The sequence below is a fragment of the Humulus lupulus genome, chromosome 7, assembly GCF_963169125.1.
Source record: "Humulus lupulus chromosome 7, drHumLupu1.1, whole genome shotgun sequence".
Classification (NCBI taxonomy): domain Eukaryota; kingdom Viridiplantae; phylum Streptophyta; class Magnoliopsida; order Rosales; family Cannabaceae; genus Humulus; species Humulus lupulus.
Genome location: NC_084799.1, coordinates 194,943,844 through 195,015,932, shown reverse-complemented (window position 1 = coordinate 195,015,932; position 72,089 = coordinate 194,943,844). Strand labels below are relative to the sequence as shown.

The 72,089-nt window shown below is 34.0% G+C and overlaps 1 protein-coding gene and 3 long non-coding RNA genes across 6 annotated transcripts; 2 read left to right on the top strand and 2 right to left on the bottom strand.

Annotated features, from left to right (window-relative positions):
• The first annotated feature begins 34,587 nt into the window (after positions 1–34,587).
• LOC133789036 (uncharacterized) lies at positions 34,588–35,674 on the top strand. Its single transcript, XR_009873448.1, has 2 exons — positions 34,588–34,701; positions 34,856–35,674. It is a non-coding gene; the product is annotated as an uncharacterized LOC133789036 (long non-coding RNA).
• A 4,252-nt stretch (positions 35,675–39,926) lies between these two features.
• Positions 39,927–42,353, bottom strand: LOC133789035 (uncharacterized). Its single transcript, XR_009873447.1, has 2 exons — positions 41,771–42,353; positions 39,927–40,423 (listed from the first exon to the last, which is right to left on the bottom strand). It is a non-coding gene; the product is annotated as an uncharacterized LOC133789035 (long non-coding RNA).
• Positions 42,354–49,949: 7,596 nt separating this feature from the next.
• Positions 49,950–59,414, top strand: LOC133789034 (uncharacterized). Of its 3 annotated transcripts, XM_062226750.1 has the most exons (10): positions 49,950–50,052; positions 50,198–51,608; positions 51,713–51,742; positions 52,767–52,825; positions 57,803–57,898; positions 57,983–58,224; positions 58,304–58,519; positions 58,585–58,677; positions 58,760–58,864; positions 58,943–59,414. In XM_062226750.1, exons 5-10 carry the CDS (start codon positions 57,805–57,807, stop codon positions 59,285–59,287), a joined length of 1,095 nt encoding a protein of 364 aa, XP_062082734.1. In that variant the 5' UTR covers positions 49,950–50,052; positions 50,198–51,608; positions 51,713–51,742; positions 52,767–52,825; positions 57,803–57,804; the 3' UTR covers positions 59,288–59,414. The 3 variants fall into 3 exon arrangements, 2 of the variants coding, with proteins under 2 accessions (XP_062082734.1, XP_062082735.1); XM_062226751.1 differs by lacking the exons at positions 49,950–50,052; positions 50,198–51,608; positions 51,713–51,742; positions 52,767–52,825 and adding exons at positions 54,119–56,736; positions 56,827–57,700; XR_009873445.1 differs by lacking the exons at positions 49,950–50,052; positions 50,198–51,608; positions 51,713–51,742; ... (5 more) ...; positions 58,760–58,864; positions 58,943–59,414 and adding exons at positions 53,944–56,736; positions 56,827–57,697.
• Positions 59,415–63,575: 4,161 nt separating this feature from the next.
• Positions 63,576–66,002, bottom strand: LOC133789033 (uncharacterized). Its single transcript, XR_009873444.1, has 2 exons — positions 65,420–66,002; positions 63,576–64,072 (listed from the first exon to the last, which is right to left on the bottom strand). It is a non-coding gene; the product is annotated as an uncharacterized LOC133789033 (long non-coding RNA).
• Positions 66,003–72,089: the final 6,087 nt, after the last annotated feature.

The window sequence follows — 72,089 nt, the reverse complement described above, 5'->3', positions numbered from 1 at the left end:
CCTAGAAGTTTGACAGACTGGCAAGGTTTGCATCTGAGATAGTCTCATCAAAGGTCATGAGACACTACAAGAAATCTGGCATATACCTACTAATTTCTTACCTACCTATATATATTGGTAGGTAAAGTTACTCTTACCTACCCAAAATTTAATGGTACGCACTATTGGTAGGCAAATATTAAAATTTTCCATAATTATATTTTTTGTACCAATAATATTGGTAGGTAACAAGTTTTTCCTACGAATATATTGGAGGGAAAATTTTTAGCTTTTGGAGCTCATTTTTCCTACCAATTTTATTTAAAATTTTTTTTTTTTTTAATTGAAATTAATGCTGATGTGGACAACATTAACATTATAGTACTCATTTTTTCTTCATAAAAACATAATCATATACATTTATATATAAAAAATAACATAAATATAATTATATAAATGTATTTTATTTAATAAAAACATAAATATAACTTTTATAAACCTAAACCTAAAACTATCGATCTCTTAAGTCCCTCTTTCTCTCCAACACACTCACCTTCTCTCTTCTTAGTCTCCCAATCGCCTACCCATCGATGAACCTAGTCCTTCTCAGCCACCTCCCCATCGACGAACCCAGCTGCCTCCTTCTTCGGCGGGCCCAGCCGCTACCTCCCCATCGACGAACCCAGTCCCCCAAGCCACCTCCTCTCATCTCTTCCAAACACTTATCCACCCCTCTCTTTTCTCTTCTTTGAGACACCTCCATTGATCTCGAACGCCTCCTTCCTTCTACGAACCCAGAAGCGTCTCCTTCCTTCTCGAACCCAGAAGAGTCTCTTTCTCTAGATCCATCTTTAAGACGCCTTCCTTCTCTAAGACGCCTCATTTCTTCAACCTCTTGTTGGAATCCAAACGCCTCTTAAGCCACCCATTACAGCATCCATAGCCACCCATCATCACCTCTAGAGCCACCCATCACCACTTCTACAACCACCCATTGCTGTCTTTTTTCTCTGTTTGTATGGCCTTCGATTTTGAACTTTGTTTGTGGTTGGTCTTTACTTTTTTTAACTTTATGTTTGTGGTGGGTATTGTTTTATCCAATTCTAATTATTGTGTGATTTTGAGTATATGTGTTTATTAGATTGCATTTTTGGTTTTTTCTTTGGAAGTAGGGAGCTCGTTCCTGGCTTTGGATTGCAGTGGCTGGGTTATGGCTTGTATTGCAACGATTAAGGTGCGACTTTGGAATGAGTTTGAAGTTTTCAGATTGGTTGGCTGGTGGCTTTGAGGTTTTTGTATTCGTTGCTTGGTTTTCAAACCTAATTATTGTTTATTTTGGTTAAGTTTGAATATGTAAATCTGAGTTTTAATATGAGTTTAGGCTTATGGCTTTCAGATTTTTGGATTTGTGGCCTTGGTGGGTTTGAGATGTTTTAGATTGGTTGGTTGGTTGTTTGAGGTAATATTTATGACAATGTTGATGAAATCTCCAATAATCTGAAGGGTTTATGGTGAGTCATTGTTCTGAGGTTGTTTGTGTTGTTTTCTTTATGATCATGTTATGTGTATTTAGCTTTATGGTATGTTTGTGTTTTAATGTTAGATTTATATTTTGTTTTTGTGATTCATTTTTTAGATTAATTGATTTTAACACATACATGTTTTTGTTGGATTCATTTTATCTGAATTTAAATTTGTGGGATTTATAGGGATCAAATTTATGACTTTGATGCATTTTTGTTTTGGCGATTTATATGTTTCATTGTTCTGACTTCTGAGGCTTTGAGCTATGTTTTCATTCTTGTTTTGAGGCTTGAGTTGTGTTTTATTGTCCTGGAGGTTTGTTTCATTGTTTTGAAGCTTTATTTTTTTCATTGTTGAACAATCTAAAATATATAAAGATCTCCATTGTTGTAGACCTATGTGTTTCTAGGCTGGGTTTAGTCTTTATTTTGCCTCTGTGATTGTGATGCTATGTTATTATTGTTAGGAGTGTGTCCTAAAAGCATGTAAAGACATTTGCTTTTCTGTGAATAAATAAATACAATGGTTTATTATTATTGTTATATTTAGATTGTTAAATTATTGTTTGAATAATTTTATAAATATGTAGAAAAATTCCATATTCATTATTGAGGATGTGATCTTGTATAAGTACGAGAGAATTAAGATCACATGAACGAATAAAAATAGACAACAACAACAAATTAAAGTTATGGAATTCTTTAATTGGAGTTGTAAGTACTGTTTACTGAGTATCATAATGATACAAATAATCTAGATTCGGATTATTGATGTGGTAAGACATCTCGATAAAGGTGCTTTATATAATATGATTATATATGACATGGGCCGATATGAATTAAAGTCTTTATCCAAAAACCATTTAACAATAAAGACTTGTAATTCATATCATAACTGATGATCATTTATAGATCAACCTAAATCCTGAGTGTTCATAAACTCATGTTCATGTTTATTAAATCTTTTGATTCATTCGTTAAGGTCTCTTCAAAGGATGAGGCTAATGACTTTTGTTTTGGAGATTTAATATCATGGATGGCTGGGAACATGTATCAACAATACGAAATCTAATCTTTCCTAACGGATCGTATATTAGTTTCCTTAAGGGTTAATTCTGTAACTGAATGATTTTGAGCTCAAATCTATAATTAGATTATAGATTAATTATTCACTAGTGAATTAATGGTACTTAAGGAATAAGAAGTAAATTAGAAAGGTAAAATGGTAATTCTTCCATTCTAATTTATGAACTAATTAATTAGAGGGTTGAACTATTGAAAGATGGTTATATCAATGGACGACTTAAGAAAAGATTTCTGTAAAAGTATATCTATAACATAAAGAGTGCAATTCTGAATTTATAGTGGAGTAATATCAGAATTAATAAATTAACTATTATAATTAAAGAGTTTAATTATTTAGTTTATTTATTGGAGCTTAATGTTATAGGTCCATGGTCCCCAAAATGACTCAAACAAACACTGACAAAGGTATACACAAAAATGGGCAAAAAGGACTTATGTGATAAGAAAAATATTTTTCTATGTATCAAACATAATTATTGTTTAATTATGTGTAATTAATTAATTATTTGATTTAACAAAATTATAATTATTTTTGAATTAATTTATTTTTTGGATTTTTTGCTATTTAAATAATAATAAAAATTTGGAAAAATCACATGCCATCACTGGCATGTGGTACACGTGTGGCATAGTGCACAGTCATTGTGCTACACGCATGAAAGACTATGATCAGTTTCTTGGTTCCCACAATTTTAGTTATTTAAATATTAAATAAATAATGACATATTTTAATATGATTAAAATATTATTATTTAAGCAAATATCTGATAACTGATCAGTTATTTTAAATTGTTTAAAATAACAAATATTTTAATATATTGAATATATTAAATATAGGATATCAGTTTTACAGAACGTAACTTTTCAGGGATAGAAAAATATCTAGAAATCTCTCTCAGAGAAAGAGAACAGTGACATAAACAAAAGTCAGTGTTCTTCACAAAACTTAGGTCCAAACTTTATCAGATCTCATGTGTTGAGAACATCTGATAAATAGTTTTTTGCCTATTGTTTGTATAGCGAGCCCACACTCGTTCTTTGTGTGCTGAGAACATTTTGGAAGATCTTGGTATGAGATCTCAAGGATTTAGCCATACAAAAAAATAGCAGCAAGGAAGGACCTGAGGTAATTTTTCTATTCATGTCTTTGATTCAATATATATATATATGGATGTGAAGAAGTAGATCTAGAAATCTTATGGGAATAAACTAACAATTTGATTGTTGTTCCGCTGCGTATAATCGCTGATTTGATCAATAAAAACCAACAAATGGTACCAGAGCTATCTTCACATATATATATTGAATCTGTGTGGGTTTACTTTTATGCATTTATTTATTTTGATGAATGAATGGATGGCTTAATGTGATTGAATGCATAGGAATTTTGAATCGTTAATTGTATAGTGTTTTTGGGTTAGGATTTGTTTACGATTAGATCATTGTGTAAGCCATTAAAGGGCATAGGATTTATGTAATTTTATTTGGTTTTTGACACCATAAAATTGTAATTCTGATCACACAAAAGTCAAAACGGAGCCCGAGATTCAGAATTCAGCCATCGCTCCTCCGAGACCGACCTCCGAGCCGCTGCCGGATGCCGTCCGGACAGGTCCATACGGATCCGTATGGTTCCGTACAGTCCAGCCCCAGCAGCCCCGTTTGACACCGTGTGTCCCCGCCTGACTGGTCCAGAATTTTTTTTATTTTTTTTTAAATTAATCTATTATTTTTTAAATTTTAAAATGTTTAAATATCCTATTTTTGAAATTTGATATTTAAATAATGAGATATTTTTGTTATCTGAACAAACTTTTTTGAATATCTTATTTAAATTTTATTTTTTTAAAATAACAAATTTTAATTTAAATTCATTTCAGTTTTAATTAAAAGTTGTTTTAATTAAAAAGAAAAATAAAAATAATGATTATTTGAAAGTTTGTTTTAATTAATCATAAATAATTAGAAAAAAAATTTCTTATTATTATTCTGGACCAACAACGACACATATCCTACCGACAGTAAAGTAAAGTAGCCCGATGGAGATCAAGGCGATTTTATTTTATTTATTTTAATTTTATAAAGTGGTTGTAAAATTAGAACTACCCAAAAGCACCTGGTTCAACATTTATTGTTTATTTATTTAAATAATTATTTTCATGTGATTAATGTGATTGATAACATGTTCACGCATTGTATGCCATACATAAAAACCCACACAGTCATAATCATGCATCTCATTTGTAGAAACATGATTATTAGGATTGTCCTATATGTTTATATGAATTATTTTGTTAAATCAATTGCATGTAAATTACTTAGTTTTATTTTGAAAACTTGGTAAAATATCACACCAAAATTTTAAGTCTTTATGACTCAATTTCTTTAAACCAACTTTATTTTAAAAATGTTTTTAGTAAAGTTTAAATGAACATGATTGGTAATTTAAAATTGGATATGGACCTAGAAACTCGCTTTCTTTCCAATTTTAATTATGTTCATAAGGTTTAAATATGTTATAATTAATTTGGAATTAATTAGGTTAAATACACTTATCTCAAAATAGTGAGTGGGAGAGGATTAATATCTCAAACATAACCCATGGTCTCCATTATTAATATAACATCGTGAGATATGAATTGCGCCTCGCGATGGCTTTGTTTTCGTCCCCCTAAGGAAGGTGTCTAGACATATCAATATCAATGTTATATTTCTTACATAGATAGGAACTAATGATGTATTTTAGGCTTGACCGACCCTAAGGCGGCATGTCCTAAGTTAAGTCATGAACTCCGAAATAATTGGTTAAACTCACAAAGTTATGATTAAGCTTTTGCAGTGGATAATCATAACTTAACCAAACTAAGCGGTACTTTAATGTTTAAAATAGAAAATAAAGAGTTATTTTATGTATTAAACAATAAAGATAAGAATGTCTTATAAATTCTCTAAAATTAATTTGACCGACCCTAAGGCGGTTCTTTAATTGTTAGAAAATTTTATCATGGAAATTATTCTTTATTTTATGTGTTTTAATTGTGCTCATGCATCACGTTTAATTTTCGAAACTTTGATATTTATTTTTCTAAATATAATAATATTTGTATATATTTATTTATTCCCAGCAAAAATGTCTATTGATGATTCACACACAGATGTTTTTCTCAAATCCTTGGTTTTTGAACCTGAAAATATGCAACACTGGTTTCGAAGCATGTTGACCATTTTTTCTTATAAAAAGATGGTGTCAACTGTCTGTGAAAAACCTCCAACAAAACCACCTCTGGCTACAAGCTATGAAGCAGAAGAAAAATATGAAAATTGGATGAAATCTGATCGGTTGGCACGTTATTACATGCTTTCAACCATGCCTGACGACACAAAGGAAAAATATATACACTATGACTCAGCACATGAGATGTGGCGAGCAATGACAGAGGAAGTCTTTGCTGAGTGTCATCGTTTATATCAAACGAAAAAGATAAATAAGATTTACATATATTTTTCAACTTTGAATAATAGATTCAAAGATTATGAATATCAAATTCAAATTTTTTTGAATAGTAGATTCAAAATATATGCCACTAATCTATTTTTCTTTTGTCTTTCCTTTTGCAGAATCAGAACCCTGAAAAGGAGGAAGAGACTGATAAGGATTTTGATAGCGAGTAAAGAGCAGGAGGAGTTGGAGAGTAGTTTTTATTTAGTAATTTTATCGTTAGTTGAACAATTTAAATTTCTTTATTTTGTTTTAGAAATTTTAGATTTCTTTAAATAAAGAAAACTACAATCTAGAAATTTAGTTTATTGTTAATAATTTTGATTATTAATGTTTAGAAACTTATTTCTATTTTTGCATAACATTTATTTCTTTTATTAATAAAGTAGTTATTATTTAAAGAAATTATCTTATTTTACTTGTTATGCAAATGCTTTGGGATAAACAAAGTTTACATACTTATAATGGATGACAAATTTTTATAATTTTTGAATTATTTAAAAACAGCTAATTTTAAATCTATTAAACTGATTCTGATAGTGAAACATATCTGTAGCACTTGAGAATTGGGCCATATTGGTCTAGACGGAATAAATAGGCTTGTAAAGGATAGTCCTTTAAGAGAACCATTTATTGAATCTCTTCCTATTTGTAAATCCAGTCTAGAAGACAAAATTTTCTCAGCTAAAGGTTCAAGAGCTACAGAACCACTTCAGCTAGTACATACGGATGTAGCGATCCACTTAATGTACAAACAAGAGGAGGTTGTGAATATTTTTTCACTTTCATTGACGATTATTCAAGATATGGTTACCTATAATTAATGCAAAGAAAATCTGAGACTTTTGGAAAGTTCAAAGAATTTCAAGCAGAGGTTGAAAAGCAATTAGGTATATCACTAAAAAGCACTTCGACCAGATCGAGGAAGAGAGTACTTGGACTATGAATTCAAGAACCATCAACGTGAGCATGGCATTCAATTCCAACACACTACACTTGAAACGCCACTGTAAAATGGTATTTTAGAAAGACGGAATAGAACGTTATTAGATATGATTAGATGAATGATGAGCTTCTCATCATTACTACTGTCATTCAGGGGATATGTGATTCAATGTGTTCTATACATATTGAATGATGTTCCATCTAAGTCTATCCAAAAGACACCCATAAAATTATGGAATGGTTGTAAACCTAGTTTACACCATTTTAAAATTTAGGGGTGTCCTGCACATGTGCTTAAAGGAAAGACCGGGAAGTTGGAAACACGCTATGAAGTGTGTATGTTTGTGGGATATTCCAAAGAGACTAGAGGTGGAGTTTTCTATAGTCGAAAAGAAAATAAAACATTTTTATCGACAAATGCAACTTTTCTTGAATATGACTATGTTAATAACCACAAACCTCGCAGTAAGGTTGTACTGGAGGAGATGGTCTCGAATGAAGTTGCAAAGTCACCAGCAATAACCAATGAAAAACGACAAGAGGAAACTGCTAGTTCTAGTCAGAATAGTAGAGAACTTCGTCGTAGTGGGAGGGTTAGTAAGCAACCTACACGCTATGAACACAGAGTTCAAATGCTTGTGTCTGACACAAACAAAGACGATCCATTGACATTGAAAGATGCAATGAATCATTCTGACAAGGAAAAATGGCAAGAAACCATGAACCAAGAAATGAAATCGATGTATTCCAATTCTGTCTGGGTTCTTGAAGATCCACCTGAGAATATCAAACCCATTGGTTGCAAGTGGATATTCAAGAAGAAAAGAGGAGCAGATGGGAAAGTAGAGACTTTCAAAGCAAGGCTTGTAGCCAAAGGTTACAAACAGAAAGAAGGGGTTGACTATGAAGAAACATTTTCTCCTATAAGAAGGGGTTGACTATGAAGAAACCTTTTCTCCATTAGCCATGCTAAAATCCATTCGTATACTCTTGTCCATAGCTGCATGCATGGATTACGAGATCTGGCAAATGGATGTCAAAACAGCTTTTCTGAATGGCTACCTTGACAAAACCATTTACATGTCTCAACCAGAAGGGTTCGAATTAAAAGATCAAGAACAAAATGTTTGCAAGCTTCTTAGGTCCATTCATGGACACAAACAAGCTTCTAGATCTTGGAATCTTAGATTTGATGACACAAGAAAAACATTTGGTTGTTGAACAAAATGTTGACAATCCTTATGTCTATAAACAAATCAAAGATGGTATAGTAGTATTCCTCGTTCTTTATGTTGATGATATCCTACTCATTGGGAATGATGTGGAGACATTATCAAATGTAAAGAACTGGTTAGCTGAACAATTCCAAATGTAAGATTTGGGAGAAGCCAAGTATGTTTTGGGCATTAAGATTCTTAGAGATAGACAGAACAAAACTTTGACACTATCTCAAGCAACTTATATTGATAAGCTGCTAGAACGCTTTAATATGCAAAACTCCAAAAAGGGTGATATGCCAACCTGTTCTGGAGTATTCCTGTCCAAGGAGCAGTGTCCCAAGACACCTCAGCAAAAGGAAGACATGAGACAGTATCCCTATGCCTAAGCAGTAGGCAGTCTAATGTACACCATGTTGTGTACAAGACCTGACATTTGTTATGCAATAGGGATAGTCAGTCGTTATCAATCCAATCCTGGATTGAGTCATTGGACTGTAGTGAAAAATATTCTCAAGTATCTTAGAAATACTAGAGATTATATGCTTGTATATTCAGGTGGAAACCTGAACCCCACTTGATACACTGACTCAGATTTTCAATCTGACAAGGATAGTAGAAAGTCTACTTCTGGGTCAGTATTCACTCTTGGTGGTGGAGCAGTTGTCTGGAGAAGCATTAAGTAATCCAGTATAGCTGATTTAACCATGGAAGCCGAGTATATAGAAACTTGTGAAGTAGCTAAGGAGGCTGAGTGACTCAAAAGTTTCTACTCCGATCTGAAAGTTGTTCCAGAAGTGGAGAAATCACTTGTTCTTTACTTTGACAATAATGAAGCAGTGGATAATACTAAAGAACCAAGAAGCCACAAGAGGGGAAAGCATATAGAGTGAAAATACCACTAACTAAAAGAAATTTTACATAGAGGAGATGTGTCCATTCTGAAGTCGTATCAGAACACAACCTTGCAGACCCGTTTACGAAGACGCTTCCTGCAAAGCAATTCGAGGGTCATGTACGTAATATGGGATTGAGAGAAATGCCTCACTTGCTTTAAGTACAAGTGGGAGATTGTTTGGAGTGTGTCCTAAAAGCATGTAAAGACATTTGCTTTTCTGTGAATAAATAAATACAATGGTTTATTATTATTGTTATATTTAGATTGTTAAATTATTGTTTGAATAATTTTATAAATATCAGAAAAATTCCATATTCATTATTGAGGATGTGATCTTGTATAAGTAAGAGAGAATTAAGATCACATGAATGAATAAAAATAGTCAACAACAACAAATTAAAGTTATGGAATTAATTCTTTAATTGGAGTTGTAAGTACGGTTTACTAAGTATCATAATGATACAAATAATCTAGATTCGGATTATTGATGTGGTAAGACATCTCGATAAAGGTGCTTTATATAATATGATTATATATGACATGGGCCGATATGAATTAAAGTCTTTATCCAAAAACCATTTAACAATAAAGACTTGTAATTCATATCATAACTGATGATCATTTATAGATCAACCTAAATCCTGAGTGTTCATAAACTCATGTTCATGTTTATTAAATCTTTTGATTCATTCGTTAAGGTCTCTTCAAAGAATGAAGCTAATGACTTTTGTTTTGGAGATTTAATATCATGGATGGCTGGGAACATGTATCAACAATACGGAATCTAATCTTTCCTAACAGATCGTATATTAGTTCCCTTAAGGGTTAATTCTGTAACTGAATGATTTTGAGCTCAAATCTATAATTAGATTATAGATTAATTATTCACTAGTGAATTAATGGTACTTAAGGAATAAGAAGTAAATTAGAAAGGTAAAATGGTAATTCTTCCATTCTAATTTATGAACTAATTAATTAGAGGGTTGAACTATTGAAAGATGGTTATATCAATGGACGACTTAAGAAAAGATTTCTGTAAAAGTATATCTATAACATAAAGAGTGCAATTCTGAATTTATAGTGGAGTAATATCAGAACTAATAAATTAACTATTATAATTAAAGAGTTTAATTATTTAATTTATTTATTGGAGCTTAATGTTATAGGTCCATGGTCCCAAAAATGGCTCAAACAAACACTGACAAAGGTAAACACAAAAATGGGCAAAAAGGACTTATGTGATAAGAAAAATATTTTTCTACATATCAAACATAATTATTGTTTAATTATGTGTAATTAATTAATTATTTGATTTAACAAAAATATAATTAATTTTTAATTAATTTATTTTTTGGGATTTTTGGTATTTAAATAATAATAAAAATTGGGAAAAATCACATGCCATCACTGGCATGTGGTACACGTGTGGCACAGTGCACAGTCACTGTGCTACACGCATGAAAGACTGTGATCAGTTTCTTGGTTCCACAATTTTAGTTATTTAAATATTAAATAAATAATGACATATTTTAATATGATTAAAATATTATTATTTAAACAAAAATCTGATAACTGATCAGTTATTTTAAATTGTTTAAAATAACAAATATTTTAATATATTGGATATATTAAATATAGGATATCAGTTTTACAAAACGTAACTTTTCAGGGATAGAAAAATATCTAGAAATCTCTCTCAGAGAAAGAGAACAGTGACATAAACAAAAGTCAGTGTTCTTCACAAAACTTAGGTCCAAATTTTATCAGATCTCATGTGTTGAGAACTTCTGATAAATAGTTTTTTGTCTATTGTTTGTATAGCGAGCCCACACTCGTTCTTTGTGTGTTGAGAACATTTTGGAAGATCTTGGTGTGAGATCTCAAGGATTTAGCCATACAAAAAAATAGCAGCAAGGAAGGACCTGAGGTAATTTTTCTATTCATGTCTTTGATTCAATATATATATGCATATGAAGAAGTAGATCTAGAAATCTAATGAGATTAAACTTAAAATTTGATTGTTGTTCCGCTGCGTATAATCTCTGATTTGATCAAAAAAACCAACAAGTATAAGATTCAAATTTCTAGTTTTTTTTTTACTTTCAAGATATTTAAAATCTGTTTTGTGGATTTTTGTCTATTGTAATATGAAGAATTGATGATGGCGACTTTTTACACTTTCTCTTATATAAATATATATATATATATCTGTCTTGTTGTTATTTGGTAGTGAGTTTTAGTTATGTTATTTATTTTCTATATTTTTTATATTGGTCTACTAAGTTTGTTAACATGATTTAAGATTTTTAATTTTATTATAATTTTTATGATATGTTAATTATGCTTTATTTTCAGTGTTAATCAAGTTTGTAATGGCTCAGGTACTTTGTTCTGATATTTGTTTTTTATATTTAGATATTGGTTGCTTAGGGACTTTGGATGATGAAATTGACTAAGGATGATTTTTTTAATAGTTGAGCACTGAATGTAGTTACTTCTTTGTTGCTCTATTTTTAAATTTTTGCATTATTCTCAAGTGTTTTTTTGAAGCATAAATGATATTTGTAATCTGGTTTTTTAAGTATGAGATATTTATGTGTTTGAATCTGATTTTTTAATCTAATTGGAGTGTGTTTTATGATTTATGTCATGTTTATAAATTTTCAAACATACTTGTAAATATTTCATTGAAAAATACCATAGTCATTTTTTTGAGTGATCTTATTTGATGTATGCATTTATTTATTTTGTAAACTATGATAGATTCTTACGATGTTAGTCTTATTTTGATGAAAAATTAGTTTTACACTTAGATATATATAAATCTAGTTGATTACGCTGAATGCAATTTTAAACTTTTATTTATACATGTACTTAGTCTAATTCACAAATGTATCTACTTTGTTTACCATTTTAAATGAAGTTATAAGGCTTTGGGGTCATTTATGTTCATTATCTGAGTACACTTAATCTGAAATCTGCCTCTGTCCTGTTTTATTTTCCAAGTTTCTAAAGCTGTCCTTATGAATTTTTACCTATGACAACTCAATTGGTTCTAAAATGTTACTATAAATACACTCCAGGCCGGATTTCTTGCAGTGGTACTTTGTTTGTGACATCTATATCTGAATATTTAGATATTAAATTAGATGTCTTGTTGCTTGTTGGTTGTGCTATCATCAATAAACTAATACTTTGTTGCTTATCCTTATGAATTTTCATATTTAGATATTTGGTTGCTTAGGGACTTTGTTTAAGATATTGATATGGTAGATTCTTATGTCATTTTTTGTGTCTAAAATCTGATTTTTAGTTTGTTAGTTAGTTTGGTGATTTTTAGTTTGTTAGTATGATGTTCAAGAATAAGTATACTTATTTTATGTTGGTGATTATAGGACTTGATGTACTCATGTATTTATTTTTAATATATGTTGGTATATCAAGTGTCATAAATGACCATAATAGTAAGTCATATTTTTTGAAATCCTTATGATGATTAAATTTGGGATATTTATTGTGTTGGAATTAATTATATAGTCATTCCTACGGTCACCAACCCAAACCCCGCCTCTAGCCATCCTCGGTGTCCACCTCCCAAAGCCATCATTGACATTCACAAGTTCAGTTAGAGAAAGGAGGCTCTCGTGCAATAATCTCAAAGTGAAGAATAAGAAGAATATTAAGAAAATGACATTATTGAGTTTGTAATGACTTGAAAAGAGAACTATATAGAGTATAAACTTGTTGATATTTTTTTATGTGAATAGACTTATCAACACTCATCTTTAATAAGCAATGAGTATTTTATAATATATGTTTGTTTATTTTGTTATTAATGTTAAATAATTTATTTGAGGAACAATGTTAAATATTTTTTAAATTAATTACTTTATTTTATTATTTATATTCTATTAAGATTAAATATATAATTAAAATTACCTACATAGAAATAGTATCTTTACTCACAAATAATTAAGTGTAGGTAAAAATAGGTATACCATAGCATGCCACGTGGACCAGTCATTTAGTGCCATATAACAAATAAAAAGATGACAAGTAACACAATTATAAATTTCCAACGGGTCCAACTAATGTGTGCCATGTGTTTCACTAAAAACTTGCCACAAGGCTTGCCACGTCAGATGCCATGCCGTCCCGGGTGCTTTACCAGGCCCTGGGTTAGTGGTCTACACTGTGACGATATCCCAGGTATCCTATAGGGTCTCACCCTAGCAACTCGCACTCTACGTGCTAACCACTGCTCCCAGCCCCCTTGTTGTTCTCGGCCTTCGTCGTTCCTGGCCCTCGCCGTTCTCGGCCTTTGCCGTTCTCGACCCTTTGTCGTTCTCGGCCCTTTGTCGTTCTCGGCCTTCGCCGTTCCCGGCTCATGCCATTCATTCAATATATATATGCACACATAACATAATTAAACAGATACTCAAGCAAGTATGAACGGGTTCAATGGGGCTACGCCCTGCAGCATAATCATTTGGGGTCGTGCCCTATAACACAATCATATAGAGTCGTGCCCTGCAACACAAACTATAGGGCCTCGCCCTGCTCTACGGGTACAACAATTTTCTTACCAGTGTCCCGAGCTTTCCAAGCACCGATTTCCCGAGCACAGTCCCCTAATCCGAGCCTCGCTAAAAACCTAGTCACAATGGATCAACAACAATCATCCATCAAGTTCCAATGCATAAAATAACTTTGGGTCATAATTCTAGTCTTTGGGACGTTGAATTCTATCAATCTGGGTGATAGAATCCATCTCGAGCCTTAACCTTTGGATTCCCGGGCCTAAAACCTCCTTAAGGCCCAAAAATACACTAAGTGTCACGGCCCACATCAACCAGAAACCCCCAGTCCCAAAACAAGGCATGCATGCCACGGCCCAAGCTAGGGCATGCCGCGACCCGCCCTTCATCCTAGCCACCATTTTGTTCTAGAAGGTCGCGGCCCAACAAGAACAAAGTTGCGGCCCGACCCTTCAAACCCAGAAAAATCCTCCATTTTTACCATGAAAACCAATCCAATGAACCCCAAAATCAACCCAACAACTCAAGCTAATCATCACATAAGTTATACCATGAACCCAGAACAAAGCCTAGCAAGAATTCTAGCTCAAAACCTCATCAAACTCAAAGATGATTCTTCACCCAACATACATTCAATACTCTAGAATTTCAGGTAAAAAACCAATATAATTCTCCAAGATTAAAGCTTTCCTTGAGCTGAGTTGAGTCTCTGAATTAGGTTCTTAAGCTTCAAGCTTCTAGGTCCCAAGATTCCCAGCCCAATTCCTTAGTTTTGATTAGTTTCCACCAAAATTTCCCAAAGCTTCCAAAGGGAGAAACTCCAAGAAAGAGAGGAAGAAAAAGTCGGTTTCCTTAGCTTCTGAACACTTCTCCAATTTTGTTTTATTTAACTTAAGTTTCTAAGGTTACCTCAAGGCTCGAGGTGCCAAAAATGTCCTCGAGAGCAAAATGGTAAATTTTTCCAATATTCCCTCCTAAACATTCTATCTTCAAATATATCTCCAAATATTTATTTCTATAACATGGTAACCCTATAAAATATCTAATACCCGAAACACCCCTCGACTCGCCCCGAGTCAGGTATACGACCTCATTGTGACTTTCTAGCTAATCCACTCCTTAGGACTATCTCGGATCGTGCAACACAGATATATCACCAATATATCATACTAATCGCAAATATCACAATTATGCCCGCAGCGAGCTAAAATTACAAACATGCCCCTAATAACCAGACGGGGCCCACATGCATATTTAATTCACCTAAATATGCATTTCTAATCACATATTCATTAAATTCACATATTAGCATATTAAATCATTTATTGCTCTCCAGGCATGCTAATCAAGGTCCTGAGCCTTATTAGCAAATTTGGGACGCTACAATTATCCCCTCCTTACTGAAATTTCGTCCTCGAAATTACCTGAACAACTCGGGATACCGCTCCTGCATATCTGATTCAAGTTCCCATGTTGTTTCCTCAACCTTGTTGTTTCTCCACAACACTTTCACTAAGGCGATGGTCTTGCTCCGCAAGACTTTATCCTTCTGATCAAGAATTTGAATTGGCTTTTCCTCATAAGATAAATCCTGGTCCAGCTCCAAATTCTCACAACTCAATACACGCGTCGATCAGATACATACTTCTAGAGCATGGACACGTGAAACACATCATGAACCCCTAATAAAGTTGGAGGCATCGCTAATCTGTAAGCTACCTCTCCAACCCGTTCCAGAATCTCAAAGGGGCCAACAAACCTGGGGATCAGCTTGCCCCGAACACCAAACCATTTCACTCCTCTCAAGGGTGAAACCCTAAGGAATACATAGTCACCAACTTAAAACTCCACTCTTCTGCGTCTCAAGTTTGAATAACTCTTCTGGTGACTCTGGGAGGCGAGCATTCGAGCTCTAATCTTTTCAATCGCGTCGTTTGTCCTCTGAACCATTTCAAGACCCAAATATCTTCTCTCACCTATCTCATCCCAATGGATAGGTGATCTTCACTTCCTCCCATATAGCATCTCGTACGGAGCCACTCCGATAGTCGCCTGATAACTGTTATTGTACAAAAACTCAATCAAAGAGAGATACTTGCTCCAAGATCCCCCAAAATCTAACACACAGGCTCGTAGCATGTCTTCCAGTATCTGAATTGTCCTCTTAGACTGTCCATCTATCTAAGGATGATAAGCGGTACTAAACTGTAACTCTGTGCCCATAGCCATCTGCAGGTTCTCCCAAAACTTGGAGGTAAAGGTGGGGTCCCTATCGGATACTATCGACCTTGGACCCAATGAAGTCGAACAATTTCCTTCACATACAACTCAGCATACTGCTCCATAGTATAAGTCGTCCTAACAGGTAAAAAGTGGGCGAACTTGGTATACCTATCCACAATCACCAACACAGAATCATGCTGTCCCGCGGTCTTCAGCAAACCAACCACGATGTCCATGGTAATATCTAACCATTTCTACTCTGGAATCCCTAGAGGCTGCAATAACCCTGCTGGCCTCTTATGTTCATCCTTTACCTGCTGACAAGTTAAACACTTGGCCACATAATCCACCACATCCCTCTTCATCCCTAGCCACCAATACAAGGCTCTCAAATCTTGGTACATCTTCGTCGTACCAGGATGTAAAGAATAGGGAGTGGTATGAGACTCATCCAAGAACTCCTGCCGAATACCAGAATTCGTCGGAACGCAAATCCGACCCTTGTACTTAAGTAATCCCATCTCTGAAATAGAGAAGTCCTTAGCCTCTCCGACTAAGACGTTCTCCCTGTGCTCTTCTAACTGGGGATCCTCCCTCTGTGCCTCCTTGATCCTCTGAAGGAGTGCAGACTGAAGAGTGGTGTTGGCTAACTGACCAACCACCAACTCTATACTTGCTCTTGTCATCTCCTCAGCTAATTTATCAGATATCTATCTCGAACTAAACAACTGTCATGGGCCTCTCCGACTCAATGCATCAGCCACTACATTAGCCTTCCCAGGAAGGTATAGGATATCACAATCATAATCCTTTACCAACTCTAACCACCGTCTCTGGCGCATATTCAGATCCTTTTGAATAAAGAAGTACTTCAAACTCTTATGGTCGATGTATATCTCGCACTTTTCACCATATAGATAATGTCTCCAAATCTTAAGTGTGAATACCACCGCTGCCAACTCCAGATCATGTGTAGGGTATCTCTCTTCATACTCCTTTAATTGTCTCGATGCATAGGCTATCACCTTTCTGGCTTGCATCAGCACACACCCTAAACCCTGTCTAGAAGCATCACAATAAACCACAAACTTCTCATTATCTGTAGGCAGATTCAATACTGGAGCGGTGATCAGATGCCGCTTCAGTTCCTTGAAACTGTTCTCACATTAATCTGTCCACACATACTTAGTCTTCTTTCTTATCAATTCTGTCAATAGCATAGCTATTCTAGAGAATCCCTCAACAAACCGCCGATAATACCCTGCCAATCCCAAGAAAATTCTAACTTCAGGAACACTGCTCGGCCTAGGCCAGTCTCTCACTACCTCAATCTTACTTGGGTCAACCAGAATCTCCTCCTTACTGACAATGTGGCCCAGAAAAGTAACTTGCAGTAGCCAGAACTCACACTTGCTGAACTTAACATATAACCTATGCTACCTCAACCACTGAAATACCAAGCGTAGATGTTGTTCATGCTCGGTCTCTGACTGAGAGTACACCAGGATGTCGTCAATGAACACAATCACAAACTTATCCAAGTAGTCCTTGAAAACCCTGTTCATCAAATCCATAAAGGCTGCTGGGGCATTGGTTAATCTAAAGGACATAACCAAGAACTCATAGTGTCCATACCTTGTGCGAAAAGCAGTCTTTGGTATGTTCTCTTCTTTGATCCTTAACTGATGGTAACCTGACCGGAGATCAATCTTGGAAAACACTGTCTTTCCTTGTAGCTGGTCAAATAAATCATCGATCCTAGGCAGCGGATACTTGTTCTTGATGGTCAACTTGTTCAGCTCCCTATAGTCAATGCACATCCTAAGAGATCCATCCTTCTTCCTGACAAACAACACTGGAGCACCCAATGGCGAGAAACTCGGTCTGATGAACCCAAAATCCAATAACTCCTGTAAATGAATCTTCGACTCCTTTAACTCTGTCGGATCCATTCTGTAAAGCGTCCTAGATACTGGCTCTGCTCCTGGTGCCAACTCTATAACAAACTCAATCTCACGCTACGGCAGCAACCCTGGTAGGTCTGTTGGAAATAAATCTGGAAACTCACATACCAATCTAGTCTCATCTGGTCCAACCGACACTACTCTAGAAGTATCTACAACACTCACTAGGAATACTATGCAACCTTCCTGCATCAGATCTCTAGCCTTCAGTGCTAAAATCATTGGTACTCTCAGTCCACTAACCGTCCCTACAAACACAAAGGGTACCTCCCCTTCTAGCTCAAAAGTCACCATCCTGTGCTTGCAGTCAATCATTGCCCCATACTTCAATAGTCAATCCATCCCTAGAATCATATCGAAGTCATCCATCTTCAACTCAATCAGATCAACAGACAATTCCCTACCTTCTATCTCTACTGGAAATGCTCTAATCCATCTCCTAAAGACTACCAGTTCCCCTATTGGCAGCAAAGTCTGAAATCCCCTAGCATACACACCACTAGGTCTACATAGCTGGTCTATTACTCTAGCAGATACAAATGAATGGGTAGCTCCCGAATCAATCAATGCAGTATACAAAGAACCAGCACTAGAAATCTGACCTATCACAACTGAGGGGCTAGCCTCCGCCTCAGTCTGAGTCAAAGTGAACACTCTAGCAAGAGCGAGGTTGTCACCCTATTTCGGCTCCTCTTTCCTGGCTTGTGGACAGTCCTTCTTTAGATGATTGGCACTTCCACAGATAAAACAGGCCCTAATCCTGCACTCCCCCTGATGTCGTCGTCTGCACCGTGGACACACTAGAAAACTCCTCCAGTTGTCACCTCCGCCCTGACGGCCACCAAAAGTACCCCGTGCCCTCCTATCCAAGCTAGGAGGAACAAAAGAATCTGGGGTCTTTCTCTTCTGCTCACCGAAACCACTACCCTGACTGGATCTAGTAAAAGGAGGCACCGCCATCCTGGCATCACACCTAACAGCGATCTCTCTCCATATCTGATCTTCGGCCCCCTCAGTTGTAAGGGCCTTGTCCACTACCTGGGCATAAGTAGTAGTCTCTGGATCCAAAGTAATCTTCACATCATGGGCAATCATAACATTCAATCCTTGTACAAATCTATCCCTTCTTGCCGCATCAATCGACACTAAATCTGGCGCAAACTACGCCAATCGATCAAATCTCAGAGCATACTCAGTAACTGTCAACTAGTTCTGAGCAAGGTTGATGAACTCATCAACCTTCACAGCTCGGACTGCAACACTATAATACTTCTCATTAAAGATGCTCTTGAACTCTTCCCAAGTCATAACTGCCACGTTCCTCCTCTGAGTTACTACATCCCACCAGATGCGGGCATCTTCTCTGAACATGTAGCTAGCACAAGCCACCCTCTCGTTCCCTTCCACCCTCATGAAATCCAGGATGGAAGAAATCGCATTCATCCACTGCTCTGCTCCGCAGTGGGTCTGGTCCACCCTCGAAGGTGGGAGGATGTTACTTTCTGAACCTCTCATACAAAGGTTCCCACCTGTTCTCCATAACAAGCTGAACTGTCACTTGAGCCATAACCTGCTAAACTTGCAACCCAGTGCCCTGAGGAGGGGCTTGCTCCCTCAACTGTCGAAGCTCTTCTTCTGTTCAATGAAGTCTAGCCTTCATTTTGGCATATAACTGTTGCCAATTCAGTGGGGAAGGTGGAGGGTCCTGACCCTGGTTGTCATCCTCGGCCCTATTACCGCGGAGTCTAGATGATTGACGAGGCATCTCCACAATATGCCTGTAATCAATGACACCGCTTATCAGGCATGATAACAACATCCAAAACCACCTCCCAATCACATCAGCCAACCGTAATAACAATCCATATAACATATAAATAGCATACAACACTCAACAGGCCATGCCCTGGCATCATGCATATGTTAAATCATTCATCATGCTCTATATAAAATAAGCAGGGAAACAGGGCAACCAAGCGCATATTCTAGCATATAAGTCAATCATTACCAACCAACCCTGAGTCAAGCTTGTCACTGACAGCGAGTGCACATGTTCGGTCAATCTCTAGGAACCATAAACCTTGGCTCTCTCTGATACCAAGTTGTAATGCCCTACTACCTTAGAGCCGTTACTAAGTGAGTTTAAAACGTGCAATTAACTCGCTAATTGAGGTTTTAAGACAAAGGTGTAGTTAAACTGCAACAGAAATCAAATACTTTTAAAATAACTCCATGTAATTGAATATCATAAAACATTTAACGTTTGGGATCCCAAAATACTGTTTAGAAATATTTACAATTCAAAAATATAATTACAGTCGACTAAACGACAAAATCCAGGTTTGATACAATCATCTCCCAAAAATACCTCTGACCGTGGCAGTCAGGCAGGTCAAACATGTACGCGCTGCTTCACGCTCTCTGTACTCATGGTTGGTTGACTTTCTCCCTACCCTTACCTACACCACAAAACACCCGTGAGCCGAAGCCCAACAAGAAAACTCACACAAGCAGATAACATATGCATATCAGTTAATCAACATATAATCAAGCCATCATCAGGCTAAACACATACGGCCATGCCGTCCCAGGTGCTTTACCAGGCCCTGGGTTAGTATTCTACACCATGAGGATATCCCAGGTATCCTATGGGGTCTCGCCCTGGCAACTCGCACTCTGCGTGCTAATCGCTGCTCCCGACCCCTTTGGCGTTCTCGGCCTTCACCGTTCCTAGCCCTCACCGTTCTCGGCCTTTTCCGTTCTCAGACCTTTTCCATTCTCGGCCTTCGCCGTTCCCGGCTCATACCATTCATTCAATATATATATGCACACATAGCATAATTAAACAGATACTCAAGCAAGTATGAACGGGTTCAATGGGGCTACGCCCTACAAAATAATCATTTGGGGTCGTGCCCTGTAACACAATCATATAGGGTCGTGCCCTGGAACACAAACTATAGGGCCTCGCCCTGTCTACGGGTACAGCAGTTTTCTTACCTGTGTCCCGAGCACACTCCCCTAATCCGAGCCTCGCTGAAAACCAAGTCACAATGGATCAACAACATTCATTCATTAAGTTCCAATCCATAAAATAACTTTGGGTCATAAGTCTAGTCTTCGGGACCTTAAATTCTATCAATCCGGGTGATAGAATACATCCCGAGCCTTAACCTTTGGATTCCCGGGCCTAAAACTTCCTTAAGGCCCAAAAATGCACTAAGTGTCGCAGCCTCATGAACCTATGCTGCGGCCGCCTCAACCAGAAACCCCCAGTTCCAAAATAGGGCATGCATGCCGCGGCCAAAGCTAGGGTATGCCGCGGCCTGCCCTTCATCCTGGCAACCATTTTGTTCTAGAGGGTCGCGGCCCAGCAAGAACAATGCCGCGGCCCGACCCTTTGAACCCAGAAAAATCCTCCATTTTTACCATGAAAACCAATCCAATGAACCCCAAAATCAACCCAACAACTCAAGCTAATCATCACATAAGTTATACCATGAACCCAGAACAAAACCTAGCAAGAATTCTAGCTCAAAACCTCATCAAACTCAAAGATGATTCTTCACCCAACATACATGCAATACTCTAGAATTTCAGCTTAAAAACCAGTATAATTCACCAAAATTAAAGCTTACCTTGAGATGAGTTGAGTCTCTGAATTAGGTTCTTAAGCTTCAAGCTTCTAGCTCCCAAGATTCCCATCCCAATTCCTTAGTTTTGATTAGTTTCCACCAAAATTTCCCAAAGCTTCCAAAGGGAGAAACTCCATGGGAGATAGGAAGAAAGAGTCGGTTTCCTTAGCTTCTGAACACTTCTCCAATTTTGTTTTATTTAACTTAAGTTTCTAAGGTTACCTCAAGGCTCGAGGTGACAAAAATGTCCCCAAGGGCAAAATAATAAATTTTCCCAATATTCCCTCCTAAACATTCTATCTTCAAATATATCTCCAAATATTTATTTCTATAACACGATAACCCCATAAAATATCTAATATCCAAAACACCCCTCGACTCGCCCCGAGTCAAGTATACGACCTCGTTGTGACTTTCTAGCTAATCCACTCCTTAGGACTGTCTCGAATCGTGCAACACAAATATATCACCAATATATCATACTAATCGCAAATATCACAATTATGCCCTCAACGGGCTAAAATTACAAACATGCTCCTAATAACCAGACGGGCTCACATACATATTTAATTCACCTAAATATGCATTTCTAATCACATATTCATTAAATTCACATATTAGCGTATTAAATCATTTATTGCCCTCCAAGCATGCTAATCAAGGCCCTAAGCCTTATTAGCAAATTTGGGACGCTGCACATAATATCGACACTAGAAGCACGGAATATGATGCAACATAGTTGTTCAACTTTTCTTGCTAGTGTGGTGGACAATTCCAAGGAAACAGAGTTGAAACCAGAAAATGTGCATATTTTTTACGAGTTTCTGTAAGTGTTTCCTGAGGAATTACCAGGATTACCCCCGAACAGAGAAATCAAATTCGTGATTGAACTTGCACCAGAAATAGCACCGATCTCTAAAGTACCCTATCAAATGACACCTGTAGAGTTGAAGGAACTCAAGACCCAACTATAGGAATAGTTGGATAAGGGGTTCATAACACCTAGTTATTCTCCATCGGGAGCACTAGTCCTATTTGTGAAAAAGAAGGACAGGAACATAAGAATGTGCATTGATTACTGAGAACTCAATAAGGTCACCATTAAGAACAAATATATTTTGCCTAGGATAGATGACCTTTTTGATCAACTGCAAGGGGCATAAGTATTCTCAAAGATTGATTTGCAATCCAGATATCATCAGTTGAAAGTAAAGGAGGGAGACATTCTGAAGACGGCTTTCAGAACTCGCTACGGGCACTATGGGTTCCCAGTGATGTCTTTTGGACTCACTAACGCCCCAGCAACATTCTTGGACATGATGAACAGGGCAATTAAGGACTATTTTGACAAGTTTGTAGTAGTGTTCATAGACAATATCCTCATCTACTTGATGACCAAGGAGGAGCATGAGGAGCATTTGAGGTTGACCCTAAAAAGACTACGAGAACATCAGGTATACACTAAGTTCTCTATGTGTGAGTTTTGGCTGGAACAAGTTACTTTCCTAGGGAATATAGTGTGCATGAATGGGATAGCAGTGGATCCGGAAAAGATCGAGGCCATTAGAGATTGGCCCTAGCCAAAGAATGCCTCAGAGGTTCGAAGCTTCTTAGGATTAGCATGTTATTATCGAAAGTTTGTTGAGGGTTTTTCATAGATCACCACACCCTTGACCAACTTGACCTGTGAACATTAGAAGTTTGCATGGACCGAGAAATGTGAAGAAAGCTTTTAGACCATGAAGGATAAGTTGATCTATGCACCTATCCTTTGTGTTCTCACAGAGGGCGAGAAGTTTATGGTATATTGTGACGCATCAAAGAGCGACTTAGGGTGTGTGTTGATCTAGGATGGGAGGGTGGTAGCTTATGCTTCCAAACAGCTAAAGGACTATGAGCAATGGTATCCCACTCACAATCTTGAGTTGGCAGTAATGGTGTTCACACTAAAGATATGGAAACATCACCTATATGGGGATAAGTGCGAAATCTACACTGACCACAAAAGTCTGAAATACTTCTTCACTCAGAAAGAACTGAATATGAGGCAGCAAAGGTGGCTGGAATTAGTTAAAGACTATGATTGCAAAATTCTATACAACATAGGCAAGGCCAATGTGGTTGCAGATGCACTGAGTAGGCGGGGACATGGGAGTGTCTCAGCACTGAATACAATAGAGAGGCCTCTCCAGAAGGAGATTATAAATGTTGACATCGAGTTCATGACAGGAGGCCTAGCGAGCCTTACGTTACAATCCTCCCTACTAGAACAAATTATAGATGGACATAAAGTGGATGAAGCCCTAATGAAGCGAGAGGCTTTGGTACAAGAGAGTGGTAGCAGTGACTTCACGATGTCCAACGGTGGATTGTTGCGATATAAGGATAGGATTTGTGTTCCTGACAATGATGAGATTAAGAAAAGTATTATGAAAGAGACGCATACAACACCCTACTCTTTACACCAGAGTCGACGAAGATGTACCAAGACCTTAAGGCATTATACTGGTAGATTGGAATGAAGAGGGATATTGCTGAGTTTGTTGCCAGTTGCTTGACATGCCAGCAAGTCAAGGCAGAACACCAAAGGCCAGCAGGGTTACTTTAATCGCTTTACGTTCCAAAATGGAAATGGGAGGATATAGCAATGGATTTTGTAGTAGGGTTACTCAGGACCACAAAGTAGCATGATTCTATTTGGGTAATAGTGGATAGGCTCACTAAGTCTGCCCATATTCTACCAGTTAAAACTACCTACTCGGTGGACCAGTATGCAGAATTGTATGTGAGAGAATAGTGTGACTTCATGGCGATTCCAAAGTCGATAATTTCTTATTGAAGATCAGTGTTCACGTCAAACTATTGGAAGGAACTACAGAGAGTTATGGGGACAAGGTTAAATTTTAGTACAACGTTCCATCCTTACACCGATGGGGAGTCTGAGACAACTATACAGATTCTAGAGGACATGTTGAGATGTTGTGCTTTGAAATTTTCAGAGTCTTGGAATCGACACCTACCCCTAATGGATTTCTCCTATAACAACAGTTATCAATACACTATTGGGATGGCTACCTATGAGATGCTTTATGGGTGCAAGTGTAGATCTCCTTTGCATTGGGATGAGGTTGGGGAGAAATATATTTTAGGCCCCGAGGCAGTTGGGGAAGCCAGTGAGGTGATCGAGAAAATTTTCCAAAGGATGGTTACCGCACAGAGTAGACAAAAGAGCTACGCATACCTTAAGAAAAGGGACATCAAGTTTTCAGTGGGTGAATTTGTGTTCTTGAGAGTCTCGCCGATGAAAGGTGTTATGTGTTTTGGAAAGAAAGGGAAGTTGAGCCCGAGATATATAGGTCCATTTGAGATTTTGTATAGAGTAGGGCAGGTTGCGTACCGTTTAGCACTGCCCCCAACACTAGCCAAAACACATAATGTCTTTCACATCTCGATGTTGCATAAGTACGTGTCAGATCCCTCTCATGTTTTGACTTACAAGCCATTATAGCTGAAGCAGGAATTGAGTTACGATGAACAACTAGAGCGTGTTATTGAAAATGGAATCAAGGAATTGAGATCTAAAAGGATTCCATTAGTTAAGGTCCTATGGAAGAATAGTATGGAATGAGAAGCAACATGAGAGTTGGAGGAGGACATGAGAGAAACATACCCTTAGTTATTTGGTAAGAAAGAATTTTGGGACAAAATTCCTTTTAATGAGGGTATATTCTAGCGTACCAAATTTTTTTTATTAATTTTGTGCTTTGTTTTATTTAATTGTTAGGTGTTATGAATTATATTTTTTATTGTTAGAATTGTTTGATAGAAACTGTGTGAATTTAATTGTTAATTGTTTTATTTATTTGTTTGTTTAATTTATTTATTAATTTAATTTGTGAATAAAATGAGTTCTAATTGAATGTACCAAGGTGCATGGTAAGTAGAGATGCAGCATAGTGATTGTGTGTGTGCATGTGCATGATTTCATGGTGTGCATGCAATACATTTTCTACACATTTTATTATTTTCCTTTTATTAGATTTATTTAATTTTTTTAGAAAAAATATTTAAATAAAAAGAAAAGGAAATAACTAGAGAAGACTCTAGAAGGCTTGTGTTCACACAAGAAAAAAAAATGGGAAACAAATGTTGAGAAAGGATAGAGTTGTCATTCTTGAATCATAGTAACCCTAGACCCAGCCTCAGTAAAATGGGTATAACATAGGTTGTGGGTGGGGTGGCAATTTGGGTCATGACACGATGACACGACACGATTAAGCTAAACACGAACATGACACGTTTAATAATCGTGTCGTGTTCGTGTTTGAGTTTTTAACACGTTTAATAATCGTGTCGTGTTTGTGTTTACCTTAATCGTGTCGTGTCATAATTGTGTTGACCCATTTAAAAATCATGTCGTGTCATAATCGTGTCAGACACGATAACACGAATACTTTACATAGGTTTTATGATTTTTTTTCATATAGTTATGATTAATCGTGTTATCGTGTTCGTGTCGTGTTGACCTGTTTAATAATCGTGTCATGTTCGTGTTCATATTTTTGACACGTTTAATAATCGTGCCATGTTCATGTTTACCTTAATCGTGTCATGTCATAATCGTGTCGACACAAATCTGACACGTTTACACGAATTGCCAGCCCTAGTTGTGGGTATCCGATTTAGACACAGCTGGTACCATTAGAAATCTAATTAAATTATCGACATTTTTTGTGAAATAGGAGTTTTCCTAAAGTGCAATAGAAACGGGTCAAAACCCAGCCCCAAGTCGCAGGACCTTAGAGCTACGAAAATTACTTTTTCCTTATTAGTGTTGAAAGCCAAGGTATGAAATGGGGAGTGGACAATTGTAGCTGCCTTTTTTGGGTAAATCAAATTGTATTTATTTAAGGGTTTATACCTTTTTGGATCCTGTATTTTGTCTCATTACCTATTTGGACCCTATGTTTTGACAAATTACTTTTTGGACCCTATGTTTTGTGAAATGGTGAAAATAGAACCCTAAACTCAATTTTGATGAAGAAAAAATTGAATATAACAACACAGTTTTTAAGCAGAATGATTTTATTTTTGTTCTGAATTGTTAGTTTGGTAAATTATTTGTGATTTTATTTGAGAAAACATTGACCAAAATCGGGTTTAGAGTTCTATTTTAACAATTTTACAAAACATAGGGTCCAAAAAGTAATTTATCAAAACACAGGGTCCAAAAAGGTATAAACTCTTTATTTAATTAATTAGCTAATGGAATTAAATAAATTTATAAGAAATTAACATTTATTACTTTAGAAAAAAAAACCTAGACATCACCTATAAATAGATCCTTAAGCCCCTTTCTACCACCTTTGAAAACCTTTGGTCGCTCATTTAGAGAAAGAAGGAGAAGGAGAAAAAAAAAGAAGGACTGGAAATTTGGGGTATGTGTGTTCTTGTGTTGATTTTTGAATCCTCTAAGTCTATACTCTCTTCTTCTAAATTCTAAGATTTTATTTTCATTGTGGTGTATTTCAAATATCCCTAGGTTGCCAAGAATTGATCAATCTTGTGTTTTCTATCAGGAGGTGATAGAAAGTTTGTTATTATATTTTTCCTTTCTTGATTGGTTGATGTTTATAGAAAAGCATGATAGGATTTCATGTTATGCATGTGTCGATGTTCTTATTTCATATCCAAAGTCTATATCATGTATGCTAAATTTTTGTTTTATTTCATCATTAAATTTTTTATGGAGTTTGGTGATGTGTTTCGACATAGGCATGATCTAGGGTTCTAGTTTGTTTTTAAAATAATGTTGCTATGATGAATACATGTGTGGGTTTGATATTTTGAATAGCAAGAACACTAGGATGCAATCTCCTTTGAAAGCTATGATTTGATTTTTGATGCATGTTATGTTGTTTTTTGTTTTGTGTCACCTATACTCATTAGAAACATGCTAGGGTAATTGGTTAATCTGAGAATTAATCTTGGGTCTTTCATAAGTGATAATTTAGTGATACATGAAGGTTAGGGTTTGAGTTTTTTGAAAATCATGAATTAAAGATGAATTCCATGTACATTATGCTTGCGGATTTTTTTTTATAATTGGTGAGTAAAATTGGTAAAACAATGTTTTAAATGCTCATGTGATGTCTCAAATGATAGTTTGATTTTTATGTAAATAAAATGGCGTTTTGTTTCACATTTAAATGGAATTTTATCAAATTAACACATGTTGATTTTTGTGAAGAAAAAATGTGAATTTTATCTAAGTTTGTGATTTTGAATGAAATATTAGCTGTTGGAATTTTTTATTAAAATTAAGAAATGTCTTTTAAATGAGATAAATAATGTGAGTGTATCAAATAAATTATGTCATAAGTTATGTATGTGTAAAAATGATATTTTTTTTTACATATAATCATGAATTTTCACATTATTATTAAAGTGTAGTTTTTTTTATTTATTTATTTAAATGAGGAAAATATTTTGGTTTAAATTCACTTTTGATATTTAAACAAAATAAAGATTTGCAAAAAGTTTATGTTAATAAGTTAAAATAATTATTTTGTTTAAAATTAAAGAATCTTTCACCTACATAATTCAAGCAAAATATATTTTTTCCACACTTTAAAATTATGAATTATCATTTTAATCATGTAATTTTTATTAATTTAGAAAGGCTATATTTTTCTAAAGGAAACAAGAAATTTGATGAATATTCCTAAATGACTACATATTATGTTATTTTCTATGCAATTTAAAAGAATAAATGGAATGATTATTTTATGAGGAACTAAGAAAAGGCTAAATGAAGTATTTTTATGAAGTAAAAATAATGTATTAATTGGTTTAATCAAACTTTGAGATCTAAAGAAACAAATAATAGTAAAGAAACCATGTTGTTGAATTTTATTTGAAAAAGTAAGAAATAAGTATGTAGGAATTATCGTTTTTAACGTCACTTTTTAACAATGCTCCCACATATACATGTTGCATGCAAATGCACTTTTACGTTTAAGTATATGCCTATTATTCAACCATATAATTTTTACTTGGAAACCATGCATGAATAATAAGTAGAATTGACATTATTATTTTGTGGTTCTATGTTAAAAATGTGCATGTTTGGGAAATTATGTATAAGTTGCACCATGTGTGCATGGCCTATGCACACATGGGGTATATGTGTTGGGCACAATAAATCTCATGTGATGCTAAAGAGTACTATTTGATTATGATTATAGACTCGTTGTGAAGTTTGTTCCATTTTTTCTTTACTCGGACTTGAGGTAAGGAAGTTAGATAGAATCTTTATAATTATGCTATGAAACGGTAAGATTGGTTTGTATGAGGATATATGCTATGTGTGATGAAGTACCATGAGATATGAAGTATGAAATGCTATTTTAAGATGATGTGATGAATTTGATGAATCATGTATTTCCCTTTGTGTTGATATGACTGGATTGCATGTGTTTTGTATGCTCTATGAAAAATTTAATTGTTGTTAACGTGTTGAACACGACACAACAAAAGGGTTACTAAGGATATAAAGACATAACTCAAGTTACTAAGGATATAGAGACATAACTCATAGGGCAGACGTACCGAGGTTATTCATGGACCAGAGCCTCCTGTTTACCTCAAGATGTGACATGGACAAGAGAGGGGGCCATGTTCACAAGGATGTGATGATGATGTCCATGATGTTGATGCTTGAATATGCTAATGATGTATGATGTGATGATGATGTTTGAATATGTTGATGATATATGATGTATAATGATGATGAATGATGATAATGTTTAAGTATGATGTATGATGATGACGTTTAAGTATGATGTATGACGATGTATGGATATGATGTTGTATGAGACTTACGATATGATTATGCTTTTGTTCTGTTTTTCTGTGTATGTTGTTTGCACTTTCTTACTAGGCTTTTAGCTCACCCCCTTACTTTCCCCTTTCAAGTAATAAATATGGTTTCTCTTTGGCATACGTTGTGATGTGAGGAGTTCCGACGTCAGAGTGTGTATGGCATGGGGGTATCCTATAGGCGAACAAAACAATCAACTTACACGCCAAAAATTAAAGAACGATGTTATGGACTTAATTTTAAAAACTATCAATGGGACTTAAACTTTATCTATTTTAAACATTGCATAAATACTCTCGTTTTTTTAAAACTATGTAGTAACCGAGGTTACCTTTCTCTTAAATCTTTTTATTTATGTGATTATAGGTTGTCTTTATTTTATAGAATAGATTTAACTTGAGTTGTGGTGATAGAATAAGGTTTAGTTTTTTTAAAATATTTAGTGGTTATAATTATTATAGCATAGTATAGATTTATGGTAGTAGTAGCCTTGTTTGTGGGAAAATGAGTGATTGTGTAAGAATAAATTAAGTATGGTATTATTAAGAATTGTTATGGATCAAGTCTACATAAATTCCTAAAGCCCAATAAGATTTTGGGTATAGTAAATTCAAAATCAGGCTAGAGAATTAGAGTTTGTTATTTTAGGGTTAGTTAGGATATTTGTAAATTATGTTGTTATTTAGATAATTAAATAGAATTTTCGTAACTTTAGAGTACTATAACTTCGGACGCGTTTTTGACCCATTTATTTTATGATTTTGGAGAAATAATATTTCTAAAAAGTTGTAGATAATTGAATTATATTTCTGACGATATAAAGATTGTTTAAATCAGACTCTTATAGCTTCAGTTATGTTGATTTTACTACAGGTGAATCCAGAGTTACGAGATTTAGGTAGTTAGAGGTTGAAATATTTTTCCTAGGTAGTTTGATGTTAGATTATTCCTCAATTATTTAATAAAAATATTAATAAGATAATTTAGAGATATTTTCTATAGAAATTAGGATTCTATTTTATTTATATTTAAATTTGGATTATAGTTATAATGAAATTATGATTTTTGAGAGCCTATAAATAAAGCTTATTCCTTCTCATTTTTTTCATTCATTCTTGCTCTTCTTGAGACCCTCACACACACACTCTCTCTCTCTCTCTCTCCATATTGTTGTGGTGCACCACCATCAAAACACAAACCCTAAGGCTAAAATCATCATCACCATCACCTCTTCATATCTTTGAAACCCTAGTACCCAAAGAGGCCACACGACCAAAGCTATCTTTCTAATTGTCAAAACCCTACAAGCAAGCGTTTAAGGATCTAGGATTTTTCTTCAAGATCAAGGTTGAGGTATAGTTAAGTTTTGATTGCTTTTGAGTTTTAGATCTATTATTTTATGTTTTAATAATTGTATCATGTTTATGAAATAAGGTTCTAAGCAGGATTAGCATATAAATGACTCAAGTATAGTTTATGTGCACCACACTCAAGGTAATGAAAATTAGGTAGTTTAGTTTATGTTTTGTATGACCTAACATTTCAGGTACAATAAAGGGGTAAGTGTAGCTGGACCTAAGGTGTCCAATGATATATGACGGACTTATGTCCGGTAGGCTCGGATGCCAAAATTTTATGATGGACCTAAGTTGATGTCCGGTGTATGACGGACTTATGTCCGAGGCTTAATTGCCACATCTCTATAAGCACTTATCTTTTTATTATATTTGTCTTGTTATTATGACTTATGATTTATGATTATGACCTATGACTATGACCTATGACTTTGGATATATTTTGATCTTGTAAGATTAGTATAAATTAATGTTGTTGTGAACTCTTGTATGAACTGATGGTATGATTGTTATGACTATGTGATTATATAATTTGTTATTTATGATGTGTTTATGAATAATGTTATGATTGCAGGATATAATTTATAATCTAGGTATATGTGTGATTTTTAGTATGATGCTGATATAGGATAAATTATTACCTTGGTTTCTATTATGAATATAGTATTGCATGTGAAATTATTTGTTGTGAGTTTATGAATGATTTCTGTAAGAATTGCTGTGTATTTTCCTTACTAGGTTTAGAAGCTCATTCCTTTCTTTTATTTTTGCAGAATAAGTTAACCTTAGATGACCAGTGGTGAGCGGATTCCCAATAGCAAGACTGGTGTGAATATGTGGGGGTCGTATAGCCGCGTGTTATTTTCTTGGGAAATTATGAACTTTATGACTAAATGTTGCCTAGTTTTAATTTAATTTTATTATAAAGATTATTATTTATTTTTCTTAAACCCGAGTTATGTTTATTTTAAATTATAAATAAATAAGACAACACTTTTTACGATTTAGTACGTTTATTTTTCAACATCTTTATTTTCTACAATTAAAGCTAGAATTTAGGGTGTTACAAACTATTGGGCCCAACTTGCATGTTTTAGCAAGGTCCCACTGGATTTTCATATGTTAAGTGGCTTTTCTATAATAATTTTATGAGTATGGAGATGTTTTACAAAGTAGTAGTTTAGGGCGTTTTATATTGCTTATATGCTACCTATGATATATAATATATATAATTAAAAAAAACTTAGTAAATAATGGGTCAAATATTCTGTAAAGTGATTTCGTATTATAACATGTAACTATATTTTATAATACGCAATCATTTGGACATGCATGTATTTTTTCATGATTGTAACTATATTTTATAATACGCAATCACTAAGTATAAAAAAGATCTACAAAAAATCGGACAACATATCCCCTAATTTACTAGCCTAGTCATCTGTCACAATCAACACAAACAATTCAAACAAATCAAACAATACACATGTTTTCATCCACATATCACTGCAGCACATAGAATTCTCATAACCAACTTCGCTAATACATGCAAGTTGTCAATCTTTCGTTATCACCGCACACTAAATTTGTATAATTTCTATTAATTAAAAATTATGAAAAATTGAAATTAAAAAAAAATCAAATACAACATACATCTTGCAATAAGCTACCAATCCAATGCCGAAAGATCAATCGAAATATTAGCCTAAACATTAATATCAACATTATAATAAATGAAAAAGGATAGATGTTAATATTTAATTTTTTAAAATTTCACGTAAATATAATTTAATAAATTATGTTGATTCCTAGAGAGCTCATACTATATGTTCCATGGGTACTATTTACTTTTTCTCTAGTATTTACTTTTTGACTCCTTCTCATCAACCCAACAATATGAAAGTTCTATTTAAAATTACCTACAAGTGGTGTTTTGATGACATATTTTCAAAAGCTAGCTAGCACTTTCATTTTTTTTTTTTTTGTTAATTAGTGTCATATTGTAATGAGAAAACAAAACTAATAACATCCATCTTTTTTTATTCAAGAATCATCATATATATATCATATATTATAAGAATTAAACCAATCAGAACAAAAAAATAAGCACTCATAGTTTAACAATATAGATTGTAATTAGTTGAAAAAAAACAAAGAAATATTTTCAATCAATTACTACTATTATAAAAATAATTATTTAAAAAATATGTTACATATATATAACTATCTATATTATATATACAATTACTATAATTTTTATATTTTTAGTAATAAAATCGCAAAAATTATCCACACTTAATATGAAAAAAATAAGAGAATAAGCAACCTGAAATTTGATATATAAACCCTAAAAATATACCCAAACTAAAATTCAAGACAATATACATAATTTAGAAAGAACATTTAATATTAAATAAATGTAAATCATTATTAATAAAAAATAAACTTAAATACCTGTTGCTGCCGATGCCCAATCCAAGACCACTGATGCGCTACACTACTACAAAAACATCCTTTTATGACACTTTTTGAGGACACTCACATACATGCGAGTCCTAAAAACAACTTCTGAACTCGCCTAAAAGTTTGCCGAGCCCGAACGCCGCCTTCCCCGTCGCCACCTGCAACACGCGCTGGCCAGGGAGCTTCAGAGGCCACCGAAGCTTCGACCCCCGCGAGCTCGAGCCCTCTCGCGCCACCTAAGACAGACAACAGAAAAGATCAGTTTTGGGTTTTCCCAAAGTTTCCGACGAGATTCCGACCACCTTGGTTCGTTGTGAGTCGAGCCACCACCACCATCGTACTCAACACTTTCATGCGAGCAAAACCCAACCAAGGATCAGGTTAGAAGTCGCCGGATTTCATTTTTAGTGTTCGTCGGAATCTATGGAGGCCGAAACTTTTTACCTCCAATCCGGCCACCACATTCCGTTCCACGAAGAACCACCACCACCACCACGTTCCCCGAGCCTTAGGCTTCGAAAGCCAATCATTGTTTTCTCGAACCACCGTCCCCGGTGGTGGCGCTGCCGCTGTTGCGGGAACTCCGGTGGGAGCTTTGGCCACCAATTCATTTATTTAAAATTAATAATAAAACTTTTTAGGACTCGCACATTTTTTTAGGACTCGCGAGTCCTAAAAAACCCCAGTTTTTAAGGGCTCTCAAATAGAGGACTCGTGCCCCGCGAGTCCTAAAAACTTTTTTAGGACTCGCAATGCTAGTCCTAAAAACCCTTTTTTGTAGTAGTGCTACAATTGTTCCAAGAATGCTGCTAGCTCCGACCAGCTCTGCAGCATCGCCGAGAAGCGCTGCTGTTAATGTCTAGTCATTCAGAACCAATTGCAGTTGTCGCCGAGAAGAAACCAACTGAGCCCCCGCGTCGGTGTCGCCTCCTCCTTTTCTTCTTCTTTGTGATGCTAAAAAAATGAACCCTAATCCATAGCTAAAAGCCCTAATTCGAAGTCCTCATCAGAAAAAAAATTCCCCAATTTGAAAATATATGTGTCTCTTATCCATTTTTTAATTAAAAGTTTTTATGGCACACTTTGCAAGCCCTTAATACTCTTTTAGAGCATTCTTTGCAAGCCCTTAAAAAGCCACTGACCAATTTTATTTTCTCATGGTTTTTTAGGACTCACTTATTTTATTAGGATACTTATTACGAGCTTTAAAATGTGTTTTTTAAATACTCTTAGTGAGTGTCCTAAAAACTCCAGAGATTTTTTAAAGCACTTGCATTTAGGCGCGTGTCCTAAAAATGTGATCCGTATGGGATATTTTGTAGTAGTACAAATATATTTTATTTTGTTTTAACGTAATGGTCCCATATTGTATTATATTAATAAGGCTCTACTGAACTTTTGGACTATTATTGACATTTTTCTAAGTAAGCATAAAAATGACATTTTCGCAAAATTAGGCAAGATATGGAGTTTTACATGAGCGGATTTTGATGGGTAAAATCAATTTTTAATTTAATTATCATATAAGTTTGACATAAAACATAAAACTAATAAAAATCAAAACCCTGAAACAAAAAACAAAAATGAATCAAAATCGTGTTCATCATGTTCTTCTTCTTCTTCTTCTTCTTCCATCTTGCTTTTGCAGGTACCTTGCTACAAAATATGAAGCCGGAGACGGAGGTGACAACTGGGTTGAGTTGTGGCTACGATGACTTTTGACTTGTCGCTGCGATGAGGCTTAAGATCTGCAATGGAGGTTGGTCTGAGGTTTCAAATCTAAGGATGGTCCGGTTGCGGAAGGACGTCAAGCTTCCCCTTCCGATCGGTAATCTCTGGGAAATGAAGATATGAACCCGACGAGATGGCGGTTGGAGGCTCAACGACAAGGTTCTTGGTTTCTTCTAGGTGCGACGACACCAGATCTACACTAGGTGACAAGGCCTTCAATCTGACGTGGGGCGATGGACGAGGCTTCAGATCTAGCATCCATGAGTTCGGTCGACTTCGATTTGCAGATTTGGGTTGGAGGAGGCGAGGTGTTTTACTCAAGCTTCTGGGTTTCAAGGGTTTCCTATGTTCTTGCAAGATTAAAGAGCTTTTGATGTCATGGTATGAGATCCAATTTCTAGTTTGAAATGTGGGTTTGTTGGATTTTTTTAGGGGAATATTCTGATCTAATTTCATGGTTTATTAAGCAATTTTTTGTTTCATTTTTTGTATTTATGAATAAATTTGGGTTCATGAGATTTTGAACATTGATTTTTATTTTAGGTTTGGTTATTTTAGATCTAAGATGAGATATTGACTTAGTGATGATGACCATTTTTTCTTCTTCTTTGAATCTAGGTTTGAGATGAAATCAATAACACATTTTAGTTTTTTGATTTAGCTTTTTCTTTGAAGCTGGGTTTGAGATGAAATAAAGAACACACTTTAGTTTTTTTATATACATTTTTTCTTTGAATTTGTGTTTCAGACGTTTATTTTGTTTTAATTAAATTTTGTTTAAGATTTTACTTTTTTTTAATTAAGTTTACCATATATATTAAAATTTTAATTTTTAATTTTATTTTTAAATTAAATATTACACTATTTAAATTTATTTTAAATGTTTAAATATTAAAAATTAATTTAATAAAAAATTAAATGTTAAAATTAATTTATTAAAATGAAAAACCAAGGCTATTTTGGTCATATTTAAAAAAAGTGTGACCAAATTTGGTTCGGTGTACTCTTTTGTTGTATTTTGCAAAACACGTGGTCTAAATTGTCATAACAAAACACAAAGGTCCTGTTGGTAACTTTTGCAAACCAGAGAGGTCAAAATGATATTTATTCTAAAATAATATATACAATTATCATTTTTCATAATTAACTAGAACTTATTTTTAAATATGCATATGATAGATTAACTATCTTTAAAATATATATTAAATGATGAATTTATAAATGATATTATTTATTATAATTAAATATATTACCTAATATATAATGTGTATATAAAAATGTATGATTGATTAACATAATGCATATCTATATGTAATAATATTTATTATAATTAAATTATTACTTAATATATTTGTCAAAGTTTAATTATTGCAAAAAAATACATTATTTTTATTTTCTATAATCAATTTTTTAAACCAATCTATTTTTTTTATGTTCTCTTTATTTAATATACAAAATTTGCAAACAAAAGTATACTTTTTAAATTTTCTATTAATTATATTTAAAAACATCTAAAACTTATTTCTATAAATCTTTAGCCAATAAAAATTAAAATCAATATACAACTTCAGAAAAAATAATAAGTGTTTATCTTTTTGGACCCTATATTTTTTGTCATTATCCATTTTGATTCCCTATTTAATTTTTTTATTTTGGCAATGTGTTTTGTAAAATAGTTCAAATATAAACTTGATTTTAATCAAAAATATTTTTAACTAAAATCACAAATAATTTACCAAACTCACAACTCAAAACGAAAGCCCAACTATTTTTCTTAATAATTGTATTGTTATATTCAATTTTTTTCTTCATAAAAATAGGATTTATAGGTGTATTTGAACTATTTTACAAAATACATGGTCCAAAAAGTAATTTATCAAAATACATAGTCCAAACATACAATATGACAAATTATAGGGTCCAAAAATATATAAATCCAAATAATAACTTTGATTTTTTTTTTTTTTTTGTCAAATGATTCATATATGACACACACTATAATTTTTTTTTAAATAAATAATTGAGATTTAGCCTATCTAAGTTAATTATTATGATAGAAGTTCATGGTATTATTTATTATACAAAACATAATAATGAAGTACATCTTAGATTTAATGAAATACAAAAGAATTTTCATTTTAATTTTTGAAATTATATATTATATACATATTTAATTTCTTTGATTAATATTCAATTTTTTATAATATTAAATAAAATAAATATAAAATTACTAGTATCAATTTTTTTTTTTGACAAATAGAAATAACAATTTAGTTCATTTTGTTATTTCATTATTTTTTTTAAAAAGTATGTTACTTCTACAAAATTTCAATATGTTTCTACGTACCCAACCTAACCTATATAAAACAACAACACAATAATATCCAATAGGTATTAATTATTAGATTTGGAATGGGAATGAGTAATGACAAGGATCACTTTTATATAAACAGCCATGTCAGCCTTTAGTCACATGTGTTGAAAGTTAACGGAAGTCTTTCTTTACATTATTGTGAATATTTCGGGGGAAATTTTTAACGGCCTGAAAAAATTAAGAGGCATGATACGGTAGTGGTAACAGTTCGGGGGTAAAAAACCTAAGTAACATTTTTTTAATTATGAGATGGCAACATGCATGGGTTGAAACTTCAAACATTATTGAAAATGCAATATAGAAGAAAAGTCTTGGCATGTTGCCCTTTAGTCTTTATCATATATTAATGACTTTGATTGATACTATATATTGGAAGGGGCCCCTTCTTTTGTATATAATGTTCACTAAAAAACAAATGGCAGGATATACAGATATTAGTCACTTTAATTGGAACAAATAGCCCAAATGCTTTTACTATTAACTTGTTATAACTCTGAAATGGACTCTTAATTTTGTTAAATGGATGACTGTGGTTATGTTTTAGAGAGGGAGAAAAGAAAAGTGCGATGAATATAGAGTATGAGGTGCTTGTGTTATTTTGAAGGAGAGATCTAATTAATTTTGTATTTTTCATCTATGTAAAAATTAAAGATTGATATTCTTTTATTAATATATAGAATAGATATGTTGTATAATTATAGAAACAAGAAAAACATTTTTGACAAAATTTACAAGGAGACTAGGAAAGTGGTCCCTAAAAGCAGACTTGCCGAATTAACAATTTTACTATATTCAGCAGGACTAGCTTAGACTTATAAAGTATAAACCATTACTTATACTAGTCAAAATATACTCTCTTTCACTAGGTGTATACTATATATCAAGTTCACAGTATTAATTCTTCATATGTAGCTAGCCAATCAAGGCCATTGTCTTAATTTTCTTTCTCAATTTAGTACAGCAATAGGTGATATGTAAAGCTCTTTAATTTGTATCCACAAGCACTTTGGGTGATATGTAGAATAATGGATAATCACATATACCAAACAATCAATAAGATTCTATATTGATATGAGTCTATGACAGCGAAATGAAGGAGCTAGTTAGTTCAGTTACTTCTATCCAAGTATTAATATAAAGAAAAACTCCATGTGTTAAGGTTATTAGGATTACTTAATTTCTCCTAATTAATGAGTATATGTTCCAATTAAACCATTTTGACCTAAATATTTTTGTAAAAAAATAAAATCAGAATGTGGGTCATTTATCTCTTCTATATAATAATAATAAATGTGTAGATCACAGAAATTTTTTGTTTTAACGGTTTTTTATTTTTTTAATGTTAACTTTAATGGAATATTCTTATATTTAACATAATATTCATATATTTAACTGTAGTTTGTAAACACTTCAACTTAAATAAAATAAAATAAATAATTAAAAAAATTAAAATTGGATATTTTTGAGATATTTTACCATGATAATTATTTAAAAATAATAAATAATTAAACAAATCAAAATGGAATATTTTTGAGATATTTTATAATGATAATTATTTAAAAATAATAAATAATAAAATAAATTAAAATATGATATTTTTGTATATATTTTACAATAATAATTATTTAAAAATAATAAAATCATACGTTTTATAACTTAAATAAAATTTAATTAAACTTAAACTCACTTATTAGAATAATATCATATAAACATATAATATAATCTACTGTCAATTAGCAACAAATTGTTTTTTTTTTAAAACTAGCAAGAAACTTAAATTTAAAATCCACGTATAATATTTAATATTATATTAAATATATAATATATATTTATATGAAGCAAATATAAACTTGAACAAAAACAAATAAATTATTTAATTAAAATAATATATTTATTTGAAATTTATATGACATTAATATAAATTTAATAAAAATAATTAATAAAAATTCTATAAATAATACTAAGCAACTGTGCATATTGTACATTGCTTGTATCTAGTATATATATATATATATATATATGGGAGCACTCTTAATGGTTTCTACATATGGATAGTTACTTTAATATTAATCATTAGATTAAGATCAATGATCCATATTTATAATTGTTAATTAATATTTCTAAAATAAATTTTAATTTTTTTTAATTTTTAGAATGGCTACCTGATTACATGGCAAGATAATTTAGATAGAATAAATAATATTTTTGCTTCTTAAATTTTTGACACTATGAGATTGTACTCCTAAAATATACAGTCTGTTAAAATTTCCCCCTGAACTATTGATACTATTAGATTATGTCTATGTTACGATTTGCATAAAATAATTAATATTTTTGTCATTCCCCAAACTTTGACAACTACCAAATTATGCCCACTTTAATTATAAAAATTTAAGAATTTACATTTTTATTAGTTCTTAAAAAATTTAAGAAAAAATATTAAAAAAAATTAATAAAAGACTAAAATTATTTTTTAAAAGAAAAAATAAATTATTACAATTAAAAATATCAAATTCCTTTCTATTTTATGCAAAAATCATAATAGGAGAACGATACGATAGTATTAATATTTCATAAGAAAATTTTAATTAACCACATATTTTAGGAAGTATAATTTAAGAGGCAAAAATACTATTTATATTCATTAAGATATATTGCATTTGCAAGAGTGGGTACACTACTCGATCTTGCAAAACCAGTCTGCAGGCTTTCTTATTACATAAAATAGTATTAGTACGTACTATATAATATATTGTTCATATCTCCCTTTTATTGGTTTTACACGATGAGGATATATTTATATAAAACACATAACACTAACACAGCTGATGATGATGAGCTAGCTTTGGCAGCACTTAGAGAATTATTATTAATTCCATGGCCTTCAGGTGAAGAGATGATTTAAGTAGATCGATCTGATCTGATCTGATCTGATTGATCTAATCATTCAATGGCCATGAGGTACGCAGTGGCCGCCGCGGACATAGATAGTACAGGGCGGGGCTTTTGGGGCTTTTGGTACGCATGGGGAATAGCGTTTTCCGCGGCCACAAGAAAATGGAATTTGGCCAGGCGGTGCTGCTCCGATCACTCGCTTGTAAATAGGAGCACCTGTAACATCATTAATAATATATATTACAAATCTACCACGGTATATATATTAATTATCTTTAAAAATATTGACACCGTAAATACTTAAGTTCGTACTTTTATTATACTTAAATATTTAATATTTTTTTTTTTATCACAATTGTTATTTTTTCTGTTAATAGGAAAATATCAAACTTTTTAATTGGGGATATTGGCAGCATTAATACATAAATTTATATAATTGTTGCATTTAAATACCTAACTTTTGATATTTGAAGCATAAATATATATAAAAATATCATTTTGGCCCCTATATTTTTCTTGAATATGCAATTGGTTCGTGTTTTGTTAAATGACAATTCAGATCCGGTATTTTACAAAATGGATCAAAATAGTACTTTAGACCCGAGTTTAGTCAAAATATTTTCAATTATAAGATCAATTATCGGGTCGTTAGTGATGTAATGAGTTCAGAGAAGTGGAGAAAGTGGTCGAAGAGCTGAGAATGAAATATTATATTTGATTTTTTTTTACCAAAATTGGATATAAAATACTATTTAGATCCATTTTGTAAAACAAAAATCTGAATTGTCATTTAACAAAACACAGGAACCGATCACGTAGCATATTTTCTCTATTATATATGTAGTATCACAAATAAATATTATTAGTGAATTAAGAAAATATCAATTAATTAACGTACGTAAATATATTTATTAATTTTCTTTAATGATATACATTATATTAGTTGACTCGTGCTTCTTTTACTTACCATGGTTTAATATACATATACATAGGTGATTTTGCGGCATGAGTTTCAAAAAGAGCCATGTTGGTAGAGCTATTTTGTATTTGTGATTCGTAAACAGTTTTCGATGCATTTTTTTTTTATTACCGTATATATTGTAGTTATTTAGAGTATCCTATTTTGAACCTAGTTTTTTGGCACTGTAAATTATTCATAATTTTCTGAATATTTACATGATACTCTAAATAAGTAGAATATACACGGTCATAATATAATTTTCAGAAAATTATAGAATATCTTGAAAAATGAAAATAAAATTAAAGAAAAGGAAGACAATTTCCACTAAGAAAGGAAAAGAAAAATATAAAATTATAGAAAAACAAATTATATAATTAATATTATCTTTACACAAATATTAAAAGACAATACACTAATTACTTATTTGAATACAAGTATTTCATAATATTTATAATTTCAAATATTATCAGTTTTTAAGTACATATGTATAAACAATTTACAATAAAGATGTATATACACAATAAATAATACAATATTATTTATTAAACTAAAAATAATCAACGTAATAACTAAGTAATGAGAAGGGAAAGCATTTTTCTCACCTTCTTTTAATTCTCGAGCAAGGACTAATGACGATGAGAAGAAGAGAATGGTAGACAACACAACTGTAATTAGTATAAGAGAAGACTTCATCTTGTTTTTGGATATTTTGGCTTCTACATCTTCCTCCTATTTATAGCCGAACAATAATAGGCTAGGTGGCAAAACAGTAATTTTAGCTAAAGCAAAAGAGTACAGTGGAAATAGTGGAATGATCACCCATGTTAACTAATGAAAATAATTGGAATTTCGTATTAGGATATTTTTGTTGAACTACACATGTACATCAAAATTATAATTAAAATCAAAATGCTACCCATTTTAGTTCAACTAATTATATAATATATGACATTAATAATCGATCATAACTGAAACGATAATAAATTGAAAGATGGCAATCAATGAAAGAAAAATATTTGGCCAGAAAAGTAAAAAAATTGAGAGTCAAGAACATGATCTGCCAGGATTTGAATTAAATAAGGTACTCTTAATATTGGTAGTAATTGAGAGACAAAAACAAATGGAAAGGCCGTGAATTATATGGTTCCCAAACAAAGCAGTGAACCCCTCATCTATATATTTTCCGTGCGAAATATTTGCCCTCACCTTTGTTATACATTATCACCCCCCACACACACACATATATATATATGAGACACTTTTAATGGTTACTATCTATAGATAGTTACTTTAATATTAACAGTTATATTAAGATTAATGATCCATATTTAAAATTGTTAATTAATATTTCTAAAAATAAATTTTAATTTTTTAAAATTTTTATAAATATTACCTGATTACATGACGATCACATATTTATTAAATTAAAAAAAATCTTATTTAAGCATTGTATATGAAAATTCGAAATTAATGTAGAAAAAATATTTACATGTTGGTGACTTCTATATCATGTCACTATATTGTCACATCATCATAATTGTTAGTACCCATCTATGGGTAGTAACCATTGAAAAAAGTCTTCCACACGTGTATATATATATATCACTTCTATATAAAAAATGTGTAAACAACGAAAATTCTTAATTTTAACCATTTGTTTTATTAACTTTAAGAAAAATATTCTAAATATTTAACTAAATGTACTTTTAAAACTAACTAAAAATAAATATTTATTAATTATATTAATATAAATTCAAATATTATAAAATATCATTATTATATTAATATTTCATATAAAACTACATTTATAATAATTATAAATTATTATTGTTATAATAATATTAATTAGTAGAAGACTAGATATTTAATATGTATAATAATATATGTATATATATCTTCTATATAAAATATATGTAGAAAACAGAATTTTTTTGCTTTAATATTTTGTTAATTTTAACGGAATATTCTAAATATTTAACGGAATATACCTTTAAAATGAATTAAAAATAGATATTTATTAATTATATTAATATAAATTTAAATTCAAATTCAAATGTTAAAAATTATTGTTATACCCAGATTTCGAGCTATGGTATATATGATCTCGAAAGATGGATTTGCAACAAATGGTCTCGTAAGGTTTAAAGTACGCTCCAGGATTGAATATCGAGCCTGCAAGACTCGATATGACCTCGAATGCGATGACCTCGAACGTTCACGATCTCAAAAGGTAGCTCCCTTAACATATCTATCTTCAGGAATGACCTCGGATCAGGGGGTCCGAGCTCGACGCACATACGATCTCGAAAGCCACGCGACCTCGGGAGATGTCTCTAGCTCGAAAGATGACGGGAAACCTGGGAAGCTAAAGTCTTAGAGATACATGATAACCACCTTGAATATCTATAAGTATTGTAAATACGAGATGTAATCCTCATATATTATTGTAAATCCCCTAAAATCGTGGGATATTACTTGGTCAGTTATACGTCCCCTGGTCTTCAGGGGACGTTTCCTTTTATATCTGATTATAGGCATTTAAAGACCTTTATTTGATTTACACAAAAAGAGTAACTACCCAAAATATGTGGGATAATATTATGCAGCCTTCTCTATAAATAGAGAGGCCATGCACCATTGTAAATGACCGAAATTCTGAACCTTGATAGAAAACTCTGAAGAATTCATGCTGAAGAATTTTCAGAGATAATCTTGAGTTTAATAACAGAGACTCGTGGACTAGGCAGATTTAACTGCTGAACCACGTAAAAATTGCGTGTTTGTATTGTCTTATTTTAATTGTCTATTATCAATTATTGTTTATGTGCTCTTCTTTCACTGTTTGACGAAAAACGGCGTCAACAGTTTGGTGCTTTCATTGAGAGCCTTAAGCATTCATCCCTGAAAGAATCATGGCCACTAACAATCAGAACACGCCTGAGGGAAATTACCCAAGACGTCCTGAAAAACAACCAATGGAGAACCCGGATGTTGAGGAGAGGAGTGGGTCTTCTGATTCCCGGGGACCACCGCCTCCACCAAGGGATGAGGATATGTACTACAATCCGGAGCGGTATGTTCCCATTGTGGAACTAGAAAACTGGCAGTTAAAGCAGCTGTTGGCAGAGGCCAACAAACAGAATGAGGAGTTGACAAGGATAGCCGCAGAGGCGCAGGTGGCTCAGCCCCCGCCTCCGCGCGAAAACCAAGTGCCTCCTCCAAGGGACATGCATGTTCCTCCCCGGAGACCTCGTGGGCGTCCACGAAAAGATGCTGCCACAAGGAGGCTGACTCAACCTCCGGCACCAGCAAAGCCATCCGCTCCTCCCAGGCCACAGAGGAGTACTCGAGCTCGGGTCCAGCCTAACCCGCCTGTGGAAGCACCTGCAGGAACTAAGAATAACCGAACCCCTACAGAGGCTCGGACTCAGGTACCTGGGAGCGCACCGAATGCGACTGACCCGTCTCGGGCAAACTCTGGACCCTCTAGGCCGCGACAAGGGTGGCAGCCACCGTCGCCTATACGGTTCCCTCCGTCACCCATAAGATATCCTTCGCCACCCCGTAGAAACGCTCAACCTGTTCGAGATCAGGATCAAGGGCGTGTAGGGGATAGACAAGGAAACAGGGAGACTTTCCAGGAGCGGAGAGGCGCTCCATCTGAGAGAAGTCAGACGTCTCGGTCTCGCACTGCGGAGACGAGGCGACATGGAAAGAATCCATCGCGAAATAACCGAGCAATGAGTTTCACCAGTGATGAGTTCGGAGAGACCATGTCCGTCAGCAAACACGACCGAGGTCGTAAGAATACTGGAAGTCGCAAGAATCGTCCCGACCTGCGCAATCATCTGAATCAGAGTCGGGGGAATGGAGATCAAACAAATCCGGACCTGAGGGATCGCTTAAATAGGCGTAGAGATCCCTCGCGGAGAAGCGAGCCTGGAATCACGATCAATGACAGTCAATTCCAGACAGCACCTCCTACTGACCCAGTCCAAGAAAGAATCGATCAGCTCGAAAGAGCCTTTAGGCTTTTGAAGAATGAACGAGGAAATGGTCGATATGAGGACTCTGATGAGGAGCTCGAGCCGTTTGCTCCCCATTTTTCTGACACTCAATTTCCTCAAGGGTTTCGGATTCCTCACGTCCCAACATTTGAAGGAAAGACCGACCCATGTAGTCACCTGAGCACGTTCAACACTATCATGAGAGCCAGTAACGTGGGTTACGAGCTCAGGTGCATGTTGTTTCCAACATCATTGGCAGGACCCGCCAGAAGTTGGTTTGAAAAGTATAAGAGACACTCAATAACCTCATGGGAGTAGTTTTCTAAAGACTTTAAGAAGCAGTTCAGAGCAATGGTGGGGGTCAGACCAGAAGCATCCACCTTAACTAACGTCCGGCAGCAACCGGGCGAAACATTGAAGAGTTACCTAACAAGATTTAATCTGGAAGTAGCCCGAGCTCGGGACGTGGATGACAGTGGACACCTAATGGCTATCTGAGCTGGTGTATTACCAGGAAGTGCCCTTTGGGACGACATGCAAGGGAAACCAGTAAGGTCAATAACCGAGTTTAACAGACGAGCGCAAAGGTTTGTCAATGTAGAGGAAGCGAGGTCGATGCTCAAAGCGACCTCCCAGTCAGAAACTACAACGATAAACGTCAACTCTGCCTCAACCTCAGCAGACCCAGCAGCTCCAAAGCCTACCTCGGAGAATCTCTCCAAGAGGAAAAAGAACGAAGGAAGTAACCCCGAAGCTGAGGGAGGAAAGAAAAAGAAAGGAGAGAGGTATTTCTCCGTGTATAGAGTGCACACCGAGCACAACGAGTCTCGGGAAAACATATACCTAGCTAATGAAAACCAGGTCCCCTTTAGGCGTCCGGACCCAATGAGAAATCAAAAATCCAAGAGGGATTCCAGTAAGTATTGCCGTTTCCACAGAGACACCGGGCAGACAACTGATGAATGTCGACAAATGAAGGACGAGATCGAAGGGTTGATCTTGAGAGGTTACTTCCGGCAATATGTCAAAAACCAGAGTACTGGTCAGACGGCCGCGAGCCAGAGAGTAGCCGCGCCTCCTACGACACACAATAATAACTCCCGATCTCAGGAAGAAGACAGGCCCCCGCCGATAGATGGAGAGGACGTAATAACCATCTTGGGAGGGCCTCATCTCGCAGGAGGGGGCATGAATGCCCAAAAAAGATATGTTAACGAGTTAAAGACAGGGGACGGGTCTCCTTATGAACCCAAACCTAGGGCGCCAAAAAGCCAGAGGATTGAAACACAGCCAATAACCTTCACCGAGGAAGACGCCTCCCATGTTCAGTTCCCTCATCATGATCCACTGGTCATTACCCTTCGGCTTGCTAACAAAAGAGTCCGCCGAGTTCTCATAGATAATGGGAGTTCAGTCAACATTCTTTACAAAGCAACCCTCGAGAAAATGGGACTCTCCCTTCGCGACCTGAAAGCATGTGCAACCACCTTGTACGGCTTTTCAGGAGAAGGAACTGCCTGTATGGGATCAATTGAGCTCCCCGTGACCTTGGGAGACTATCCAGTCTCGGTGACCAAGATAATGGAGTTCGTGGTGATAGACTTGCCATCTGCCTACAATGTGCTACTCGGGAGACCCGCCCTGGTCAGGCTAGGGGCAGTTTCATCAGTAAGGCATCTGGCCCTTATGTTTCCGACCCCTAGCGGAGTCGGGACATTAAAAAGGGACCAACTGGCAGGGATGGAATGCTATAGCATCTCCTTGAGGGGAAAGAAGCAAACGAGCGCTCAGGCACTCGTTATCATACAAAATAAAGATGGAACGGTCTTAGAAATCGACGAGGAGATTGATCCGAGGATTGAGGAGAAAGTTGACCTCGAACCTCTAGAGGAGCTCGAAGAAATTCAGCTCGAGGAAGCTGAACCCTTGAGAAAGGTGAAGGTCGGGAAACACCTCCCAGATGAGACAAAATAGCAATTAATATGCTTTCTGAAGAAAAACCAGGATGTCTTTGCATGGTCACACTCAGACATGGTGGGGATAAGCCCGAATGTAGCAAGCCACGCACTAAACATAGACAAAAGCTTTCCCCCGAAGCAACAAAAGCGAAGAAAACTGGATGAAGACAGAAAGAAGGCGTTAAAAGAGGAGGTTGACAGGTTAAAGGCAAACCAATTCATTAGGGATGCCTTTTACCCTGTCTGGGTAGCCAATCCGGTGTTGGTCCCAAAGCCCAATGGGACGTGGAGAACCTGTATTGACTACTCATATCTCAACAAAGCTTGCCCAAAAGACTATTTTCCGTTACCAAGGATTGACCAGCTCGTAGATGCCACGGCGGGGCATGGCCTGATGTCGTTCATGGATGCCTATTCTGGATATAACCAGATCCCCATGCATGCCCCCGACCAAGAACACACGAGCTTCATCACGGATAAAGGGCTATATTGCTATAATGTCATGTCATTCGAGCTCAAGAATGCTGGAGCCACATATCAGCGGCTCGTAAACATGATGTTTTCAGAGCAAATAGGGAACAACATGGAGGTTTATGTTGATGACATGCTTGTAAAGTCTCAACTCAACAAGAACCATGTTGATGACCTCGAAGAGTGCTTCGGCGTGCTTAGGAAGTATAACATGAAGCTGAATCCTCAAAAGTGCACTTTTGGGGTATCTTCGGGAAAATTTCTGGGCTTTATTGTGAACTCCCATGGAATCAAGGCTAATCTCGACAAAATAAAGGCCCTGATTGACATGCCATCACCTCGGAAGCACAAAGATGTCCAAAGCTTGACTGGCAGGATGGCAGCCCTAAGCAGATTCATCTCGAAGTCAACGGATCGTGGCCTCCCATTCTTCAACTTATTGAGAGGAGGTAAGAAGTTTGAATGGACAGAGGAGTGCGAGCTGGCCTTTCAGGAGCTCAAAAAGCACCTAGTGGAACCGCCCATCCTATCAAAACCAGAAACGGAGGAAGTATTCCAGGTAGCTTTAGAGGCCACCGAAGCTTCGACCCCTGCGAGTTCAAGCCCTCACGCGCCACCTAAGACAGACAACAAAGAAGATCGGTTTTGGGTTTTCCCAAAGTTTCCGACGAGATTCCGACCACCTTGGGTCGTTGTGAGTCGAGCCACCACCACCATCGTACTCAACACTTTCATGCGAGCAAAACCCAACCAAGGATCAGATTAGAAGTCGCCGAATTTCATTTTTGGTGTTCGTCGGAATCTATGGAGGCCAAAACTTTTTACCTCCAATCCGGCCACCACATTCCGTTCCACGAAGAACCACCACCACCACGACGTTCCCCGAGCCTTAGGTTTCGAAAGCCAATCATTGTTTTCTCGAACCACCGTCGCCGGTGGTGGCGCTGCCACTGTTGCCGGAGCTCCGGCGGGAGCTTTGGCCACCTATTCATTTTTTAAAAATTAATAATAGAACTTTTTAGGACTCGCACATTTTTTGCGAGTCCTAAAAAACCCTAGTTTTTAAGGGCTCTCAAATAGAGGACTCGTGCCCCGCGAGTCCTAAAAACCCTTTTTTGTAGTAGTGCTACAATTGTTCCAAGAATGCTGCTAGCTCCGACCAGCTCTGCAGTATTGCCGAGAAGCCCTAATCCTTAGCTAAAAGCCCTAATTCGAAGTCCTCATCAGGAAAAAAAAATTCCCTAATTTGAAAATATATGTGTCCCTTATCCCTTTTTTAATTAAAAGTTTTTATGGCACACTTCGCAAGCCCTTAATACTCTTTTAGAGCATTCTTTGCAAGCCCTTAAAAATCCACTGACCAATTTTATTTTCTCATGGTTTTTTAGGACTCACTTATTTTATTAGGATACTTATTACGAGCTTTAAAATGTGTTTTTTAAATACTCTCAGTGAGTGTCCTAAAAACTTCAGAGATTTTTTAAAGCACTTGCATTTAGCCGCGTGTCCTAAAAATGTGATCCGTATGGGATATTTTGTAGTAGTGCAAAGATATTTTATTTTGTTTTAACGTAATGGTCCCATATTGTATTAGGGGCTTAGTGCAAAATGACCCTTAATGTTGTGTGAAAGTAACTAAATGTCCATGTTTTTAATTTTGTAGTAAAATAGCATAATCATCTATTTAATATCACATATTACCAAATACATCATTTAACAAATTACTATTTTATTCTAAATATTTTAATATTATGGTATATGTATATTAGTTTTATTTAATTAGTTTTTATTTTAAAGTTATTTTGATTTTTTTTTGTTTTTTATGGGTTGTTGAATGATATACCATACCACAAAATATATATACTAAGTTGAAAAATAATATACCATCAAAACTTACAAAATTATTACTAAAAAATGTATATACTATGCTAACAAAGTTATATAATACCATTAAAATGTATATACCATGATACAAAATTATATACTACCACTATGTATAATAAAAAAGAAATTAAATATCACAAAAAAAAATTATATACCATACCACAAAAAACATATACACTAATTGGAAAATAATATACCAACAACCTATAAAAAACTTAAAAAATCAAAATAACTTTAAAATTAAAACTAATTAAACAAAACTAATATTAATATACCACTATATTAAAGTCATACAGTCCTAAATAAATAAATAAATTATAAAAAATGGCAATTTAGGTAATCAACAATGTAAAATGGTCATTTATCTATAATTTAAAAAATGAGGACATTAGCTTCTTGATGGCTTTATTTTGAGTCATTTCCCATAATTTCTCATTTGTATTATTTTAATAAGGCCCCACTAAACTTTTGGACTATTATTGACATTTCTCTAAGTAAGCATAAAAATGACATTTTCACAAAATTAGGCAAGATATGGCGTTTTACATGAGCGGATTTTGATGGGTAATATCAATTTTTAATTTAATTAACATATAAGTTTGAAATAAAACATAAAACTAATAAAAATCAAAACCCTGGAACAAAAATCAGAAAAGAATCAAAATCGTGTTCATCATGTTCTTCTTCTTCTTCCATCTTGCTTTTGCAGGTACCTTGCTACAAAATATGAAGCCGGAGACGGAGGTGACAACTGGGTTGAGTTGTGGCTACGATGACTTTTGACTTGTCGCTGCGATGAGGCTTAAGATCTGCAATGGAGGTTGGTCTGAGGTTTCAAATCTAAGGATGGTCAGGTTGCGGAAGGACGTCAAGCTCCCCTTCCGATCAGTAATCTCTGGGAAATGAAGATATGAACCCGACGAGATGGCGGTTGGAGGCTCAACGACAAGGTTCTTGGTTTCTTCTAGGTGCGACGACACCAGATCTACACTAGGTGACAAGGCCTTCAATCTGACGTGGGGCGATTGACGAGGCTTCAGATCTAGCATCCATGAGTTCGGTCGACTTCGATTTGCAGATTTGGGTTGGAGGAGGTGAGGAGTTTTACTCAAGCTTCTGGGTTTCAAGGGTTTCCTATGTTCTTGCAAGATTAAAGAGCTTTTGTTGTCATGGTATGAGATCCAATTTCTAGTTTGAAATGTGGGTTTGTTGGATTTTTTGAGGGGAATATTCTGATCTAATTTCATGGTTTATTAAGCAATTTTTTGTTTCATTTTTTGTATTTATGAATAAATTTGGGTTCATGAGATTTTGAACATTGATTTTTATTTTAGGTTTGGTTATTTTAGATCTAAGATGAGATATTGCCTTAGTGATGATGACCAATTTTTCTTCTTTTTTGAATCTAGGTTTGAGATGAAATCAATAACACATTTTAGTTTTTTGATTTAGCTTTTTCTTTGAAGCAGGGTTTGAGATGAAATAAAGAACACACTTTAGTTTTTTTATATACATTTTTTCTTTGAATTTGTGTTTCAGACGTTTATTTTGTTTTAATTAAGTTTTGTTTAAGATTTTACTTTTTTTAATTAAGTTTACCATATATATTAAAATTTTATTTTTAAATTAAATATTACATTATTTAAATTTATTTTAAATGTTTTAATTTTAAAAATTAATTTAATAAAAAATTAAATGTTAAAATTAATTTATTAATTTATTAAAATGAAAAACCCAAGGCTATTTTGGTCATATTTAAAAAAAGTGTGACCAAAATTGGTCCATTGTACTCTTTTGTTGCATTTTGCAAAACGCGTGGTCTAAATTATCATAACAAAACACAAAGGTCCTGTTGGTACACTACAAAAAAAACGTCCTATACCGAGAACATCGTACCGAGTACAAGTTCTCGGTATAGATCTTTTACACACCCGCCTCTTTTACGCGGTTTTTTTATTCTAGTTTGTGTACCGAGCTCATTTATCTGAAATGGAAAAAAACCAAAACTCGTTTTCTCCGCCCCCCATTTCTGTTTTCCTGCATTTCGGCCCCCACAAACTTTGTTTTTGGTCAAAGTTTCCCTTCCAAAGGCGATTTAAGTGGCTATAAGGCTTATTGAGGTAATTATTTACAAATATTTCAGTTTTTTTTTTGTATAAATTGTTAAATTTTTTTTTCAGTTTTGATTTTTTATAATGAGTTTTTCGTGGTATTTTTTTTTCAGGTTTTGCATTGTATACCAGCGGTTTTAGAGGTATTTCACATTTTCTTTGTAATTTTTTGGTTTTATTTATATTTTTTGCATAAATATATTTAGGGTTTTATTTATAATTTGTTTAATATTGTTAATATATTGTTATTTGTTATATTATATATATAATTTCTGATTATGTAATTAAAATAGGTAAAAATAATAATTTGTGATGAAAATTATTTAAAAATTTAGTGATATCCAATTTAGAGGAAATAATATATTGTGTAGTATTTTTGTAAAATACATATATAGTTTTAAGATTTAGTTAGTTTAATCCTATGATAAATAATTAATTTATTAGTATGAAAATTTATTAATTTAATAATTTATTTTTTAGGTATATAATTTGACTTTTAGTTATAAATATATGTTTATATGAAAATTTAATATTTGATTGTTTGTATTTTAGATTGAGTTAAATAATTTTAGTTTTAGATTATTAGATTTGGTTAATAAATTTTGATTATTAGAGTGAGTTTTGTTTATTTAATTTGAATTTTGTTGTTGTTGTTAATTTTTTTTATTCTTAGTGTTGATGAATATTGATGCTTTGTTTTTGTTGTTAATTTTTAGTAGAATTATGATATTTTAAATAGAAAATTGAATAATTAATAAAATTTAGAGTAATAATTATAAATTATATAGTCATTTACAATGTATTTGTATTGCTTTGTGTATGTTCTGCGACTGGATATTTTTTTATGTATTATTTGCAGGTTTTTAAATTTTGGGATATATGAAAATACAGTCGTTATGCTGCCCAATTTTTTTTAGAATTAAAAATACTCAATAAAATTTATAATTTAAGAAATAGTGAATTGATAAGTTGTATAATATATTTTTAATCATGATTAAATCAAATTAACAATAACATTATGCAACCAAATTTTAATAAAAATAAACATTAATCCTGAAATTTTATTTAAATAAGTAATAAATCTTAAAATAATTCTAACGATTTATTCATTTTATATATATATATTTATGAAATTGTATAATGATATTTTGTAATTTTTGTTTGAAGGTTGGGTATTCGGTTTTTGTTGGACTAAAGAGATTGCTAGCAAGATATTGAAGGCATTGGTAAGTTTTTTTTAATTTTTCTGTATTTTTTAAATTTTTTTTTTCAATTTTTGAATAATTTATGTTTTTTTATATAAATAATATAATATTAATTTTAATAAAAATATGAAATTATTATATTAGATAGAATGTATTTATTTTTAGGTTTTCAAAATATGTATTAGTAAAAATGATATTAGGAATTGGAAAATTGTTATATGATTGATTAGTATTTTTTTAAAAATAAATTCTATGTTGTTTTGGTGAATTTTATGTGTATTAAACATATTAGTAAACATATTTAATATTTTTTTAGAATTGTAAAATTTAGAGATATTGTGAATATTAGTAGAAGTACTCAATAAAATTTCTAATTTAATAAATAGTGAATTGATAAGTAAAATAATATATTTTAAAATTAAGATTAAAAAAATTAACATTAACATTATGCAACTAAATTTTAATAAAAATAAACATTAATTAAATAATTTAAGTAATAATTAAATCCTAAAGTAGTTAAATAAATTTTAAACAAATCTTAGAAATTTTGTTTAAATTAATCAAACTATTCAATAAAGCATAAGTAAAATATGTAATTTAATAAATACTAAATTAATATGTAAAAAAATAATATGTGTTAGTTCTGATTAAATAAAATTAACAAATATATTATTAGAAAACCATTATTAAAATTAAAATTAAAATTAAAAAAATTAAATTTAATATTTGTTAGTTTTAATCATTATTAAAATTAAAATTAAAAAAATATGTTTTTAATATTATTTGTTAGTTGTTTTTAATTTTTCTGTATTTTTTTTAATATTTTTTTTCAATTTTTGAATAATTTATTTTTTTATATAAATAATATATTTTAAAATTAAGATTAAAAAAAATTAACATTAACATTATGCAACTAAATTTTAATAAAAATAAAAATTAATCCTAAAGTAGTTAAATAAATTTTAAACAAATTTTAGAAATTTTGTTTAAATTAATCAAACTATTCAATAAAGCATAAGTAAAATATGTAATTTAATAAATACTAAATTAATATGTCAAATTTAAATAAGTTTAATAATATTTACACTAAAATATATTATAGTTAGATATCATAAAACAACATAATTAACTTCAAAAAGCATAAGACATTAAAAAAAACATATTTAATTATATTTGCTTTTTTCTTTGGTAATAAGAAATTATTACCAAAGATATAATAGTGTTATTATCACATAGTGATAATATTATATTTTTTTAGTGTTCATCACAAGAAGCCTTAGACCTGTTTAGAGAGGGTGAGTCATTGAAGACTCTTACATTTGTCTCTCTCTGAATTAGGACACACACAAATTGATTGTAAGTTTGATGATTAGTGTTCCGTGCAGTGCTACATTCATACAATGTCGATCGACAAGAGTTGGATTAATTTGACAGATCGATTATCCGATGAGTATGAGGCTGGTGTGATGGATTTTCTCCAGAGAGCCCGGCAGTGCGTTGACTCAAGGGGATTGGTGAAATGTCCGTGTAGGAGGTGTGTCAACGTTGAATTTCAGACGATTGATGTATTAGAAAATCATCTTTTTGTAAATGGTTTTCTACGGAAATATACCAATTGGCATTGGCATGGAGAGGATGAAATAATACCAATGAGAGCTCGGATAGATCAAAATGATGAAGATGAAATGATGGATGTTCTCACTGATCTTATGCAAAATGACAATGACGAACAAGCGGAGAATGAGCGCGGTCAAGAGATACCTACAACTGACTACAGGAGTGGGCAACATTATAACGATTTGTTTGCTGAGATCGAGGCTCCATTATTCCCCGGGTGTCAAAATTACACTTCATTGAATTTCCTAGTGAAGTTAATGCATTTCAAAGTGTTGGGAAAAATTCCCAACAAAATATTTGATGGAATGCTGGAGTTGTTACATGATGCATTTCCAGCCCCAAATAAGCTTCCAAAATCGCACTATGCAGCGAAAAGGTTGTTGCGGAAACTTGGATTGGGCTACGAGTCAATCCATGTCTGCAAGCATGATTGCGCACTGTTTTGGAAAGAACATGCTGGAAAAAGAAAATGTCCTGTTTGTGGAGAGGATCGATGGGTGGACAAGAACACCAAGGGAAAGAAAGTGCCTCATAAAGTGATGCGTTATTTTCCTTTAACCCCTAGGTTAATGCGAAAATATGCATCGAGGCACATTGCTCAACATATGAGATGGCATCACGAGCAACGTATAAAAGAAGATGGTGTATTGCGTCATCCTGCTGATGGGAAAGCTTGGAAGGACTTTGACCGAAATAATCCAACATTTGCAATGGAACCCAGGAATGTGCGGCTTGGATTGGCTGCAGATGGATTCAATCCCTTTGGTAATATGAGTCTGTCTTATAGTATGTGGCCAGTAGTGTTGACGACATATAACTTGCCACCATGGTTGTGCATGAGAGAAACTAATTTCATGTTGAGTTTATTCATTCCGGGACCTCATTCGCCAGGAAAAGATTTTGATGTTTTTTTTAAGACCATTGATTGATGAGTTAAAAGAATTATGGGTGACTGGTGTACAGACTCGAGATGCAGTCGATGGTAGTTTCTTCACTCTTCGGGCAGCTTTGATGTGGACTATAAACGATTACCCAGCAAGGAGTAGCCTTTCTGGATGGACTGCTCAAGGTTATCATGCTTGCTCTACTTGCAATGTGGCAACACCATCTATTCGTTTACAAAAGAAGGTTGCTTTTTATGGTCATAGACATTTTTTACCAATCAAACATGCCATTAGAAGGGACAAGAAGACATATGGTGTCGTTGAAAAGAGATTACCACCACAGCCATTAACCATGTAAGAAATGTTCACACAAATGAGTTTTATACCTGATTCTCTTCCTGGTAAGCATGTCAGTTATGGCGGCCAAAAAAGAAAGCGTACAAAAGAGCAAGTTGGTTGGCGGAAAAAAAGTATATTTTTTGAGCTCCCATATTGGGCCAACATAATGTTGCGACACAATCTAGATGTTATGCATGTTGAGAAAAATGTGTGTGACAGTTTAGTAGGCACAATAGTTGGGCTGGAGAATAAGACCAAAGACACAGTTAGTGCCAGAGTAGACTTGGAGAAGATGAAGATGAGACCAGAGTTACAGCTGAGGAAGTTGAATGGTCGGATACAAAAGCCTGCGGCCAAATTCACTTTCACTGTTGAAGATCGCCAAAAGTTTTGTCGATTTCTTAAATCAGTGAAGTTTCCAGATGGTTTTGGATCTAACCTAAGGAAAAATGTGATTGATAATGACAATAAGATAACTGGTTTGAAATCGCATGATTGTCACATCATTATGTAACGCCTTTTGCCAGTTGGTGTGCATGCATTCCTAGAGAAATCAATGAGTACAACTATTATTGAGTTATGCACTTTCTTCAAGCTCATTTGTGCGAGAACTCTAAAAGTCTCAGATTTAGAAAAAGTCCAAACTTCAATTGTTGAGATTGTTTGCAAGTTAGAGAATATTTTCCCACCTGCTTTTTTCGATATCATGGTCCATCTACTAATACATTTACCGAAAGAAGCAATACTTGGAGGACCGGTTCACATGAGGTGGATGTATCCTTTTGAAAGGTATATGAAAAAATTGAAGAATTATGTCCGTAACAAAGCACGTCCAGAGGGGTCAATAGCAGAAGGATATGTGGTTGATGAGGCATTAACATTTTGCTCCATGTACTTGAAAGGTGTTGAGACAAAGTTCAATCGTCCAGACCGAAATGTAGATGTTGGTCCATCACTTAAAAAGATGTCGGTCTTTCGATCTCAGGGTCGTCCAATTGGTAAGAAATCATTGACAATTTTGGAAGATGAAGTGAAGAAAATAGCAGATTGGTATATTCTAAACAACTGCAATGATATCTTGCCATATCTTCGGTAAGTAATTAAAGTAGTTCATCATTTCATTGCATGTTTATTATAACACTTATTAGTAACTCTTAAATTAGTTGTTTTTGTTTTTTGCAGAGAGCATAGGGAAATTCTACAGACTAGAGGTGTTGAAAACCTAGACCAATTACATAGAGAGGAATTTCCTAATTGGTTTTATAATAAGATTTATCATCTTCGACAAACAGGATCCTTGGAAGTAGATGAAGAATTAATCTCTTTAGCAAACGGTTCTTCAACTCGTGTTGCATCGTACCCTGGGTGTGTTGTAAATGGAGTAAGATTTTTGTGTTATGACAGGGACAAGAATCGCAAAACTCAAAATAGTTGAGTCTCTGTAGCGGGTGTCGAAAATAGTACTTATTACGGCCAGTTGGAAGAAGTTTTAGTGATGTCTTATCTTTCTGGTTGTTCTGTTGTATTATTTAAGTGCAAATGGTTTGACACTAATCGGTCTTCAGGATTAAAGTTTGAGCAAAACATAACGAGTATCAAAACCAGTTCGGAGGCCTTCAAAGATGATAAATTTATCTTAGCAACTCAGGCTAACCAAGTTTTCTACATTGAAGACCTTAAAAATAAATCTCATTGGAAAGTCGTCCAAGAAGTGCATCACAGAAATGTGTGGGACATCCCACTAGTTGAAGAACAAGCGGAGGATGTAGAAGTAGATGTTATGCACGACACTAGTTCCTCTAATTTCCAATTATTCGTTGATCTTGGACCGTTGCCACAAATCAGCTTTGAACGTACGGGGGCTCCATTACAATTTGTTGAGATAGATAATGTTGCAATTGAGGAGGAGAGGGAGGAGGAAATGGAAGAAGAAGAGGAGGAGGAAGAGGAAGTGGAGGAGGAGGAGGAGGAGGTTGAATATGAAGATGATGAAGAGGAAGATGAACACATAGAAACCGATGATGATAGTGAAGATTATTATAGTGATAATTAAGTGGTAATTTTATAATATGTTGAAGTAATTATTTTTAACAATAAATAATTTTATATTGTCATTTTTAGCTGATAAATGTAATTTTAATATCGATTAATTTGACAGATATGGCTGATGTTATTGCTCAATCTCACGGGGGTGATGGTGGAGGATGCGATCCTCCACGTGGACCGGCAGATATCCCAGCTGATTGTGAACGAGGTAATATTTTACACATTGATATACTCCTTAAAATTTAACAATTAATCCATATTAATTTTAAAATATTGAATTTGCATACAATAGCGCTTCCAAGTAAACGTGGACGCCATAAGGGATTGAACACGCGGGAAAAGAGGGAACAGTTGGGGCGTCCTCTCCCTCTCGAGTGGGATGTGCGGGGGAGAACATATAAAGAGATCGGAGAGTACAGCTCAAATTTCTCAAGAGAGCTCGGATTACTTGTTCGACAGTACACAGATCCGGACTGTCCTCAATGGTCAAAAGTACCAAATGCCTCGAAAGAAAGAATACTTGCACATTTGGAAGTAAGTAGTTTATGTATTTTTATGTTAATTCTCATTTTATGTTATATGTGATATTTACTAATAAATGTTTGTAAATTAGGATGATTTGTTTGATATTGGGCGTACTAGATATGGAGAAGGGCATATGCCTGGGATCTTGAGAGGCATTGATACTTCGTGTGCTAAAAAGTATTCTGACTGGAAGTACGATATTAAAGAGCACTTAACGATTAATGGGCCACAAAATCGTTATGGTGGTTGCACGGATACGCAGTGGCAAAAAGCAATTGATTTTTTCCGTCGCCCAGAAATTACGGTATTAATTTCTTGCTAAACTTAACTATCTTAATTAAATATATTACTAACGATAACTTTTTGCAGAAACGTTCTGCGGTCAACAAGGAGAATAGAAAGAAACTGAAAGAGCTTAGCTATGGAGGTTCTCAGTCAATCCCAACCTTATGCTATAAAAAGGTTAGTTAATTAATTATTTTTTAGTTTATTTTTCTTATTTACGTTTAATTATTAATTTTATAAAAATATATGTATGTGACAGCGCAATTTAGAGACTGGGCAACTTGAGTCCATCCCGGATAGCTGGATGGATACTCACCATAAATCAGGCACAGGGTGGGTGACAGAGACAGCAAAAAATACTTGGGTACGTTAAGTTTTTTTAAACATTTTTCAAATTTTTAATTGTTTCAAAATTTTAATTACATTATACATTGTATCACAGGAGGAATTGCGTGCATACCGCGACACACAGCAGACACAGGCAACTGATACTGAGAGTTCCACACCAGTTTCGAGTGCGCCTGAAGATGAAGACATATCTTTGGTACAAAATGTCTTCGGAAAACGACGGGGCCACCAGAAAGGATATGGACGTATCCTTAACATAAGGGACCGAACTCCATTTGATTTTCGTCCTTCACAAACTAGAGATGAAGAGTTGTCTGAGATGAGAGAGCGTCTTCGACAGTTAGAGGAGCATGTCCGGACTCATTGTATCACCCCGGGATCTCAATCTGCCCCACCACCACCACCCGATGATCCTGATGTTGGAGCACCGACTCAGTAGGACTTATGTATGAATTTTATTACAATTGACTATTACATTATCATGTTTAAGACAAGTCTTTATTTTAATTCAACGAATACACTCTTATGTTTTTATTTATATCTTTAATATAAGTGTTTTAATTTTATTCTATTTTCTTATATTTAATTCAAAATAAATAAATAAATAAATAAGTAAATAAATAAATAAGGGAATAACAAATATAAAAAAAAAAATTGGGGACAAGTCTATACCGAGGACATTGTCCTCAGTATATACCACCAAGATGTCAGTATATACCAGTACGATGAGAAATTGAGGTTTGTTGTACCGAGGACATTTTCCACTTTCTACCGAGGACATTATCCTCGGTAAAACTAATACCGAGAATATTTTTAATGTCGTCAGTATAAGTTTTGTTTTACCGACGCGGCTGTACCGATAACTTTATACCGACGACATTGTCTCGGTATAGGATATACCGAGGACATTCCAGCTTATACCGAGGACATTTGTTCTCGGTATAGGCCCTGTTTTTTGTAGTGGTAACTTTTGCAAAACAGAGGGGTTAAAATGGTATTTATTCTAAAAAAAAATATATGCAACTTATATTCAAATATGCATTTGATAGATTAACTATGTTTAAAATATATATTAAGTGATGAATTTATACATAATATTATTTATTATAATTAAATATATTACCTAATATATAATGTGTATATAAAGATGTATGATTGATTAACATAATGCATATCTATATGTAATAATATTTATTATAATTAAATTATTACTTAATATATTTGTCAAAGTTTAATTATTGCAAAAAATACATTATTTTTATTTTCTATAATCAATTTTATAAACCAATCTATTTTATTTTATGTTCTCTTTATTTAATATACAAAATTTGCAAACAAAAGTATATTTTTTAAATTTTCTATTAATTATATTTAAAAACATCTAAAACTTATTTCTATAAATCTTTAGCCAATAAAAATTAAAATCAATATACAACTTTAGAAAAAATAATTTTGACCCTATATTTTTTGTCATTATCTATTTTGATTCCCTGTTTAATTTTTTTATTTTGGCCCTGTGTTTTGTAAAATAGTTCAAATATAAACTTGATTTTAATCAAAAATATTTTTAACTAAAATCACAAATAATTCACCAAACTCACAACTCAAACAAAAGCCCAACCATTTTTCCTAACAATTGTATTGTTATATTCAATTTTTTCCTTCATAAAAATAGGATTTATGGGTGTATTTGAACAATTTTACAAAATACATAGTCCAAAAAGTAATTTATCAAAATACATAATCCAAACATACAATAGGACAAATTATAGGGTCCAAAAATATATAAATCCAAATAATAACTTTGATTTTTTTTTTGTCAAATGATCCATATATGACACACACTATAATTTTTTTTAAATAAATAATTGAGATTTAGACTATCTAAGTTAATTATTATGATAGAAGTTCATGGTATTATTTATTATACAAAACATAATAATGAAGTACATCTTAGATTTAATGAAATACAAAAGAATTTTCATTTTAATTTTTGAAATTATATATTATATACATATTTAATTTCTTTGATTAATATTCAATTTTTTATAATATTAAATAAAATAAATATAAAATTACTAGTATCAATTTTTTTTTTTGACAAATAGAAATAACAATTTAGTTCATTTTGTTATTTCATTATTTTTTTAAAAAAGTATGTTACTTTTACAAAATTTCAATATGTTTCTACGTACCCAACCTAACCTATATAAAACAACAACACAATAATATCCAATAGGTATTAATTATTAGATTTGGAATGGGAATGAGTAATGATAAGGATCACTTTTATATAAACAGCCATGTAAGTCTTCTGTTAGCCACATGTGTTGAAAGTTAACGGAAGTCCTTCTTTACATTACTGTGAATATTTCGGGAGGAATTTTTAACGGCCTGAAAAAATTAGGAGGCACGATACGGTAGTGGTAATAGTTCGGGGGTAAAAAATCTAAATAGCATTTTTTTAATTATGAGATAGCAACATGCATGGGTTGAAACTTCAAACATTATTGAAAATGCAATATAGAAGAAAAGTCTTGGCATGTTGCCCTTTAGTCTTTATCATATATTGGAAGGGGCCCCTTCTTTTGTATATAATGTTCACTAAAAAACAAATGGCAGGATATACAGATATTAGTCACTTTAATTGGAACAAATAGCCCAAATGCTTTTACTATTAACTTGTTATAACTCTGAAATGGACTCTTAATTTTGTTAAATGGATGACTGTGGTTATGTTTTAGAGAGGGAGAAAAGAAAAGTGCGATGACTATAGAGTATGAGATGCTTGTGTTATTTTGAAGGAGAGATCTAATTCATTTTGTATTTTTCATCTATGTAAAAATTAAAGATTGATATTCTTTTATTAATATATAGAATAGATATGTTGTATAATTATAGAAAAAAGAAAAACATTTTTGACAAAATTTACAAGAAGACTAGGAAAGTGGTCCCAAAAAGCAGACTTGCCGAATTAACAATTTTATTACTATATTCAACAGGACTAGCTTAGACTTATAAAGTATAAACCATTACTTATACTAGTCAAAATATACTCTCTTTCACTAGGTGTATACTATATATCAAGTTCACAGTATTAATTCTTCATATGTAGCTAGCCAATCAAGGCCATTGTCTTAATTTTCTTTCTCAATTTAGTACAGCAATAGGTGATATGTAAAGCTCTTTAATTTGTATCCACAAGCACTTTGGGTGATATCTAGAATAATGGATAATCACATATACCAAACAATCAATAAGATTCTATATTGACATGAGTCTATGACAGCGAAATGAATGAGCTAGTTAGTTCAGTTAGTTCTATCCAAGTATTAATATAAAGAAAAACTCCATGTGTTAAGGTTATTAGGATTACTTAATTTCTCCTAATTAATGAGTATATGTTCCAATTAAACCATTTTGACCTAAATATTTTTGTAAAAAAATAAAATCAGAATGTGCCTCATTTATCTCTTCTATATAATGATAATAAATGTGTAGATAACAGAAATTTTTTGTTTTAAGGGTTTTTTATTTTTTTTACGGAATATTTTTATATTTAACAGAATATTCATATATTTAACGGTAGTTTGTAAACACTTAAACTTAAACTTAAATAAAATAAAATAAATAGTTAAAAAAATTAAAATTGGATATTTTTGAGATATTTTACCATGATAATTATTTAAAAATAATAAATAATTAAACAAATCAAAATGGAATATTTTTGAGATATTTTATAATGATAATTATTTAAAATTAATAAATAATAAAATAAATTAAAATATGATATTTTTTTAGATATTTTACAATAATAATTATTTAAAAATAATAAAATCATACATTTTATAACTTAAATAAAATTTAATTAAACTTTAACTCACTTATTAGAATAATATCATATAAACATATAATATAATCTACTGTCAATTAGCAACAAATTGTTTTTTTTTTAAAACTAGCAAGAAACTTAAATTTAAAATCCACGTATAATATTTAATATTATATTAAACATATAATATATATTTATATGAAGTAAATATAAACTTAAACAAAAATAAATAAATTATTTAATTAAAATAATATATTTATTTTAAATTTATATGACATTAATATAAATTTAATAAAAATTCTATAAATAATACTAAGCAAACGTGCATATTGCACGTTGCTTGTATCTAGTATATATATATATGGGAGCACTTTTAATGGTTCCTACATATGGATAGTTACTTTAATATTAATCATTAGATTAAGATCAATGATCCATATTTATAATTGTTAATTAATATTTTTTAAAATAAATTTTAATTTTTATTAGAATGGCTACCTGATTACATGGCGAGATTGTACTCCTAAAATATACGGTCTGTTAAAATTTCCCCCTGAACTATTGATACTATTAGATTGTGCCTATGTTACGATTTGCATAAAATAATTAATATTTTTGTCATTCCCCAAACTTTGACAACTACCAAATTATGCCCACTTTAATTATAAAAATTTAAGAATCTACATTTTTATTAGTTCTTAAAAAATTTAAGAAAAAATATTAAAAAAAATTAATAAAAGACTAAAATTATTTTTTAAAAGAAAAAATAAATTATTACAATTAAAAATATCAAATTCCTTTCTATTTTATGCAAAAATCATAATAGGAGAACGATACGATAGTATTAATATTTCATAAGAAAATTTTAATTAACCACATATTTTAGGAAGTATAATTTAAGAGGCAAAAATACTATTTATATTCATTAAGATATATTGCATTTGCAAGAGTGGGTACACTACTCGATCTTGCAAAACCAGTCTGCAGGCTTTCTTATTACATAAAATAGTATTAGTACGTACTATATAATATATTGTTCATATCTCCCTTTTATTGGTTTTACACGATGAGGATATATTTATATAAAACACATAACACTAACACAGCTGATGATGATGAGCTAGCTTTGGCAGCACTTAGAGAATTATTATTAATTCCATGGCCTTCAGGTGAAGAGATGATTTAAGTAGATCGATCTGATCTGATCTGATCTGATTGATCTAATCATTCAATGGCCATGAGGTACGCAGTGGCCGCCGCGGACATAGATAGTACAGGGCGGGGCTTTTGGGGCTTTTGGTACGCATGGGGAATAGCGTTTTCCGCGGCCACAAGAAAATGGAATTTGGCCAGGCGGTGCTGCTCCGATCACTCGCTTGTAAATAGGAGCACCTGTAACATCATTAATAATATATATTACAAATCTACCACGGTATATATATTAATTATCTTTAAAAATATTGACACCGTAAATACTTAAGTTCGTACTTTTATTATACTTAAATATTTAATATTTATTTTTTTATCACAATTGTTATTTTTTCTGTTAATAGGAAAATATCAAACTTTTTAATTGGGGATATTGGCAGCATTAATACATAAATTTATATAATTGTTGCATTTAAATACCTAACTTTTGATATTTGAAGCATAAATATATATAAAAATATCATTTTGGCCCCTATATTTTTCTTGAATATGCAATTGGTTCGTGTTTTGTTAAATGACAATTCAGATCCGGTATTTTACAAAATGGATCAAAATAGTACTTTAGACCCGAGTTTAGTCAAAATATTTTCAATTATAAGATCAATTATCGGGTCGTTAGTGATGTAATGAGTTCAGAGAAGTGGAGAAAGTGGTCGAAGAGCTGAGAATGAAATATTATATTTGATTTTTTTTTACCAAAATTGGATATAAGATACTATTTAGATCCATTTTGTAAAACAAAAATCTGAATTGTCATTTAACAAAACACAGGAACCGATCACGTAGCATATTTTCTCTATTATATATGTAGTATCACAAATAAATATTATTAGTGAATTAAGAAAATATCAATTAATTAAGGTACGTAAATATATTTATTAATTTTCTTTAATGATATACATTATATTAGTTGACTCGTGCTTCTTTTACTTACCATGGTTTAATATACATATACATAGGTGATTTTGTGGCATGAGTTTCAAAAAGAGCCATGTTGGTAGAGCTATTTTGTATTTGTGATTCTTAAACAGTTTTCGATGCATTTTTTTTTTATTACCGTATATATTGTAGTTATTTAGAGTATCCTATTTTGAACCTAGTTTTTTGGCACTGTAAATTATTCATAATTTTCTGAATATTTACATGATACTCTAAATAAGTAGAATATACACGGTCATAATATAATTTTCAGAAAATTATAGAATATCTTGAAAAATGAAAATAAAATTAAAGAAAAGGAAGACAATTTCCACTAAGAAAGGAAAAGAAAAATATAAAATTATAGAAAAACAAATTATATAATTAATATTATCTTTACACAAATATTAAAAGACAATACACTAATTACTTATTTGAATACAAGTATTTCATAATATTTATAATTTCAAATATTATCAGTTTTTAAGTACATATGTATAAACAATTTACAATAAAGATGTATATACACAATAAATAATACAATATTATTTATTAAACTAAAAATAATCAACGTAATAACTAAGTAATGAGAAGGGAAAGCATTTTTCTCACCTTCTTTTAATTCTCGAGCAAGGACTAATGACGATGAGAAGAAGAGAATGGTAGACAACACAACTGTAATTAGTATAAGAGAAGACTTCATCTTGTTTTTGGATATTTTGGCTTCTACATCTTCCTCCTATTTATAGCCGAACAATAATAGGCTAGGTGGCAAAACAGTAATTTTAGCTAAAGCAAAAGAGTACAGTGGAAATAGTGGAATGATCACCCATGTTAACTAATGAAAATAATTGGAATTTCGTATTAGGATATTTTTGTTGAACTACACATGTACATCAAAATTATAATTAAAATCAAAATGCTACCCATTTTAGTTCAACTAATTATATAATATATGACATTAATAATCGATCATAACTGAAACGATAATAAATTGAAAGATGGCAATCAATGAAAGAAAAATATTTGGCCAGAAAAGTAAAAAAATTGAGAGTCAAGAACATGATCTGCCAGGATTTGAATTAAATAAGGTACTCTTAATATTGGTAGTAATTGAGAGACAAAAACAAATGGAAAGGCCGTGAATTATATGGTTCCCAAACAAAGCAGTGAACCCCTCATCTATATATTTTCCGTGCGAAATATTTGCCCTCACCTTTGTTATACATTATCACCCCCCACACACACACATATATATATATGAGACACTTTTAATGGTTACTATCTATAGATAGTTACTTTAATATTAACAGTTATATTAAGATTAATGATCCATATTTAAAATTGTTAATTAATATTTCTAAAAATAAATTTTAATTTTTTAAAATTTTTATAAATATTACCTGATTACATGACGATCACATATTTATTAAATTAAAAAAAATCTTATTTAAGCATTGTATATGAAAATTCGAAATTAATGTAGAAAAAATATTTACATGTTGGTGACTTCTATATCATGTCACTATATTGTCACATCATCATAATTGTTAGTACCCATCTATGGGTAGTAACCATTGAAAAAAGTCTTCCACACGTGTATATATATATATCACTTCTATATAAAAAATGTGTAAACAACGAAAATTCTTAATTTTAACCATTTGTTTTATTAACTTTAAGAAAAATATTCTAAATATTTAACTAAATGTACTTTTAAAACTAACTAAAAATAAATATTTATTAATTATATTAATATAAATTCAAATATTATAAAATATCATTATTATATTAATATTTCATATAAAACTACATTTATAATAATTATAAATTATTATTGTTATAATAATATTAATTAGTAGAAGACTAGATATTTAATATGTATAATAATATATGTATATATATCTTCTATATAAAATATATGTAGAAAACAGAATTTTTTTGCTTTAATATTTTGTTAATTTTAACGGAATATTCTAAATATTTAACGGAATATACCTTTAAAATGAATTAAAAATAGATATTTATTAATTATATTAATATAAATTTAAATTCAAATTCAAATGTTAAAAATTATTGTTATACCCAGATTTCGAGCTATGGTATATATGATCTCGAAAGATGGATTTGCAACAAATGGTCTCGTAAGGTTTAAAGTACGCTCCAGGATTGAATATCGAGCCTGCAAGACTCGATATGACCTCGAATGCGATGACCTCGAACGTTCACGATCTCAAAAGGTAGCTCCCTTAACATATCTATCTTCAGGAATGACCTCGGATCAGGGGGTCCGAGCTCGACGCACATACGATCTCGAAAGCCACGCGACCTCGGGAGATGTCTCTAGCTCGAAAGATGACGGGAAACCTGGGAAGCTAAAGTCTTAGAGATACATGATAACCACCTTGAATATCTATAAGTATTGTAAATACGAGATGTAATCCTCATATATTATTGTAAATCCCCTAAAATCGTGGGATATTACTTGGTCAGTTATACGTCCCCTGGTCTTCAGGAGACGTTTCCTTTTATATCTGATTATAGGCATTTAAAGACCTTTATTTGATTTACACAAAAAGAGTAACTACCCAAAATATGTGGGATAATATTATGCAGCCTTCTCTATAAATAGAGAGGCCATGCACCATTGTAAATGACCGAAATTCTGAACCTTGATAGAAAACTCTGAAGAATTCATGCTGAAGAATTTTCAGAGATAATCTTGAGTTTAATAACAGAGACTCGTGGACTAGGCAGATTTAACTGCTGAACCACGTAAAAATTGCGTGTTTGTATTGTCTTATTTTAATTGTCTATTATCAATTATTGTTTATGTGCTCTTCTTTCACTGTTTGACGAAAAACGGCGTCAACAGTTTGGTGCTTTCATTGAGAGCCTTAAGCATTCATCCCTGAAAGAATCATGGCCACTAACAATCAGAACACGCCTGAGGGAAATTACCCAAGACGTCCTGAAAAACAACCAATGGAGAACCCGGATGTTGAGGAGAGGAGTGGGTCTTCTGATTCCCGGGGACCACCGCCTCCACCAAGGGATGAGGATATGTACTACAATCCGGAGCGGTATGTTCCCATTGTGGAACTAGAAAACTGGCAGTTAAAGCAGCTGTTGGCAGAGGCCAACAAACAGAATGAGGAGTTGACAAGGATAGCCGCAGAGGCGCAGGTGGCTCAGCCCCCGCCTCCGCGCGAAAACCAAGTGCCTCCTCCAAGGGACATGCATGTTCCTCCCCGGAGACCTCGTGGGCGTCCACGAAAAGATGCTGCCACAAGGAGGCTGACTCAACCTCCGGCACCAGCAAAGCCATCCGCTCCTCCCAGGCCACAGAGGAGTACTCGAGCTCGGGTCCAGCCTAACCCGCCTGTGGAAGCACCTGCAGGAACTAAGAATAACCGAACCCCTACAGAGGCTCGGACTCAGGTACCTGGGAGCGCACCGAATGCGACTGACCCGTCTCGGGCAAACTCTGGACCCTCTAGGCCGCGACAAGGGTGGCAGCCACCGTCGCCTATACGGTTCCCTCCGTCACCCATAAGATATCCTTCGCCACCCCGTAGAAACGCTCAACCTGTTCGAGATCAGGATCAAGGGCGTGTAGGGGATAGACAAGGAAACAGGGAGACTTTCCAGGAGCGGAGAGGCGCTCCATCTGAGAGAAGTCAGACGTCTCGGTCTCGCACTGCGGAGACGAGGCGACATGGAAAGAATCCATCGCGAAATAACCGAGCAATGAGTTTCACCAGTGATGAGTTCGGAGAGACCATGTCCGTCAGCAAACACGACCGAGGTCGTAAGAATACTGGAAGTCGCAAGAATCGTCCCGACCTGCGCAATCATCTGAATCAGAGTCGGGGGAATGGAGATCAAACAAATCCGGACCTGAGGGATCGCTTAAATAGGCGTAGAGATCCCTCGCGGAGAAGCGAGCCTGGAATCACGATCAATGACAGTCAATTCCAGACAGCACCTCCTACTGACCCAGTCCAAGAAAGAATCGATCAGCTCGAAAGAGCCTTTAGGCTTTTGAAGAATGAACGAGGAAATGGTCGATATGAGGACTCTGATGAGGAGCTCGAGCCGTTTGCTCCCCATTTTTCTGACACTCAATTTCCTCAAGGGTTTCGGATTCCTCACGTCCCAACATTTGAAGGAAAGACCGACCCATGTAGTCACCTGAGCACGTTCAACACTATCATGAGAGCCAGTAACGTGGGTTACGAGCTCAGGTGCATGTTGTTTCCAACATCATTGGCAGGACCCGCCAGAAGTTGGTTTGAAAAGTATAAGAGACACTCAATAACCTCATGGGAGTAGTTTTCTAAAGACTTTAAGAAGCAGTTCAGAGCAATGGTGGGGGTCAGACCAGAAGCATCCACCTTAACTAACGTCCGGCAGCAACCGGGCGAAACATTGAAGAGTTACCTAACAAGATTTAATCTGGAAGTAGCCCGAGCTCGGGACGTGGATGACAGTGGACACCTAATGGCTATCTGAGCTGGTGTATTACCAGGAAGTGCCCTTTGGGACGACATGCAAGGGAAACCAGTAAGGTCAATAACCGAGTTTAACAGACGAGCGCAAAGGTTTGTCAATGTAGAGGAAGCGAGGTCGATGCTCAAAGCGACCTCCCAGTCAGAAACTACAACGATAAACGTCAACTCTGCCTCAACCTCGGCAGACCCAGCAGCTCCAAAGCCTACCTCGGAGAATCTCTCCAAGAGGAAAAAGAACGAAGGAAGTAACCCCGAAGCTGAGGGAGGAAAGAAAAAGAAAGGAGAGAGGTATTTCTCCGTGTATAGAGTGCACACCGAGCACAACGAGTCTCGGGAAAACATATACCTAGCTAATGAAAACCAGGTCCCCTTTAGGCGTCCGGACCCAATGAGAAATCAAAAATCCAAGAGGGATTCCAGTAAGTATTGCCGTTTCCACAGAGACACCGGGCAGACAACTGATGAATGTCGACAAATGAAGGACGAGATCGAAGGGTTGATCTTGAGAGGTTACTTCCGGCAATATGTCAAAAACCAGAGTACTGGTCAGACGGCCGCGAGCCAGAGAGTAGCCGCGCCTCCTACGACACACAATAATAACTCCCGATCTCAGGAAGAAGACAGGCCCCCGCCGATAGATGGAGAGGACGTAATAACCATCTTGGGAGGGCCTCATCTCGCAGGAGGGGGCATGAATGCCCAAAAAAGATATGTTAACGAGTTAAAGACAGGGGACGGGTCTCCTTATGAACCCAAACCTAGGGCGCCAAAAAGCCAGAGGATTGAAACACAGCCAATAACCTTCACCGAGGAAGACGCCTCCCATGTTCAGTTCCCTCATCATGATCCACTGGTCATTACCCTTCGGCTTGCTAACAAAAGAGTCCGCCGAGTTCTCATAGATAATGGGAGTTCAGTCAACATTCTTTACAAAGCAACCCTCGAGAAAATGGGACTCTCCCTTCGCGACCTGAAAGCATGTGCAACCACCTTGTACGGCTTTTCAGGAGAAGGAACTGCCTGTATGGGATCAATTGAGCTCCCCGTGACCTTGGGAGACTATCCAGTCTCGGTGACCAAGATAATGGAGTTCGTGGTGATAGACTTGCCATCTGCCTACAATGTGCTACTCGGGAGACCCGCCCTGGTCAGGCTAGGGGCAGTTTCATCAGTAAGGCATCTGGCCCTTATGTTTCCGACCCCTAGCGGAGTCGGGACATTAAAAAGGGACCAACTGGCAGGGATGGAATGCTATAGCATCTCCTTGAGGGGAAAGAAGCAAACGAGCGCTCAGGCACTCGTTATCATACAAAATAAAGATGGAACGGTCTTAGAAATCGACGAGGAGATTGATCCGAGGATTGAGGAGAAAGTTGACCTCGAACCTCTAGAGGAGCTCGAAGAAATTCAGCTCGAGGAAGCTGAACCCTTGAGAAAGGTGAAGGTCGGGAAACACCTCCCAGATGAGACAAAATAGCAATTAATATGCTTTCTGAAGAAAAACCAGGATGTCTTTGCATGGTCACACTCAGACATGGTGGGGATAAGCCCGAATGTAGCAAGCCACGCACTAAACATAGACAAAAGCTTTCCCCCGAAGCAACAAAAGCGAAGAAAACTGGATGAAGACAGAAAGAAGGCGTTAAAAGAGGAGGTTGACAGGTTAAAGGCAAACCAATTCATTAGGGATGCCTTTTACCCTGTCTGGGTAGCCAATCCGGTGTTGGTCCCAAAGCCCAATGGGACGTGGAGAACCTGTATTGACTACTCATATCTCAACAAAGCTTGCCCAAAAGACTATTTTCCGTTACCAAGGATTGACCAGCTCGTAGATGCCACGGCGGGGCATGGCCTGATGTCGTTCATGGATGCCTATTCTGGATATAACCAGATCCCCATGCATGCCCCCGACCAAGAACACACGAGCTTCATCACGGATAAAGGGCTATATTGCTATAATGTCATGTCATTCGAGCTCAAGAATGCTGGAGCCACATATCAGCGGCTCGTAAACATGATGTTTTCAGAGCAAATAGGGAACAACATGGAGGTTTATGTTGATGACATGCTTGTAAAGTCTCAACTCAACAAGAACCATGTTGATGACCTCGAAGAGTGCTTCGGCGTGCTTAGGAAGTATAACATGAAGCTGAATCCTCAAAAGTGCACTTTTGGGGTATCTTCGGGAAAATTTCTGGGCTTTATTGTGAACTCCCATGGAATCAAGGCTAATCTCGACAAAATAAAGGCCCTGATTGACATGCCATCACCTCGGAAGCACAAAGATGTCCAAAGCTTGACTGGCAGGATGGCAGCCCTAAGCAGATTCATCTCGAAGTCAACGGATCGTGGCCTCCCATTCTTCAACTTATTGAGAGGAGGTAAGAAGTTTGAATGGACAGAGGAGTGCGAGCTGGCCTTTCAGGAGCTCAAAAAGCACCTAGTGGAACCGCCCATCCTATCAAAACCAGAAACGGAGGAAGTATTCCAGGTAGCTTTAGAGGCCACCGAAGCTTCGACCCCTGCGAGTTCAAGCCCTCACGCGCCACCTAAGACAGACAACAAAGAAGATCGGTTTTGGGTTTTCCCAAAGTTTCCGACGAGATTCCGACCACCTTGGGTCGTTGTGAGTCGAGCCACCACCACCATCGTACTCAACACTTTCATGCGAGCAAAACCCAACCAAGGATCAGATTAGAAGTCGCCGAATTTCATTTTTGGTGTTCGTCGGAATCTATGGAGGCCAAAACTTTTTACCTCCAATCCGG

What these genes read in the sequence shown, in the direction of transcription:
- LOC133789034 (XM_062226750.1), top strand. Translation starts at nt 57,805, where the DNA reads ATGGCTGATGTTATTGCTCAATCTCACGGGGGTGATGGTGGAGGATGC. An exon ending in GAATACTTGCACATTTGGAA is followed by an intron (nt 58,225 to 58,303) that starts GTAAGTAGTTTA and finishes TTTGTAAATTAG; the next exon opens with GATGATTTGTTTGATATTGG. An exon ending in CAACCTTATGCTATAAAAAG is followed by an intron (nt 58,678 to 58,759) that starts GTTAGTTAATTA and finishes TGTATGTGACAG; the next exon opens with CGCAATTTAGAGACTGGGCA.